This window comes from Acomys minous (genome assembly GCF_964271855.1).
Source record: "Acomys minous genome assembly, chromosome: 4".
NCBI classification, from domain to species: domain Eukaryota; kingdom Metazoa; phylum Chordata; class Mammalia; order Rodentia; family Muridae; genus Acomys; species Acomys minous.
In genome coordinates, this window is record NC_140486.1 from 75,059,628 (window position 1) to 75,131,716 (window position 72,089).

Genomic DNA, 72,089 nt, shown 5'->3' on the forward strand with positions numbered 1-72,089 from the left:
TCTCTCTCTCTTTCTCTCTCTCTCTCCCCATTCCCACCCCCACTTAGTATTTTATCCAGTTCACTCCTACTAAATTACTTGCCATTATGGTTTTAATATCTAGGTCATATCTGCCCATTTTATTATCAATTTTTCAACTCATTTTTACTTAGTCATTTTTTCTTGAAAAATAGAGATCTTTATGGACATTTAAATCTGTACAAGAGCAAAAGCATGTATTTTGATATATGCTCTTAAAACATGTAAAATTAATGCTATTCATAAATATTCCTTTGTGTAAATACTTTGTCAAAGCCAAGCACTTAATATTATACTAGATTAAATAAGACACATACACAAAGACACATAAACACAAACATGCACAAACACACACATGCATGCTCACACACACTTACAAATGCCTTTTCTGGAATCATTTTTTAATGTATCTTGACATCTCTTTTTAATTGAATGAAAGTGTTTACTGTCGATTACTAACACTACAAGACTTCATTCAGACTTGTGGGAATGCTCCAGAACTGTGGGAAAGTTCCATCTCCTTTTCTTCACAGTCAAGTGAGTTAAAAATGCCCATAAGGAAGCACAGAATAGAATCCTGGTTTTCATCAGTTTGAAGAGAAGACAGGAGCAGAAGGGGTTACAGTGTTACATTGCTCAGCATCTCTGCTCCAATACATCAAAGCTTGATGGTCCAAGAGCACAAAGAGCAGCTGACAAGAATCGAAGTAAACACTGTACCTTGCAACTGGCAGAGCCTGCCAGTGTGAGGTTAGAACTCTCCATCCTGTCAAGAAAGCAGCTTTGGAAAGTTCTCCACATTTGTGACTCACAGACATTCCCAAGGGTTCCTGTTTCCATCCTGCAGTCAACAGAGCTTAGGGAAAGGCGTGCAGTTCTGCTCGACTGTTGTTCTTAAGCAACTTGGCTGAAAGAAATGTTTAAAACATTTGTTGGAAAGATGATATAGTTCAGTGCTTTAATTTTTTTAAACAAAATTCCAGATTTTAAATTGGTTTAACTTTTAATCCAACATAGACTAAAACAAGGGCTGAAGGAAAAAAAATATTATTTTATACAGTACTTATGAGTTTAGCTACTTGCTGTTTTAAAAACTCCTAAGCTAGGGGGTACATATTCCAAGCATGGCCCTGCTACCCTCCATACATATCATCCCAAATGGCCTCCAGATCCTGAGCTTTATATCCAACAGCTGTGGCTCAAGAGTTGGCCACCCAGTTAAGGATCTCACGTTGGCTTCTACTTTGGCCAGCCTTGCCAAGTCACCTCCCAATCTACCAGGATTTGATTGCTGGCTAATGGCCACTTTTGTCTAACCTAAGCTCTCTAAGTATTATTGCACTACATTCTTAGGCTACATTTTCTCCCTACACTACTAGTCTAGCTTACCCAGCTATACATGTAAACTAGTAGTTTTCATTCTTATGGCCTCCTTACTATTGTAAGGGAGATCCCTCAGTCTTTCTTTAGTTCTTAAATATCAATAAGTAAATGCTAAAACTTAATAATTGTTGTGATCCAAACAGGGTCACTTTGGATTTTTTTCTATTAATAAACATAAAAATATAAATATAACAAGAAATATTATGAAATAATGTGAATTTTATCCCAATAAATGCCATTATTTTTTTGATAAAAGAAACCCTGACCCTTCTCCCAACCTCTTATATGACTCATGCCTTCCCTATTCCCTCTCCCAGTTCCCTGTCTGTCTGACCCTTGGCAATCCCCTCACACATCCTTTCTCTGGAATGGCAATTCTTTGCCCAGGTTCCACACCCATCCCTCCCTTGGTTCTGCAGATCACACTACAGACAAATAGGACAGACTGGGTCAGCCCAGACACTTGTTTAGTTTAACTTACCCAGCATTTTAGATTGTTTTTGTCCCCTAACAGTTGCAAGTGTGTGAAAATCAGAAGAGTAAGCTTCAAATGAGAAAGTCCCATTTGTGACTGATGATCAGATCATGCAGTGCAGGTTCCTTATTTGTGCACAGCTACATCCAGAGATGGAAAAGTATCAGGCATGTTATCTGACCTGATATCCAGGAAGCCTTACCTGAACCACTTTTCAAACTCATCTCAGTAGAATTTTGAGTTTGTAATGCTGGCTATAGAGAAAAGTTCAGCATGTGATACTCATAAGCACACCAAAGGATCCAGAGAGGTTCAGTTTCACTCATGTATTAGAAGTAATTTAGCATGCTGATTCAGTATCTGTGTGTTTCATCTTGAAAAAACCATCTCAGGTATGTCTTTAATAAATAAAAATCTCACAGTCTGGTGTGGTGGCATACGCCTTTAATATAGCACTCCGGGAGGCAGAGGCAGGCAGATCGTTGTGAGTTCAAGGCCAGCCTGGTCTACAAAGGGAGGGACTCCAGGAAAGCCAAAGCTACACAGAGAAACTTTGTCTTGAAACAACAACAACAACAAAAACATAAATTAAAGTAAATCACACTTTCTCAAATCTCCATTTAAACCTCTTCCCTCATGCAATCAGTGAGACAGCACTTTGATTTGCTTGATTCATTCTCTGCTTCTTCTCCCACTTTCCAACATCCTCCACTATTTTTAAATTTAAGATTCAAAAATAGGATAGACACAGAAGACTATAGACTGTGATTTACATTAACATTCAGTGCAAAGGAGTTTTCAAAAACATTTCTAAGTAACTTCATTAAATAGAACTCTACTTCTAATAAGAAAAATTTGCTTTCTAAAATCCAGCATCAGATAATGCAAAAATGAATTGTGTGTGAATTCCATAATGACCTCTTTATGTAATAATTCAGAGTAAAAATCAAAGAACAATAACAAAATGACAATAATGAAAATTTTAGACTTGTCCACAAGAATTTGCCTCAGTTCTTTGAAAAAGAGCATGAAGTGACTAAACGTACACTGGCCATGACACTGATGTACAGGTAATGTTGGGCAGTTATCAAAGCTTGATCAGTCCTCTGTCTCTTCATCTAAAAACAGTCACTTGTACAATGTGCCTATGCTCCACACAGACATACAGATACTTATAAATTTTTTAAAAACAAAAAATTTTAAAATACACTATAAAAATAATATGTCAGAAAATAGTTAAGCATTAACTAAACAAAGTGAACTAGAAGTGAGTCATTCTTAAAGGGGAAAAAAGCATAGCATAAATGAGGATCAGAAGTTTATGTCCTCGTTACACATGAAGGAGACATCTGTGGATGGAGGATCTATCCAAATGGAGGTCAAGACCTAAAACTCACAGAAGTAGGCAAGAGAAGAGGACACAAGAAGAATACATTAAAATTCCTCACTTGAGCAAGAAAAGCATTTATGAACAGGTCGTTAAGGCAGGAAAAGAACACTGGAGACAGTTGATATTTTAGAGTATTTCATAAGCAATGTGAATCACGGCAGGAAGAGGAGGTTGTGTTACAGAAGTGTCTCAGCAGAGACATTTTTTAAGTGAGAAAGGACTGGACAACATTATCAATTGGCATAGAAAATGGAACACACTAAATGCAAATGCTGTTTCTTATGTTTGGTAATAACTTTAGTGAGATCGGGAATATTTCTGTGAGGAAGAGACGGAGACTACATTAGATTAGTGATTTTTTTAATTGAAAAAGTAGAAATAAATTGGAGTTGTCCAATTTATTCAAAAAATTTATTCAAAAAATTAAGGAAATGGAGAATATCAACTACAGTCAGAACACAGTAGTGGCACACATTCCTTGCAAGTAACCAACAGCTCTCTAACTGGATTGAAGACCCACTCAGCAAGAGGGAAGCTATGCCTGATACTGGAAACCTGTATCTACTAACTACCCAGAAGCAGAACCTACAACCACAACCCCTAAACCAGCATACTCCCTAACTACACCCTAAATAGTTTCCTTACACCCATAGATGAATATAGTCCTCACCCTCAACAAGTAAAGTTCTCTTTGTAGCAGATGGAGATTATTTAAACACACACACACACACACACACACACACACACACACACACACGGAACAAATCAAAGTGCAATGCTGTGGAGCCCAATCCCAGTGCATGTTTCTACAAAACCACCCCTACATTACAGAAGAAAGGGCAGAATGATTACAAGAACAAGAGGATCAGGCCGTTTGATGTAAGGTTTTGTCTCCTAGGAATGTAAGGCACTACACCCACAGAGTCTCACCAACATGAATGTCTAAACATGAGCTTAATGAAAACAACAATAGACGTGCTAAAGCAAATGAGGAAAAGCCCAGGAGGCCGCAGCTTTGCACAAAGAACTGTAGGCAACTAGGGAGTGCTGAAAGCAATAGAAATAGTTGTCCCCAGGGAGGAGCACACTGATTAGTTATAAAATACTAAATCATCCACCTGGAAAAAAATGCATACAAATAGTATTATGCAGTCTTAGCAGGACATAGTTATGTATTTACAAATATATATGTATATACATGTATACATATAACAATAATTAATGAAAAAAAAAAGAGACCATGAATTTAAAAGAGAGCAAGAAGTGGTATGGCAGGATTTGGAGAAGGAAGAGGAAATGGGAAATGCTTTCATGCTTTAATAAAATAAATAAATAAATAAATAAATAAATAAATAAATAAATAAATAAAAGCAGTAAAAAGAAAGAAAGAAAAATGTCAAAACATCCATCCATGCCATTATATTAAATTACTACATATTAATGAGTCTTAGTCAACTGGTGTGAGCAAATTAATAAATGCTGTCTATAAAGAGGGACTTTACTCCAGTAGAAAGAGAACAAATCGAAAGATGATGAGTAATTCAAAGACACTCTGAATTAGATACTTTGTTTTTGTTGTTTCATGCCAGTTGCTAAAATGACTGGGCACAATCAAATTCATGAACAATAAAAGGCATTGGATTGGATTTCCCAACACTCATCCAAACAACACTGAGCAAAACTCTGGTCTTGGTTTGTTTACTGAAGGGAAAAAAAATGTAGAGAAGATAGGAGCAAAGAATAGGCCATGAGTCACTTCAGTAAACAGAAGTTGGGTACAGTGCGCATGTCTGTAATCCCAGCACTCAGGAAGGCAGAGGCAGGTGGATCTCTGTGAGTTCAAGTCCAGCTTGGTCTACAAAGCGAGGCTAGGACAGCTAAGGAGACACAGAAAAACCTTGCCTTCAGAAGCCCATTGTGAAGCATTCCTTTTCTAGAGGTGAGGAATGGTTCAGTCTCTAAAGTGCTCTCTGAGTTCAGATCAGCAGCACCCACATAAAAGCTGAGGTAAGCAATATTCATATTCCAGGACTGAGGGAGCAGAGACAAAGGTGGATCATTGAAGCTTATTGGCAGCCACAGTATCCAAATCAATTAACTCCATGTTCCATGAGTGACTGAGGAAGATAGATTTAAGATACTAGCATACATACATGCACATACCTGAATAATTAAATAATCAGCACCAAATGATTAATTCAATAATCAGAATGAGCTAATGATGATGAAGCAATATAAATGCAGGCTTATTGGTACCGGGACAAGAGGGGGAAAGGAAGGGAGAGCACACATTGGGGGTGAGGGGAAGGGAAGGAGAAAGGACAGGGAAGTGGGAAAAAGGCAAGACGACAAGGGGGCAAAAGGGACAGTGAAACCAAACTGTCTGGTTTATATAGTGAGTCTCTGGCAGAAGGGAAACCCCACCCCTAGGTAGATGGCAGGCCATGCCAGTCACACCCTGCAGCAGAACCTAACAATACCTACTCATACACACACCTATAACAGACATAATACCCACATACACATGCATACACTGAGATACATATATGCACACACACACACACACACACACACACACACACACACACACACACACACATACCACACACACAAGCACATACATAAACATACACACAGAGCATAAGAGTTATGTATTTTGGCAAGGACAGACTATTTTCAATAGGAGAGGTTTGTTTTGCTCCTATTTGGAGGAACATGTGGATTTTGCAAGTAAATTACATAAGTAGTCACATACACTAAAGATCAAATCAGAAGAGAAATTAAAAATATTATCAAAAACATGATGTGCTGTTTGCTACTCATATTTTAGTGTTTTTAACATTAAAAATATAACACAGCGAAATACATCATTAAGCAAGGGAAAAAAACCACAGATTTCAGAATAAAAGTTAAATGGAAAGAGGACTGTCTTTATGGACATTAGAGGGCCTGAGCACAGAGCTAAGTCAGGAAGGAGTTACAAGCCTGAGACACAGGGAACCAAGGGAAAAGGGAAAGATAAACAGAACCTAGAGATAGCAGAAGCTTCCCCAAATCTGGGAAGGGAAGGATGTGGATGAGCTGCAGTAGGTTTGATGAGAGAACGCTATGAGACTGCTTCTAGAAGTCCTGACAGGAGCAAAAGGCTGGGACCACTCCACATCCATGGCCACAAACTGATGCTTGGTGTTTGAACACAGGAAAAAAAAATAATAGAAACTGGAGAATGCCTTGCCCCCTCACCCACTCTCACCTCATAGTGTCACGTCCTACTCAGTGCCTTCAGAAAGCTGTGTCTGAGGTATGCAGCTTCAAAGGTCACGGCCCTGGAATCCCAGAGAAAAGTAAGCAGAAGAGTGTGTGGAGCTGAGAGATGACACAGATAAACAGCTTACACAACTAAGTAAAACTGTGGATGCAGAACTACAGTTGAAGAAAATCTTTTACAGAATGGCTCACCAAGGGATTTATACATGAGCAAATGAGCACATTTCAGAGAAAAGAGGGAAAGTTGTTCCACTTAATAACAACATGTGCAAAGAGAGAAGGAAAAAACATTTCAATTTAATGGGAAAGTTCTCTAGTAAAAATGGAGCCTAGGCATTATGCTGCACAGCTGTAACCCCAACACACAAGAGGCTCTTGAGTTCAAGGCCAGCCTCGACTAGAAAGTGAAATATTCCAATCTCAAAATAAACAAGGGCAGAGGGTCCAAGTCAGTAGTAGAATGTTTGCCTAGCATACAAATGTTTCTGAATTTGATCACCAGCACATAGGAGGTAAAAGTGAAAAATAAGAATATTAAAAAAAATTCTATGTAAGCCGGGCGTGGTGGCGCACGCCTTTAATCCCAGCACTCGTGAGGCTGAGGCAGGCGGATCACTGTGAGTTCAAGGCCAGCCTGGTCTACAAAGCAAGTCCAGGACAGCCAAGGCTACACAGAGAAACCCTGTCTCCAAAAAAAAAAAAATCTATGTAATGAAACAAGATTAAGACATGACTCTTAAAGCAGTCCCGTGAGCCATTATTAAGTGCCCCATAAAAGCCATGCTGCCTGAAATAGAGGTTTGTCTGGATCACAGAGCAGCACTAGAGAGGAAGTGCCCCAAAGTTAGATGGACCAACAGTGACATCTGCTGCTAGGGACTTATTTTGATAGTGACCAGCTGCAACATTTGAAAGTAGAGTCCGGCCAAACCACTGGACTTGGGCTGTGATGAGTCAGCGCTCCGGGAACTCCTGTTTGTCATTTATGCCATTAGAAAATTTTCCAAGGCGAACACAGAACATGGGAAAATAAGAGAATGTTTGAAAATGTAACTAAAACAAACAAAAACAGTGGAGGCTGAGACATAGATGATGAGAAAAAGACCTTATTCTGTCTTTTCCCTCATGTTACCCTTTGGCTAAGTAAGTTCAAATTAATGCTGTAGTTGTTAGCAAGCATGAACATGCTTTCAGTGAAAAAGATTAATTTAACCATTGCCAGCCTCAGTGGATTCCAGCATAATATCCAGGCCAGTGAGAAAAAAGTCCAAAGATCAAAAGAGATTATGCATAAAATTTCAGGGTAACCCTTACTTAGGAAACCACTTCCTAATTATCTAACTGTTTACCTTGATTATACCTCCTTCAACATCTGCTGACCCTCTGGCAATTTTCTTTACTTTCCGGAAAGCCATTTTACATAAGGTTTGAGTTAAACATCATGCTTAAAACACTAACTGCCAGTATAAAATGTTTAATGTGATCCAATTCTACAAGGCAAAAAATATGGAAGAAGAGTCATTTGCTTATTAAAAAAGACAAATAATAATGAATTCAATTATCATGAAGGAAGATATGCATACGCAATATTTTGGTTGAAGAACTCCTGAGTTTGGATTTCCATTCAAGGATTGCCACCACACTTAATGGGGCATCTTGAGCAAATTACGCTGCTTTTGGACCTCATTTCTCTGTGCTGTAAAGTGAAAAGATTGGACCGTATGTGGGATGGCAGATGGACTGCCTGCAACTCTCTTCTTTCTTGAATTTGGCAATGCCTGCTAATGAGTTAGTCTCATAGCTGCAAGCAGATTTTACTAGCTGGCTCTGCTGTAGACAATGGAAGTGTGGAATCACCATATGCACCTCAAAAACTTCTGGCAGGAAAATCTTCCTTTTTACTTATTTATTTATTTATTTATTTATTTATTTATTTGTAGCTGTCCATTCTGTTATCAGCTATTTGTGTAGTGCAAACTGTGGCTTCCCTCTACAAGGTGCTCAACAAATATTATTATCAGTGTTCACAGTATTTCAAAGATAAGGAAAATAAGCCTCAGAAAACATAAGGAATTTCCAAGAATCAGAAAACATGGCCTCAATAAGTAACATAATATCCCACCCCTCCGCATCATAAATAATCTTTTGTTTTGTTTTTGTTTTTTGGTTTTGCTTTTTGTTTTTTATTGTGTATTTGTTTGTGTAGCCTTGGTGATCCTGGGATCACTTTGTTGACCAGGTTGGCCTGAAACTCACAGCAATCCACCTGCCTCTGCCTCCCTGAGTGCTGAGATTACAGGTGTGGATCAAACCCATAGCCTTCCTAAAACATAAGAGCCATAATTCTAAAATCTATGTGCCTTGTCTGCCACTAATGTAATACATACATATACCTATACAAAAAAAATGCCTATTTTGACATGAAATTCAGCTAGTGTGTACAAACCTGAAAGTGTAGAAGGAATCCCTTATATAGTGTATGGATGCAACACCTGTCAATTTAAAAATCTATGGCCTATGGGTGAGGCAGAAAATAAGTTGGACATCTGGCAGACAGGGGGGATTCTGGATAGAGCCAGAAGCATGAGATTCCAGCCAGCAATATGTGAAGAGGACAGACGCATGGTGCCTGAGCTCAGGTAACCAGCCAGGTGGCAGAATGTGGATTAGAATCAATGGGTTGTTTTAAATTATGAGCTAGTCAGAGAAGAGCCTAGCTATATGGCCTAGGTATTTGTATAATGTTTAATAAGTCTTGTGAGTCATTATTCCAGGAGCTTGGAGAAGGAAGGAAAAAACTCCTACAACATGAAGAGACAGTGGAGAAACCCTGGTACAAAAGCATTGGAGAAAATGTTTTTTTTTTTTCAACAGACTAAAAGGATTGCACTTTAAAGATTAAAAGTGATAAAAGATAGAAAAATGACACATAAAAGTCTTATTCAACTTAAAAGAAAATGTTTTTTACTAGCTAAATACAGAATGGTACTAAATCCAAAATTGGAGAAATTCATGTTCATGGGACACTGTGTGTTACACCAATGTGGATGTCTAGCTGTTGTAGCTGCTACAATATTCAGAGTTGTACTTGTTATAAGTGAAAATTCAATAAATACTAGCTGATGGTACTGGCTTATAAATAATATGAACAATAAATTTATACTAAAAAGATCATTTCTGAGATTTCTTTCATTTGAGGCCTTGTCTTGGCTGTAACCACTCTTTAGGTTATAGTACTCATGTGAGGCAGAAAGCGAACAGTCCAACTCTCCATTAGAGCACCGAACTCTTCCCACCAGCTGGCAGAAGTGGTCAGTGACTACAGGTGTGCATGCTGATGCTCTCAGTAAAGGACAGTTGACTTTGGAAAATCACACGGCAAAATAGTTTCATTAAAAAAAAAAAGATACAAGAATGAACCTCTAGGAAAAAATGAGTACTAGCAGACAGGTTAGATTGCATATCAAAAAGTCCTGTGTGGTCTTGTAATAACCTAGTTGACTCATCTGTGTTATAATCATTTGTTCTTCATTGATAAATTATCCAACTACTCATCACAAGGAACACACTGACAAATCAGTCTGCAAGAAGCGGTAACTGGAGTTCCATATGCCCTCCGTAGACATCAGGCACATATGTGGTACACAAACATTGATGTAGGCAACCGTGCATATGCATTAAGAATCATTTTAAATGAAAAAAAATCAGACATAGTTGTTGAATATAGGCATATTAAATAAATTATAATACAAAGTGACAAAGAATATGCACACTGACTGAGCAAGAGAAGTCATTTCTTTCATGGGAAGGATACTGAGAAATCAAAAATCAGAAAGACACAGACACTCAAGAAGAAATTGAAGATCGATGTGTTTCTATAGGTACCAATAATTTATATGTTGTTTACATAATATTAAAATAATAAGCTATAAACCTGAATTAAAGGACCACTCATAAATAAGATTTCTCTAAAAAGAGGACAGTTGGCAATTACTGAGAAAGTATAAGTCTCACATTATATTGTATTTTATGCCTACTGTTCTGCACCGGTATCACAGGTGTGAAGGCTCACTATTATATCATGCACTGAATCTGAACAAGAAAGTTCTTCAGAGTGCTGTTCAACGCTCACTCTCTGTGACTAATTCTGTTTGTAGAGTGAGCTGTGGCTGTGGTCATAATAAGCCAACCAAGAGAATGTTTCCAGGGTGTAATTGTTCTGGGCATCTAGGCACTTTACGACATGTTCCCATTGCCTTTTGATACTCTGTGGCCAGGAGACTGCTGAGAAAATATTATTCACCAGAATTAGACTGGACTAGTCAACCGCCTGGTTATTACATCTCACATCAGCTCAAGCCATGTCTGCAACTGAACACGCCAGATGTTTCTAATTTCCCTACCTTCTGAACTACAAGTTGAACTTTTTTTCCTGGCTTTGAAATATTTTAAACAAATAACTTTCCGTGATGTCTCAGGAAACTTACATAATAAAATCCTGGGTAGTGTCATAATAAGGGCCCCAGTTCTCCAAGCTACCATAGGCTTGTCCTGCTCACTACCCTGAATATTCTTTTGATAAGATTTTTCACTCTAGGAGTCTCATTCACATCTAGAAATTCTCATCAAGCTGACAAGTTTTAAAAACCACTAAATTCTGAAGCCACATTCTACCCTCTCCTGATGTACAAACAAAACACATGTTACATGAAATTAGGATCTTTTTTCAGTTTTTTATTATAACTTATGCACATTACATCATAGTTGTTATCCCCTTGCTCTTATCTTCCTGTTCCTACCCTCCCTCCCTCTTCCAACCTGTTCCCTCCCCTAGACCTCTAACAGGTAGGGCCCTCCTCCGCCACCATCTTACCACAACCTATCAAGTCTCATCTGGGTAACCTGCATCCCCTTCCTCTGTGTTCCCACAGGGCCTCTCCGCCAAGGGGCAGTGATCAAATCACTGGCACCAGAGTGTATGCCAGAGGCCTTCCCTGCTCTCTTTCCCCTTCCCCACATGGAGAATGAGCTATCCATTGGCTATATGTGAACAGGGCATCTAGGTTCTAGGATCTTAACATGCACAAAAACCACCAGTTTATGCCCCCTTTCAAATAAGCACTTTGTTCTAGAAAATTATCCGGTGATTTTACACATGCTCATAAGAAACATACAAGAGTATTCATTACAGCAATTTTTAATTAAGATCTGGAACTTAGAAACAACAAACAAGTCCTTAGTAATAAAAAACTGGCAGAAAAGTTTATACTGTACACAACAGAAATATAGTGTAGGCTATATCGATGGATTTCAGTGTGTTGTCATGTGCAATGATTCTTTATTTGAATATAAATAACTTTGGAGGAATAAAGTGAAAGTAAACAGAAACATGAGGATTTGAGTAATCTACACACATGAATTAACAGCATAGAAGTGGAAATGAAGAGGGAGAAGAGAAAGCAAGCAGATCTGGGAATCCCTGGTCCCCAAAGACGGCTTGATCTGGCTCGTATTCTCATCTTAACTTTTAGCAAGGCTGCAGGTGTCTGACTCAGGTTAGATTCTTTGCAGCTTCTTAGGAGTAGCATTTGGCCTTTCACTACAGTTTTCCCTCTTCCGTGAATTAACTGTCAGCCCTCTCAGCTCCCTGGCAGCCTGACCAATCATTTCTCTCTTCCTCCTTTTCCGTTTTCTAATTTTTATCCACTTTCTGACTGGATACAGAAAGCTTCTTTAGTTGCTATATAAAATGCCAATTTAATCTCACTCAGCTTCTCCTTCTTTTGTGGTGTGTGTGTGTGTGTGTGTGTGTAAAATGTGTTGATTATGTATGTTCATATATATGTATGTGAATTTGAAGTCAATGTGAAAACTGAATTTTAAACTTATCAGAGTTTAAAACTACATTCTCTACATAGTCTTTAGGCAAGATTAGGGCTCTATACTAGATTATTACTAAAGTCTTGGTGAATACATTTTTGTGAGTAAATCATTTTCCCTTCATAACTGATATACCTAATACCCAATTAGTAGCATAATAACATCTAGGAAATTAGTTTATAAGATATTGACTGACTGGTTGGGTTTTTATCCAAGCTATACAACAATGGATTTGAAATGGTATATATGTTGATTACTTGTTTACATGTCTTCCTCATTAGGCTGAGGTTGTTGAAACTAGGGCTAAGATGCTGTTTTTATGTTCCAAGGGACTGACTCCAACTTGCACCTTATATTCATCTTTATTAAAAGAAAATAAAATGCAATGCAGAATGTTCATTTTTTCTAGACAGGAATTTATTATTTAGCAAACTGATTTATTTCTATTAAGAAATGCATACTTGCACAAGATACACTTTATCTTTCTCTATTGCATCAGAGTGATGAAAGTCTATAAAATTACATATATGATAAATAAAATAAAGGTTTTATTACACAACTGAATTATTACTGAGTCTGGAAAGTAGACTAAAATCTGCAGCTGGAACTTTTCTGAAGATCCCCCAAATCTCTGGAGCTGTACTGAGGCTCACCGGAGAGAGGAAACAAATATGGCCTTCAAGACAGCTCTCATGTAACTTCTGTGAAGTCTGTCTTGCTGTTGTGGGTGTTTAAGTGCCAGTTTCGGTACCAGTCTTTGAACACATAAACCCCCCATGAAGTTATTCACCATCTGTTGGGGCCCCATGGGGTTACTGCCTTAGTACCCTCTTGCCAAGCCCCGCCCTCTCCAGAGTGTTTCCAGGAAACGGTGGAACACTTAGATGTCTACATACCAGGAACCTTTCTGCCTCTCTCCTCCCTACGCAGTCCATTACTTTTTATCCTGGAAGCATCCATCCCTTCAAATATACAGCCAAGATGCTTTCCTGTGCTTTCAGATCCACTTTATTTTAGAGATTACATAAATCCTCCCTTGTTTATGAGGTTTTAAATTCTAGAACAAAAGCCAAGCTTTGCTCTTTCACTGAGCAACATCTATCCCTTGAGGGATGGTGAGCTCCAAACCAAATGTTTAAATAGAAAGATAAAAGAAAAATACAGCACGTTCCTCATAAACTAGGTTGCTCTCCGAACAAATGGTCCAGGTCTCCTTCCTGGCTCATCCATCACTGGTCTCTTGTCTTCCTTTTTCCATTTTAGTCTCACTGAATTTCCACGTCATATCATCCTGTCCTTGGGCCTTATCAACTTATACCTGAATTACTACCACAATCTCTTTGGACTTCTAATTCAGTCTGTCACTCTTTTCTTCTGGGAAAGCCTTTACCATACTGCTGTATAATCTTCCACTGGCTTTCACAGAAAATAAAATTTCATCTGCCCACTTAAAAACCATACATGCAAGTTGCCCCAGCCTAATTGATTTGACCTAGTTCCTAACATTCAGCCTCTTTGCTAAAGAGATAAGTCACTGACTTGTCCCTCACACATGCGTGTAGCATTACTGTACTTCATATTATACTGTCATCATTTTCTCACTTTATGTAAAATTTATCCACCTCGGAGAACTAACCTAGATATACCACTGCACCTGAATTCTCTCTACTTCTGTTGAATGTATTTAAACAGTAGGTGATGAATTGTCCATTTAGTATATAATTCTTTTATTTATCATGTACCTATTTTGCTCATTTTATTTTTTGTATGTTCCATTCATTGCAAACACCTTGAAGACTGGCTGCATGTCTTCTTCATCATACTGGCCACACAAATAGATGTTATAGACAAGTCGTGGGTGTCACCTACCGCAATGTGGTGCCCTCTTAAACCTACTAATGTCCCCCAACCTCAAGTCATGGGAATCATCTACCACAATGCAGTGCCTTCTTAAGCCTACTAATGTCCCCCAACTTCTACAGGACATCTTTCCCTTAACCAAGAAACAGTGAGAAAAAAACCAAAAAAAAAAAAAACTTTATAGTTAACATAGAAATTCAGACTATAAAAATAAAAAATAGAACTTATATTTTTCAAAATTAAAATACAACCACCTCAATAGATACAAAACAGTCATAAAGTCTAAAATCTAGAGTATAAAAATAGAAGCACTAATCCAATAAAAGATGATAAAAACATATTGACTTTTCTATATAAGAAGAAACATTTTTAAATTATATCTTTTATTTTTGTATTATAATTAAATCATCCCTCCTTTCTTTCTTTAAACACGCCCACATACCATTGTTCTCTTTCAAACTCATGACCTCTTTTTTCATTAATTTTTCTCATATACATATATACTTTTAATGTCTCACAGTTATAAAATAAGAGAATGCAAGGAAATAACAAAATAAGATGTTTATGTGAGTCTCTTAGCAGAGATTTCACCCTAACATATTCCCACATTTGCTCCAAGCGGGAGTAGAGAAAATCTCAGGTGAATTTGAGAACTACAGTTGTGCTTTTTCCGATCCACAGCCTTGGTAATGGCATGAATAACAGGTGCTTTCAAGCATTCCTTCAGGACCTACCAGGAATAGGAAGCTGGAACCTTAATTAGATGACTTAATAAAAACTATTTGTCTTCACTTAGAAATCAAAATTAAAAGGAGAAAGAGAAAGAGAAAATCAGTCCATACACCATCCTGGAAAATGACCAGACTAAACTTCTGCCTCTAGGTAAGGTAGTTGTTCAGAGCAGAGTTTGAATTATTAATAATAATAATGATGATAATAATAACAACAACAAATGTTTAAGCTATACATCCAAATATATTGCCTAGGAAACATCAGATTTACTGAATCAATTGACCAAGTGAATAATTCTTACTTGATCAATTTATAATAAAAAGTTTGAGAAAGACCTAAAACTTAAAAACACAATTTCTAAATAGTCTTGAGTCCATTTTAAGAAACATAATAAAATACTAATAAAATTTAAGTTATAATATAACCTTATAGATCAAAAAATGTCCCCTAAGAAGGTGTAATGCCAGCGTAATTTGAATTACTAGCTGTGAATAGAACCTTTGCATAATGTAGTAAAAATGTGCATGATAACATAGCACAATCATCAAGGGTAAGAAAAGAATGGACAATTTTAAGATATTTATTCTTATACAAGCTAAGATGCATAGACTATAGGATGAGGGGGCAGCTATTTTAAGACTTTGCAAAAATACTTATATAAACTCTTATGAAATATAAATTGCTATCAGCAGTAAAAAATTCTCAAAGTAAAAATATTGCATACATCATCTTTGAGTAACAATATAATGGTTTAAATGGCTGCCAGGGCGTAGAAGAACATGGTATTACAGGTATGTCAATCTAGAAAAGAAATTTCCACTTATCTCATAAACAAAAACATAACCATCTCTTCTCCTTTCATTCCTCTCCAAATTTTTACAGCATCCTTTTGTCAGTCACCAATACTGAAAGGACAATGGTGGTTACCTGTTTCCATCTCACATCCTGTGAGAATCAGCTCAGACACAGCTGCATGAAGGTACAAAATGTTCCAGATGCACCTTCATGACAGAAATTTTTAAAAATATATATTTTGACTTATAACTTTTCCAAAAACATTTTATTTACTTTGTATGCCTCTAGTTAATTGTCAAATATAAACATTTTATTTAATATAACCATTTCCTTATTCTTCTAAGTAAACTTAATGTTTGCTTACAGAGAAAATACTCAGTACAAAGCACTAAATATTAGCTGAAAAACGTCCTGTATTTTAAGGGTATAATCTAAACTCACAGGTTAGCAATTAAACATTATAATGTTGGTTAAGACTGTATTACTCTTAAGTCATCAAAAAATGGGTCCATCAAATCTCAACAATATGGCTGTTTAAATAAGACATGGAAAATGACAAAATTGATGGATATGACAACGTGGAAGGGGAAGAAATCTCACAGGGATCCACCCCCTAGAACTACAGGCCTAATGATTTCTGAGAAAGAATCAGTCTTCTCTAGGGACCAGCCCCTTATATGTTATCCAATCTCAAGTGGTCAGCCATAAGCATATATTTGTAAATTAACTCAGAGGCCAAAATTTGAGGAGTGGAGAAAGGGACATGACAAAATTAGAAAAAGAAGAGAAAGGGGGAAATGATGTAAGTATAGCACTCATATATGTAATTTTCAAAGGTAAATAAGATATATTTTAAATGAAAATGTAAATTAGTAAGTAACTAATGCCATCGGGCATTGGTAAAACACATCTGAATTCCAAGCACTTGAGAAGTTGCAACAAGGAACTCAAGGCCAGCCTGGCCTACATAATGAGTTCCAGTCTAGCCCTGACTTTTTAGTAAAAACCCTGAGTCAAAAGTTAATTACACGGTGCCTCCCCTACTCTCCCCTGCTGAGCTCCCCATGCCCCCTCCCCTCTGATGTGGGTGAGCTAAAGCCCTCAGCCAGGATCCACCTTCCAGAGCATCTGAACAGTGAACTCTTGAAATCTTTGACTTTAAAAAAAAATGGCCTCCAATAAAACTTCATTGGAAAAATTGAGAAAGAAACAGAATGGAAAGAGTAAAAAAATTGAAGAGGCAGAGCCTGAAAAATTTGTGGTAGAAAAAGTACTGGGCCGTTATGTAGTGAATGGAAAGATGGACTATTTCCTGAAGTGGAAGGGTTTCATAGACGCTGATAATACTTAGGAACCAGAAGAAAGTTTAGATTATCCAGAGTAATTGAAGCATTTCTTAATTCTCAAAAAGCTGGTAAAGAAAAAGATTGTACAAAAAGGAAATCTTTATCTGACAGTGAATCTGATGACAGCAAACCGAAGAAGAGATGCTACCGACAAACGAGGGGCTTTGCCAGAGGTTTTGATCCTAAACTAATAATCAGAGCCACAGACAGCAGTGGAGAATTAATGTTTCTTGTGAAATGGAAGGACTCAGATGAGGCTGACTTGGTGCTGGCAAAGGAGGCAAAATGAAGTGTCCTCAGATGGTCATTGCCCTTTTTTTTTTTTTTGAGGGGAGAGGGGAGGGTTGGTTTTTGTTTTGTCTTTTTTGTGTTGTTGTTGTTGTTGTTGTTTCTTTTATATATAATCTGAATCTTGGTTTCTGAATTACTAGTGTGGAATACATAGCGTTTTAATGAAAATAGAATTTTGTGTGCTGGTTTTGAAAATATTGACAGTGGTTGGGATATTTTTGGGTTTTGTTTTGCATCACAAGGCATTGATTCCATTGAGCAGATAAGAGCTTTTGCTAGTTGTTTCCTTTAACAATAGAATGTTTGATACCGTATTGTGTTTCTTGGCTTTGAAAAACAGTTTCTCTTATTTGCTGGGGAGAATTTACAGTCATTACTCAATCAGAACTTATTTTTAACTGTGACACAGAAGGACCATTCTGGGTATTTTGTTTGTATGTATGTGTGTGCACAAAACAGGTAACTGGTTTTGTTTTGTCTTGTCTTGTTGTTTTAATAGACAAAAGACCTAAAGGCAAACACACAAGTTGATAAGATTCCATCATCATGAATATTTTCCTGAAACCATAATCTTTCCAATTAAGTAGGTTCTGTAATTTATTTGATAATTTTAAAAGCAACCACATCAGAATTTATGTATTATCATTTAAATACAAAATTTACAAAATTTTGTCCATACCAACTCCCCCTTCAGAAAATGAAATTAGACAAAGCAGTAGCCTGGTTTAATGACAAAAGTGTGGTGGCACATGCCGTTAATCCCAGAATTCTGGAAGCAGACGGGTCTCTGGTTTAGAGGCCAGCCTGGTGTATGAACAGTCCTAGGTCAGCCAGGGCGTGTAAAGGCTCCTTTGGTGAACCATCCTTCTGTAGAAAGCTGAAGTCTGTACTAAAAGGTTATGATTCACGGAATTTGTTCGCTGTGAAGATGGAATCATGGTTAGAGATGTTGGCAATTTACGACCTGCTGACATAAGGAAGTGAACAGACTTTGCTGATATCAATCAATGCCCTGCATGTCTTTTTCTCACCCTGACTCATTCCTTACTGGTAGGATCAATATTTTCAGTATTTGGTTCTGGTTCAATGAGCCAGAAAAGTAACTTTGTAGTATGAGAATGTCATCCAACTGCATGTTTACTTTATTGTAAGTAATGGTGAACAGTGGTCAATAAATAGCTTTATATTCCTTCTTAAAAAGTTAATTACAAAACTAAAATTCACTGACTTAAATACTGATGCATATAGAATGAGGTGGGAGCATGTGAATACAGGAAAATTGGTTTTGAGCAGTGTGTAATGTACACTATGTAGAAATAACAAACTGAGCCCCATTAATAAGTGCAGTTAATGCATATTAATAAAAAACGGAAGTAAAATATATTCTTCAAAGATACAGATTTTTTCCTCAAAAATTTACATTTTAAAATGACAAAAGGAAATTATCTCAGTTTCTTTAATGATGATTTCTAGATGGATTCTGAAAACTGTACAGAAACCCCAGTGGAGACATATATGTTAGAAATGCTACCCTATGCATACGTACCTTCTGCAGCTTCTCTTTCAACTGGAACACTATCTAGGGCCCAATATTACCATGTCCTGATTAAAGGATTCTTCCTCTTCTAATGATATGCAGTGAAATAAGCTACTAGCCACTGGGACAGAATGCCTGCAAGTGGGCTGATGTTCCTTACCCAATAGGGACCAGAACTTAATCCTGAGTTCAGAAGAGGTTGTACACACAGAGGTGGGGAGCTCAGTGTGACTCAGTATGTAACGCCCTGGCACACACCTCAAGACCAAGTTCTGACATCCTTCCAAGACGCCTATTGGAAGCTTGTAAAAATGATGACTGATGTCTACTAGTAAATTAGAGATGATCAAACAAAACAGAGTGTTGAGGGAAGGAAGTAGATGTTCCAGAACAGTGAATATTCCTAAATTAATCTATTACACAGAGAGCCCACTAGTTGACTTTTCTTGGGAGAGGCTGGAAAATATTTCATTAACTGTGATGCTAAAGGAGGTTACGAGGCAAAGACAGAAGTACTAAGAAGCTTCTTAATGGCTGCCCTGAAGACCAAGGCTTATGGCAGCTACTAATATTCTGGAAATTGTCACTGGGGATAAAAAAAAAATTGCAAGAGGAAAAAATGGCAGCACGCGGTTGTCACAGGAACATCTAAGTAAGTAGTATAAATGGCCATCAGGTTGAAAGGCCATCCAGGACAGAATGGTCAAGAGGTGTGATAAAAAATTGTCTCACAGGATATGCTTTCTAAAAGCAAGGGAAGCAAGAAGGACCTGTAGATAGTCAGGAAGAGGATGGGGCAGTCATGAAGGCAAACAGATGAACAGAGGCAACACTACATAACTGTAGAGGAAGGAGTATGTATGACCTAACAGTAACTCATATTGGAACGCATAGTACATCAGTGCCCAATAGCAAGCATGCATGTGTAACTTGAGCAATCCTGATATTTTAAGGGCAAAATACTCAGAGACTTAAACCTCTGGTCAAATCACTCGAAGAAGGGGTTGTAACCGAAGTGAAAGAAATCTAGAAGGAATAGTAGAAGAACAATGAGAAATGTTGTTTTTAAGTTCAAGGCCAGCAACCTCATAGCCCAGCTGATTGAGCATTATCTTATAAACTTTTCTCCAGAGAAATCATGAGTCTTCCTAGTGGAACTGAATATCACTTTGGTGAGTGTGGGTCTTCTTTACAAAATGTCTGATTCAAATGCTAATGTTTTCTGGGAACCCCCCTTAAATATATACCCAGAAATGTTTTGTCCTCAAGTCCATTTCCTGGTCAAGTTCACACATAAAGTTAGCCATGATGAATGCAACCACAATCTGATTCTCTGTAATTTTGCTTCTTTTGTAGAAATGTATAATCATAAAGCTATCCTTTGGATACTGAATATGTTCTAATCAATATTCAAAGAAATTAAAGTGTTTAGGAGTTTACATGCCATGATAGTATAGCCTGTGATTACTAGTGTGGGTTATACTCTAATGGGACTACCATGATGTTGAAAGCTGCCTATAACTTCATCTTTAGATAATCTCTGACTCTTCCTGCTCAGTTTTCTGAGCATCAGTAAATATTTTTATGTGGCTTTCTTACTAAATTCCTCACAAAAATTCTCTTTTTTTAGGTCTTTTTTTTTTCAGGAAAATTTAAAAAGTCTTGGAGGGTTTCTCATACAAGCAATCTGTTGGAAATACTTTAAGCCTCTCCTCATCACCATATCCTGGCCCACACCTCTGTCAGGAGCCTCCTACCCCACCAGAGACCCACCCAGCATACTGAAACCCAGAGCCCAGGCCAACATCCTGAATTGGCCCCACCCCACTCACACCTGCCCAGCATAACACCAAGGGATTCTCTTGTTTGTCAACATATTCCAACATACACATCCATCAGAAAGCCTCCTACTCCACCAGAGGCCAGGCCATTATCCTGAACGCTAGAGGCCAGGCTACCTCCCTGAAAACCGGGCAAAGACTTCCAACCCCAACAGAAGGTTTGCTTCCTGAATCCCAGAGGACCTATGACTAGGTCATGGGCCATGCACATCACATCTAACTTGAGTAAGAGTCCCTTCTGGACTAGAAGCCATCAAAGCCATCAAAAGTCCAGTCTCCAACGCAGCAGACACCCTCTACTCATCTACAGGCAACTCCAGTCAGAAGACTAGAGAGAAAACAGACACTAAGGAAGAAAACACTCGGCCAACAAAGACAAACCCAGAAGTCAGAACCTAGAGATAGAGTCACTCCAAATCCAGAAGCCTAAATGTCAGGATAAAAACAAAATCAACAGCCAGGGCACTATATCACTACCAAAGCTACCTATTACAGCACGCCCTGCATATTCCAACACACCTGCAGCACCAAAGGTCTTAAAGCCAACTTCGTGAAGATAATGATAGAGGTTCTTAAAGAGGAAATTAATGGATCCCTTAAAGAAATTGAGGAAAAGATAAAATGTTGGAGGAAATCACTAAATCCCTTTAAAAATGTCAAGAAAATGGGATGGCACCTTTTGTCTCTTAGAGTCTGCAGGACCTCTGTCCAGGCCCTTCTTGCTTTTAGAGTCTCAACTGAGAAGTTAGGTATAATACTAGTAGGTCTGCCTTTATATGTTACTTGCTTTTTCCCTTACAGTTTTTAATATTTCTTTGTATGTTTAGTGTTTTGATTATTATGTGGTGAGGGTACTTTCTTTTCTGGTCCAATCTAGTTGGTGTTTTGTATCCTTCCTGTGTCTTTATATGCATCTCCCTTAGGTTTGTTGAAGCATTTGGTGAAAATGCTTTCTAAAAATCTTTGATTGTTCTTCTTTTATTGCTATTATTCTTAGATTTGTTCTTTCCATATTGTATCAGGTTTCCTGGATGTTTTGTGTCAGAAATTTTTTTCCAATTTAGCATGTTCTTTGACCCATGTATCCATTTCCTCTATTATGTCTTCAGTGCCTCAAAGTCTCTCTTCCATGTTTTCCTCCGTTGGTGATGATTGTGTCTATAGTTCTTTGTTCATTCACCTAGATTTTTCATTTCCAGAATTTCCTGTTTGCATTTTCTTTATTGATTCTATTTCCATTTTCAGATCTTGAACACATTTATTCATTTCCTTCCGTTGTTTCTTTGATTGTTCATTCATTCTTGATTTTCTTCACTCTTTAAAAGGTATGTATTCATTTCCTCCCATTTTGTTTGTCATTTCCTCGCTTTCTATAAGGGATATATTCACTTTCTCTTTAAGAACTTCTATCATCATCATAAAGGTAGTTTAAGGTCTTTTTCCTGTGTTTTAGCTGTGTTGGATGATCCAGGGATTGCTGTAGTGAGATAGCTGGCCTCTAGAGGTAGTGATAAATTCCCCTGGCTATGGTTAATTGTGTTTTTATACTACTGCCTATATACATGGGTTTGGAATACCAGTTTCTGAGTTTGTCATTGTTATGTTTTATTCCTTGGTTTCTATTTCATCTCTGGTCTTCTGATCTGGGTGTTAAGCAGGGAGGTATCTGCCTGAATTGGAGGCTGGGATATTGTGATTAAGAGCAGAGAGAGGATTAGGAGCAGCGAGGGCATTAGGCATAGTATATAAGGAGGGCAAGATAACAAAGAATATTGTAGGAATACAGCCTACTTGAAGTTCTGAAGGCCGGTGTGGTCTTCAGTCGAGCAGGGAGTCTCAGCTTGAGTCTGCCTTTCTGTTCTTCCGGCTGTTGTGACTTGAACTAGAGCAGAAGATGTCGATCAGAGATGAGGGAGGGGACACAGCAACAAGTCGTCCAAGGTTGTGGGAGTAGGATGGTATCTGCGGGAACTGAGGGAGAGGGGAAGTTCCCCAGGCAGAGAAGATGGCGGTGCACAGTCTGGTTGGCAGAGTTGCTCAGGCTGGGAAACGGAATGAAGGGATCTTATTAGAAGCACCACGCTTCCCCCTCATTGCAATTGGACAACTGGAGGTTCAGAACGTACAAACTTCGAATACCTGGCTCTCCTCCAAATACAAGAAAGAGCACTGACCCCCTTGGGGAACAGAGGTCCTCTGGGGTGGCTGCAGCGACAGCAGCAGGCAGCAGCTCAGCACAGCAAAATAGGTGAGCAAAGGAACGGGGAACTATCCAAAACACAGACTTGGGCACTCCTCAATCCAAACAAGTGGGGAGGATAAAAATAAGCATAAGCCACCAACCCCACTTCCGCTCGCATTGGACTTTCCCCCAGGTTGGGAACCACAAGCTCTGAGCACAGTACACTCTTTTGAGTACCGGAGCAGGGTAGTATCCCTCTGGAACAAAGAATTAACATAGCAGAAGCCACACAGCATCTGGCATCCAAGCCCCTGTTCTACTTTGTGGTTGATTCCTCTGAATAGAACAAGTAGCCAGGGGAACCCTACAAAATCATGAATCCTAGGTGGCAGAGCTTGGATGAATATAGATACAGGAAGACAGTGTCTGCCAAGCCAATATAGTAAGCAGCTGCCTTCCAAAGGTACTCACTCCTATGACTACCAGCTTAGAAAACCCAAGCCCTCTTGGCAGATGCCTAAAGGAAAGAGTAAGAGGACAAATAACAAAAACCAGGACAACATGCCTCCACCAGAAAGCCCAGACATCAACAGATAGCATAATACAGCTGAATCTCAGGAAAATGACCTCAGAACTATGCTTATACCTTTATTTTTTTTCCTCCTTTATTAATTTATTCTTGTTACATCTCAATGGTGATCCCATCCCTTGTATCCTCCCATTCTTCCCTCCCTCCCAATTTCCCCTTATTCCCCACCCCTATGACTGTTCCTGAGGGGGATTACCTCCCCCTCTATATGCTCATAGGGTATCAAGTCTCTTCTTGGTAACTTGCTGTCCTTCCTCTGATTGCCACCAGGTCTCCCCGTCCAGGGGACATGGTCAAAGGTGAGGCACCAGAGTATGTGAGAAAGTCATATCCCACTCTCCACTCTACTGTGGGGAGTGTTCTGTCCATTGGCTAGATCTGGGTAGGGGCTTAAGGTTTACCGCCTGTATTGTCCTTGGCTGGTGCCTTAGTTTGGGCGGGACCCCTGGGCCCAAATCTGCCTATCATAATGTTCTACTTGTAGCCTTCTAGGACCCTCTGGGTCCTTCTACTTTGCCTTTCTCCCATGATTCTCTCATCTAGAGTCCCACTAGAATGTCCTCTCCTCTGTCTCAGTTTCCTGTTTATTTGAGAATTATAAAGAGGAAATTAATAGATCCTTCCAAGAATTCCAGAAAAATACAAACAAATGAATAAAGGCCATCCAAGACAAACAAGAAACAACTATCAAACAGGTGAATAAAATGAGTAAAACCATTCAAGACATGAAAACAGAATTAGACAGCATTAAAAATGTCAAATTGAGAAAACCCTCGAAATGCAAGAATTAAAGAAGGAATCGAGAGTCCAACAGACAAGTATAACCAACAGAATCCAACATGTGGAGGAGAGGAGAGAATCTCAGGGGCTGAAGATACAATAGAAGAAACTGATACATCTCCCAAAGAAAATATTAAAACAGGAAATTGGTGACACAAAGCATCCAAGAAATCAAGGACACCATGAGAAGGTAAAAGGTCAGGATTATAGGAGTAGATGAAAAAGAGGATGAAAAGTCCCAAGGACCAGAAAATGTTTTCAAGAAATCATAGAAGAAAATATCCCCAACCTAAAGAAAGAGATACCCTTGAGCATACAAGAGGCCTATAGAACACAAAATAGGCTAGACCAGAAAAGAAATTCCTCCAATCACATAATAATCAAAACACTAAATCTGCAGAACAAAGAAAAGATATTAAAGTCAGCAAGGGGAAAAGGCCAAGTAACATATAAAGGCAAACCCACCAGAATTACACCTGACTTCTCAACAGAGACCATGAAAGCCAGAAGGGCCTGGTCTAAGATTATCCAGACACTAAGAGATGCCAAGACTACTATAACCAGCAAAACTTTCTATCACTGCAGATAGATAAAGCAAGGTATTCCGTGAGAAAACCAAATTTAAACTGTATCTAAACACCAACCCAGCTCCACAGAAGATAGTAGAAGGAAAAGTTCATCACAATAAGGTCAATCACACCCAGGAAACTGCAGTGTATAGATAATCTCACAATAGCAAAACAAAAACAGACACTGCCACACACAATCACAACCAACTCCACAATAAAAGGATCCAATAACCATTGGTCACTAATATCTCTCAACATCAATGGCCTCAACTCCCCAGTAAAAAGACACAGGCTAACAAAATGGATGCAAAAACAAGATCCACCATTCTGCTGCATTCAAGAAACACATCTAAGAAACAAAGATAGACATTATCAGTGAGTAAAGGGCTAGAAAAATATTTTCCAAGCAAACAGAGCAAGGAAGCAAGTGGGAGTAGCCATTCTAATATGTAAATAAAGTAGGCTTTCAATTTAAATTGATCAAGAAAGATGGGAAAAGACAGTTTGTTCTCATCAAAGGAAAAATCCATCAAGAGGACGTTACTATCCTGAATATATATGCCTCAAATACAAGGGCACCCACATTTGTAAAAGAAATATTTTTAAAGTTTAAATTACATATTGATCCCAGCACAATAATAGCAGGAGACCTCAACATTCCGCTCTCACCAATGGCCAGATCTTCAAGGCAGAAACTAAATAAAGTAATAATCAAGCTAACAGAGGTCATGAATCAATTGGACCTAACAGACATCTACAGAACTTTTTACTCAAACAGAAAAGAATGTACCTTCTTCTCCACTCCACATGGAACCTTCTCCAAAATTGTTCACAAAGCAAGTCTAAATAGATACAAAAAAATTGAAATAATCCCCTGCATCTTATCAGACCACCATGGCCTAAAGCTGAACATCAATAACAATAAAATTAACAAAAAGCCTATAAATACATGGAAACAGAATGTGTTACTCAATGACATCTAGATCAGGAATGAAATAAAGAAAGAAATTAAAAACTTCCTAGAATTAAATGAAAATGAAGGCACAATATATCCAAACCTTTGGGACACAATGAAAGTAGTGTTAAGAGAAAAGTTCATAGCACTAGGTGCCTTCATAAAGAAATTGTAGATATTGCATACAAACAACTTAATGGAACACCTGAAAACTTTAGAAAAAAAAAAAAGAAGCAAACACACCCAAAAGGAATAGACAGCTGGGCTGAAATCAATGAATTAGAAACAAAGAAAACAATTTAAAGAATCAACAAAACCAAGAGCTGGTTCTTTGAGAAAATCATCAAGATAGACAAACCCGTAGCCAAACTAACTAAAAGGCAAAGGGAGAGTACCTAAATTAACAAAATCAGAAATGAAAAGGAGAGCATAGCAATGGATACCAAGGAAATCTAAAGAATCATTAGGTCTTACTTCAAAAGCCTATATTGCCACAAAAGTTGAAAATCTAAATGATATGGACAATTTCCTTCATAAATTCTACTTAGCAAAGTTGAATCAAGATCAGGCTAATAAATTAAACAGCCCTATATCCCCTAAGGAAATAGAAGCAGTCATCAAAAGTATCCCAACCAAAGAAAGCCTTAGGCCAGATGGATTCAGTGCAGAATTCTACTAGACCTTCAAAGAAAAACTAATATCAATACTCCTCAAACTATTCCACAAAATAGCAACAGAAGAATCACTACCAAACTCATTCTATAAATCCACAGTCACTTTAATACCTAAGCCACATAAAGACTCAACAAAGAAAGAAAATTTCAGACCAATTTCCCCTATGAACATAGTTGTAAAAACACTCAATAAATTTCTGGTGAACTGAATCCAAGATCACATCAAAAATCTTATCCACCATGACCAAGTAGGCTTTATATCAGGCATGCAAAGGTAGCTCAACATACAGAAACCCATCAATGTAATCAACCATATGAACAAACTGAATTTTAAAACCACATAATCATCTCTTTAGATGCTAAAAACATTTGATAAAATACAACACCCATTCATGTTAAAAGTCTTAGAGAGATCAGAGATACAAGGCACATACCTAAACATAGTAAAGGCAATATACAGCAAGCCTATAGCCAACATCAAACTAAATGGAGAAAAACTTAAATCAATCCCACTGAAATCAGGGACATGACAAGGCTGTCCACTCTCTCCATTTCTCTTCAATAGAGTACTGGAAGTCATAGATAGAGTAAAAATACATCTAAAGGAGATCAAGGGGATACAAACAGGAAAAGAAGTTAAAATTTAACTATTCCAAGATGATATGATAGTATACGTCAATAACCCTCAAAATTCTACCAAAGAACTCCTACAGCTGATAACCAACTTCAGCAAAGTGGCAGCATACAAAACTAACATGAAAAAGTCAGTAGCCCTCCTGTATACAGATGATAAATAGGCTAAGAAAAAATTAGGGAAACCACTCCCTTCACAATAGCCTCAAATAATATAAAGTATCTTGGTATAAATCTAGCCAAGCAAGTGAAAGACATATGAAAAAAACTTCAAGTCTCTGATGAAGGAAATTGAAGACAGTATCAGAAAATGGAAAGATCTCCCATGCTCATAGACTGGGAGAATCAACATCGTAAATATGACCATTCTACTAAAAGTAATCTACAGATTCAATGCAATCCCTATCAAAATACCAGCACAATATTTTACAGAACTGGAAATTTGCAGATGTCTTACTTCTGCTAATACAGTGAGCAGAGAATCAGCCTTAATTGCTCTGTACATGCCACATACTCATACAATTAAAATATTAGATCTCTATAATACTTGTGAGAAATTAGGCTTTCAGAACAATAGAACCAGACACTGATGCTGGATTAGCTCTGACAAAACACATTCCTCTCAACATGCTGCACACTGACATCCTGCACGCTCCTTGTTGCAGGCCCAGGTGCCTCAGTTGCTGTTACCCATCAGATTTGGACAGCTTCCTAGACAGTGCTGTAGAAAGCTTCTGATCCCATTTGGTCCAGCATTTCAGTCTGTCCCACACAGGACTCCTATTAAGCCTGGAATCTCTCAACATTTGGAAACTGGACCACAAATGCAAGCCCTGGATTGCTTAACCATAATCCCCAACTTGGGGAGGCTCCTTCTAAGGTATTATTCACCCCAAATGAACCTGAAAAAACCATAGGAGAATGGTGTCCCATTTCCTCTAAGGGGGTTGGGTAGGTTTCTGTTTGCTGTCTTGGTCTACAGATGCTTATTTTCATCAGGAGGTAGTTATAAGTTATTTTTGGTCTTATATATAGAGAGAAAGCTGGGTTGGAATCAGGGACATCTCTCTTTTCCTTTATCTTTCTTTCATAGGTAAGGAGATAAGAGCTGAAAAAAAAGAAAGGAGGATATAGAAATATAGAGGGAGGATAGAACAAAAGGTAGATGATTGAACCTACTCCTTAACTCAAGGTGTTAATTGTTACTCACAAAGAAGGTTATTTCTAACCCATTGGTTTAGAATTTTATATATTGATGCAAATCATGATCATGTCAAATAATAGTCTAATTTTATCAGAAGAATATATATCTGAGATCTAGCAGACAGATTCTCTAGATATATTCGGTAAAATAGTTAAATATGGTCTTCAAAAGCCTCAGAGACCTACAGAGTATGGCATTTAAAGATGTTTTTATTACTCTAAAGATTCTTTGACAAGTTAACTTCTGGCAACATCCAGCTAACCTCAAAGATGATGAGTAGCAAAGAACCTCCATATGGAGTTGGCTTCAAATATGGCAAACTAGCCACTGGGCAAAATGTCCTCATTTCTGTCAAAGTTAGAATTCTGCCTTAAAATGGGCAAGCTTAGATGCAGGCAGAGTCGATGGCTGAGCTCTGCCAAGAAAGGGTAAGCAAGTCCTCAACAGCTCCTGCCTCATGAATATGTCTGGCAAAGATATTACGCTAAAAGGGCAAAGATGATGCCCCAACATTATAGAGAGTGTTGGGTGACTGTTCAGGCAGTAAACAGTCTCCATCATTTTTTCATTTTGGAAACTGCCAACCTGCACTACAGGTTCACTCAGGCATTTAAGTTTTATTCCTTCTCTAGTCTCTGATGGGGGTTGAAGACCAGTTGGTTTAGTTTTACAATCAAGTTTAGTTGGTTAAGGAATAAGATCTTTTTAGATCAAGATAGATTATTTAAGTTAATAGAGATGAGAGATACTGATTTTCATTCAGAAATTTAGACTCAACAAATTAGGAAAGATGTTTACTTCAAGTTTGAAAAATACAAACAGCCAAATCACTATTAATGTAACATTTATATAACTCATGATTGTCTCATGGTTCTTCCTGCTGTGTGTAGTTTATTTTATTCATGTGTAATAATATAAATGTATATGTTAAAAAAGAAACATAATAAAAATTTAAAAACTAAAATTAAAAAAAAGAAAAGCCTTATGAACAAGAGGAAAGATTCTCTTTCAATTTGAGATCACTTGGACATTAATTAAGGCTGTTATCAAAATGCTTAAGGAAAATAAGAAGGATCTTAATCATGAAGAAGAGACAGCTCATTCCTTGAAAGAATATAAATTAGATAATCAAATATTAAAATTGGTAAAGAGGGAAAATAAAAGAGTCCATCCCTACCCCACCCTGCTTTCCCCCTCCCTTTATTCAAACAAAATCCCAAGTAAAATCAGTACCAAGGGTAACTATGCCAGTGAGGACTCCCTCAGCGCCCTCACTGGAGCCTCACTGTGGTAAGTATTCTCCATAGCCTGGAGATGATCCTGAAACATGGGGTAAGAAATGTGAGAAGCAATCGAACCGTGAATTCCTTCGGCTTCCTGATGAGAATTTATGAAACTGCTAAGCGTTGACCTGGCCAAGCTAAGCCATGACAGGGAAACAAAATTTGTTTATTAATTTCTGCGTGGTCTCGTGACCTGCACTTAATATTCCCAATGCACTAACAAATTTATTTAAAAATCCTAGGAGAAATAGCATTAGACAGTCCTCACATATTATCTCAGGAGGCAAAAAAAGAAAAAAAGAACTTCAACTATTTGAATTCAGACTAAAAGAGGTATTTGTGGATACTTTACTGTCTTTAAACTTATTTTCCTCACTAGATTGTCTCCTATAGATATTATAGGACAAGAGGACAAACCTTTGGAATGGATCATTTACGCTATAAAAATAATAAGATACTAACTGCTTACTTTACACTTGTTACTCAACTAGTAAATCAAGGAAGGATATTATATCAAGAATTACACGGATTTGATCCTTGATGTATTATATTTCCCCTGACTAACAAGCAGTTTTTAAGGGCATTACAGAACTCTGTGGATTTTCAATTTTCATTTTCACATTACAAGCTAAGATACCCAGCTGTCAAGTTATAGGGCTTTTTTTTTTACATGAACTGAATTTGTGATTCCAAAAATTGTCCAACCTTTTCCCATTCTACAGACAGATATTTATTTTATTGATGGTTCATTTAATGGCATAGGAGGGATTCCTGGTCCAAGTTTTTATCATTTTATTACTACCTTTTTTAGAGCACAACAGGTAGAACTGGCCATTTGATTAATCCATTACAGTTCATTCATAAAATATTAAATATTGTTTCCACTTCTGATTATTATTTCCAGCATAGACTCATATCCTAACCTGCCCTTGTTTTATTGCAGAAAGAAATTAGCAAGCTGATGCATCAGTCTGCCTTATTTTTACTTCTCCTGAAGAAAATTGAAAAGGGTATGAATCTGACATTGCAGATGGATCCACTGAAACATCGTGGATTCCTCTTTTACTCCTCTGGCTCCGGCAATCAAGAAAGATAGCATCACCAGAAAGAAGATAGCAAACTTCCAGCTAAATGAGATATCACCCACATCATCAGACGCGAAGTCTGCCTGCCTGGGATCAAGTTAAGGCCCTGTGCACCAAGGGAGAAGTTACTCCATGAAACACACAGAGTCTATGTCACCTGAGAGTCTTTCTGTGGATGCATCTGCTATGACCTATGCATCTACAGTGAGTGCCTCTAAACACATATATTGGTCCTCACTCTTTTTTGCTTCAAGTCGTAGATTGGATGGGTCCAGCTTTTGCTATTTTTATTAATAGCTCTGTGATTATGCCTGGACCATAATAGACTCATTCATTCATCTAGAGAAGAAACTGTGGTTTTTTGGGGGGGGGGAGATTTAAATCATTACCTACATTCATAGTACCTTATAACATTTTCATTCCTATTAAAAGGCAAATGTGTGCTTAGATTCTACAAGACACCAGAACCACTGCACTATGGATCTCTTTTCAAGCTATTCTTTAAATTTTTCTGATCAATATAATAATGTAACCCATAGTCCTGGACATAGTTTGGACTGGATCTCTGTTCTTGGTGGCAGAATATTACACACAATGTTAGTATCATTCCTTATGTTTATAATTAAAATACCGATACATTAAATGGCAATTATTTTTATGTACAACATCTCAAATCAAAACCATTCTGGATATCCTGCATTTAAAAATCCCAAAGAGAGAATGTGTTGGAACATGGTCCACAAATGAAGTGGTATGAGGAGATTTACACATGCTTCTGAAAAAGTCCAAGAAACTAAAACAAGAGTCTTGTGCCCTCAGTTTCTTCATAAATATAGGATTGTTTTGGGGGATATGTTTTCTTACTTCTCCAAGGTATAATTGATAGGAGTGAGTTTTCTTCAGATTTTTCATTACAAATGGCTATTGTTATTTTGTTTATGTTCCCTCTATGAAAAAAACTGTCTTTGCCACATGCATTGAGCTTGTCCGCCGCATGTGGCTTTTCTCTCACTTGCAGCTTGCCATGTAACTGTACACTTTACTCATGTGACTCCTTTTATCCCTCAAACTATAAATTGTCTGATACCCTGAATAAAGTTGGCTATTGCATGAGACTTTAGTTGCCCCATTTATCAGTTCCATTCTCCCAAGTCCCACAGCCTCTAGAGAGTAAACAGGGGTGGGGTGATAAAATCAAATGCAGAATGGCTAAGGCAGAGAACTTGATACCCTGTGTAAAATAACTTAAGACTACGAAAGACAATAGAGAATTAAAGATATTTTAAAACCTCAGTACCTTGTGTAGTGACATACACCTTTAACCCCAGCACTGAGAAGACAATGGCAGGTGGATTTCTGAGCTCCAGGCCATCCTGACCTACAGAGGGAGTTCCAGAACAGCTGGAGCTATATATAGAAACGTTCTCACAAAACAAAATCAAAACAGAAAACAAATGAAGAAGAAAAGGAGGAGGAGGAGGAGGAGGAGGAGAAAATTTGGTTCAGACCCAGCTTTGCTCCTTCCTGTTGGCTCTCTCACCTCTTGCTTCTAGCTCATTTCCATTTTTTTGTGTCAGTTGTCTATACCTAAAAACACTTTCTACCTGGAACATCAAGGGGCAACAAGAGACTGAGACTCAAGTAGGTGATTTTCACTCCCCTGCCTGCCCTCTATTACAGTCTTGCCTGCCTCAGCCCCAGAAGTGTAGCAGCTTTTTTTTTACAAGTGCCCCACCTTCTAACTCAGCTTCATTTACTGAATACTCCAACTCTTCGTACAGACCCAAGGTGTTCCTGTCCCTTCATCCCTGTGTGTCCAGGCAGAGTCTTTGTCTCAACACTGTTAATGTTTGTATTTTTGAGGTAGGGTATGGGCATCAGGAGTTATGAATCTTGAAATGATTCCAGGTGTTGATATATGGTCTTGTCTTTGTTGGTGGGTGTCTTTGTTGGTGGGTGTCCCACTTCTTGGTTTTTGTAAGATGTGGTGGCTGTCAGTGGGTAGCAGAAAGAAATAGAGATAGGCCAGGAGAAAATGCTGAGAGGGGCTGTGGAAATAAGCTAAGGAGATCCTGTCCACTTTGCAAGGAAGGGTCCCTACAAAGTTGGAGATGCAGCAGGGGGAAAGGGCTACTGCATGTAGATTGCAATAAGACAAGGAATATGTCTGGACAGGCAGATCTGGGGCCTGGGGTCCTCCTCAAACTAAGGCACCAGCCAAGGAGAAATAGGCAGTAAACTTCGAACCGGTGCCAAGACCTAGCCGACGAACATGATATTCTCCACCGTTGAGTGGAGAGTGAGATCTGACTCTCACATGAACTCTGGTGCCCCTTTTCTGACCATGTCCCCTTGATGGGGAGGCCTGGCGGCACTCAGAGGAAGGATAGCAAGTTACCAAGAAGAGACTCGATATTCTTAGAGCATATATAGGGGGAGGAGTTCTCCCTCAATCACAGACATAGGGGAGGGGAGAAGGGGGGAAGTGGGAGGGAGGGAAGAATGGGAGGAAATAGGGGAAGGGCTAACAATCAAGATGTAATATGAACAAGTTAATAAAAAAAAGAATATGTCTGGAGAGAAATAGACAAAATGACTAGGAGGACCTTGAGTCTATAGAACTAGAGTCCCTAGGGAGTGGAGGAAGGGTGGGGAGACACCTGTAAGCCAGGTGCTGCAGAGATAGGAGTGAAAATGAGAAGATTGTAACAGAAGACAAGAAGGAAAGTGAAATCTTCCTACATGATTCCCAGCCCAGTATGGCCATGGGGGTCCCAGGTGGAAAATGCCTCCTGGTAACAGCAGCTGGCACAGATGAATAGGAATGGGATAGAAAGCAGGGCTAAGGTCCATAGGAAGCCGGGTCTACATAAAGGTTCCGTAGAGGCCTCAAGGAAAAGAGGTAGAACGGGAGGAGAGGCACCTGCAAGCAAGCTACTCCCCGCTCAGGAGAGAGATTCATTCAGTCAATCTGGGTCTTTGCATGAAAGGTGTGCTAACTGTGTTCACCATGTTGTTGGTTATGAGTGTTGTGTGCATTCTCGGCTGGTATGGTAGTTTGAATAAGAATTGCTCCCATAGGCTCTGTCAGAATGTAGTTATCACCTGCTGCTCCAGCGCCTGCCCACATGCTGCCATGCTCCCTGCCATGGTAAAGGCGAACTAGACCTCTGAAATTATAAGCAAGCTCCCAATCAAATGTTTTCTTTGATAAAAGTTGCCGTGCTCATGGTGTCTCTTCACAGCCATAGATCTATGTCTGAGACAGTGCTCCCTTGCATTTTAATAATAACGGCTTTATCTTTCTTTTCACAGTTTCTGCTCAATGCAGTCCTCTCTTCAACCTGAAGTGCTCTTTCTAAATTTTCTTTAGGTTTGGTTTGTTGGACATAGAATTTTTTAGGTTGCCAATACTGTGGGAAGTTTTTCTTTTCCTTTAATTATGAAGGATATTTTTGGTAGGTAAATCAATCTAGGCTGGCCTAGTAATAGTCATTTAGAACTAGAAATGTATTACTCCTGGCTCTTCTGCCTTCCAGAATTCGCACTAAGAAATTAGCTCTTATTCAGATCAGTTTTACTTTAGTGTAACTTGTGTGTGTGGGTTTTTTTGTTGTTGTTGGTTTTTTGTTGTTGTTTTGTTTTGTTTTTTGTCTTTACAACTTTCTATACACAATTTTTCTTTCCTTCTTTCTTTTGGTTTTGGGTTTTTTTTTGTTGGTGGTGGTGGCTGGATGCTTGGTTGGTTGGTTGGTTGGTTGGGGGTTTTTGTTCTCTGTCATGCGCACGCATGCACGAGCGCGTGTGTGTGTGTGTGTGTGTGTGTGTGTGTGTGTGTGTGTGTGTTAATTTTACATTCCTTGCTTATTTGCTCTATGTTCTCTACTTTATCTTTGAGACCAAATAGTCTATCTTCTTGAAAAGCTTTCCTTTGAATTTTCCAATTGTGACATTGGATTTTTAAATTGCATCTTCACTTCAGTTTGAGTCCTCTTCAATGTTTCTATCTCCTTTTGAATTCCATTCTCAAATTCAGGATTGTCCTCATAATTTATGTTTGTGTTTTCTTGGGTATCGTAAGTGCTTATTCTCCTAAAGTTCTTTCTCTTTAATTTCATTGAGCTTTTTCTTTGAATCTTCTTTAAACTCCTTAAATTATTTTCTAGAGTTTATGATTATTCTTTTAAATTCTGAATTCTGGGTTTCATCATGGTAATTCTCACCAGCAAACATTTCTACAGAGCTCCAAATGTTTGGAGAAGAGATATTTGTCTGATCTTTTGTATTGTTGGTATTTTTACAGTGAGGTCTGGGCATGTGGACTTCTCTTGTCAGTTCAAGATTTAATATAGACAGAACATATTGGGGCAGAAAAAGAAAAGATATGCCTAGGCTCAGTGTGTAAGCCTAGAGGTTGGAAGTGGCTTAGGTGGAATGACACAGACAGTGGGCAACAGGCTCTGCCTTGTGGTCTAAGCCTGGGGTGTGGGGGTAGATCTGACTAGGTAGAAAAGTTAGATGTGGTGTAGTCAGTGGTTATGGGTTGGAGGACAGGTAGGAAGAGTCTTTGTGGTAGCCTAGAGGTTGGTTGAGGTGCATGCAGGTACAATTAGCCAGACTAAGCATGGCCATGTATGTGGGACCTAGGCTGGAGAAGGTGTTGATGAGGAGGTTAGAGAGACTGCCTAGGCTAGACCCTGAGGAAGAATGTAAGAGATCTTGTTGGATGTAGAGGTTGGATGCAATGGAGAAAGGACCTCATTACAGTTATCAATAACAAATCAGGACTCCTCCCCCGGGGGCGGGGCAAGCGGGGACAAAGATGGCTGCTCTCTGCTACAGTCCTTTCCTTAAGCTCTGTGAGGAATGGCCAGTGAAGGAGACCAAACAGGGCGGGACTTGGGCGCTTACCTGCGGCAGCGGGTAGGACAGGTCTTTCGGGATGGAGAGAACACCCAGATTGCAGAACCCGAGGCCTGTGATCAGATGTGCGAAAGCTTAGCAAGACTGCATTCAAACTACTACAAACACAACTACCCTCAACCCAGAGACACCAGTTTTAGTGGCCTGTCAGTGGAAGAGAACAAGCTGATCCTGTCCACAGACACTTTGGAAGAGTTTCAAGAGATGAATAAGAGCATGTGGAAGAAACTACAGGAAAAGTTTGCACCCACAAAGCCAGAGGAGAAGCATAAAGCTTGGGCTCGGGTCTTGTCCCGCCCACGTACCTGATCAGAAGATGCTCGTCAATAAAACTGCCCGCCTCTCCCTCAAAAAAAAATCATATTTATTTAAACCTGTTTAAATTAAGACCACATCATCTCTCTATCCTCCGTAAAGGTGAAATAAATTTTTCAAGATTTGTGACTTGACTTTAATTCTTTAAAAGTGCCTTTAAAGAATGCAAGAACTTCCAGCATCAATGACAGTTACAGGCCTGGAAAATATCACTCTCATCCTTACCATAAGAGAAAAATACAGAAAAATGAAACCTAATGACTTCTCTTGGACCTATCAGACAACTAGTTCACAATCCAAACCCACACTCCAGTTTCTGAAAAGACAGGCGACTAGACTATAGAGAAACAAACTGATATCTGTTTACCGGAGGCAGAAAGTACTGGAATCGTGAATCTGGGTAGTATTTGTCCTAGGAATTTTGACAAATTTTTGTGGACAAGTTGTGGACTACTCTTGGATAAGCACCTCCTAGAGCTGCAGTTTTATAGTTCTTACACTTTCATGAGCTTTGCCTCCAGGAATGCCACCAGGTCTCATAGTGATGAGCCAAGAAAAATGACTTCATGTCTTTGGCAAAAAGAAGGAGAAAGTGGTCATTCTGAGATATGTCTATTGCTTTTGATATAACAAAGACTGAGTCTCTATGAAAATGATTTTACCAGACTTCCAGATGGAGAGGCTACTTCCTAACCTCAGTTTTACCTAAGTATTTTTTTCCACATGTGTAAAGAGCAGGAGGAACATATTAAGAGTTTATGAACACGTTCGATGCTCACAGCCAGGGACATGACACCACTAAAAGACTAACATTTAATCATAAGATTATAAATCATTTCTTTTTGCCACTGATTAACACAGTATTAACAAGACGTCAGTAAGATAACAGAACAGAGCTGGAGGAACTGCTGTGTGACCACTGTGTTTTACAAGTTTTCTTACAGACACCTAAAGTTAAAAGAAGAAACAAAGGCACTGCAGGCATCAAGGCTTTTGGATCAAAAGAAACACCAGGAACACCGGATATAGCACAGGTTTTATAATTACCAGAAAGTATAAAATAACTATGGTTAACAGGTTAATGGCTCTACTGAAAACAGACCTCACACTAGAAAAAAAAATGTAAGTCTATTTATTTCACAAGTTATAAAACACGTCAACATGCCAGTTCTAGCTCAGTCAACAGACTCAACACATTATCAAGAAAAATCCCTGAAATCTCATTTCTGAATGTTGAAAACAATCTTCTCAAATCTATATGCAAAGCCAAAAAGTCCAAAATATCTGACACAACACTAGAGAGTTAAGCAGAAGCCTGGAACCATCTGACCTCAGGACTGCTTTGTGAATATTCCATGTTATTTCTAAGTGTCTTTTAAATACCTAGTATATTCTGATTTTTGTACTGCTAAAAAAAATTTTTTATTAGCTGTGAACTTCAATTGTTATAATAGGGTATTGGTACAGACAAAAATTGAAAACCACTGTGCTACCTGGTACAATAGTCTTTCCTACAATCTTAGTATTTGGAAGGCTGAAATGAGACATAAATACAACCTCTTCCTTTCAATATATGGTTGCTGTGTAAGAACCATTAGTTTATATGAGGTTATATCAGTACCATAACAATTACCTCCATTTGTTAGAAACATTGCACTGGTGGTTTATTTGGTAGGTTACTAAAGCCTCTATTGCATTAAAAGCATTGATTTTAATATTAGATAATGAAATGCAAAGCAAATGAGCCAGATTTAACTGAAATGATTTTTTGTAGTGCCTTGGTGTTAATTCATCTCTGTGATGATTTTTAGTATAACTATAGTTTTTCTCTCAGAAACAAGTTTTTTGTAGTGTGTTCTATGATGTACATTGTACAGTATGTCATGAGATCAGCCCTTATATTAACCATTGACCACTGACATGGATACATACTTTCCATGGCAATATTATCACCATACATTAGTTAGTTAATAACCTAAATGACTGAAAAAGCATACTATCTTTTAAAAACATTTTTAGACAACAATAATAAACAATGTAAGTTTGCTCGTCTATTACAGTGAAAAAATATTAAGCTACCTAATTCAAAAGGTTTTGTGAAACAAAAGGAAGGAGATACAAATCCTAGCTACTTGTTTGCATAAATTGGAGCAGGGATTATGTTGGGGATATTATAATAGGTATTTGAAAGCAAGCATTAGAAAATATGTGACAAATGAAGACATTTGGCTTAGAAGCTAAATTGCTTTTAAATGATAGATTGCTTAAAGGTAAGAACCTATCTAGATAAAGACAAGTGATCTTGTGGGCCATGGGAAAATGGAAAAATGTGGGGGGGCTTCAATTAGGAGAAGGGAAAGCAGACAAATACAAGAGAAAGAAAGAAGGTAAAACAACAGGAAGGATGTCTGCAACTGTATAAGGAATCATAATACCATCTACTTAAAAACAACCATAATACATATAAGTCAATGCATAAACTATATATATACATATATATGTATATGTACATACATATATACATGTACATATATACATACATATATGGTATTCTGACATGGACTAAAAGTCTTCCTCCAAGAGCCAAAGTTAATTTTACAAAAACATCAACACACGACATGAGAAGCCCTCTCTTAAATAGTTGGTCAGGGTTGTCCAAGACATTACAGGTTATTGCTTTACCCTGTGTTGCCCCACAGAGGTTAAGTCTTTGTTGCAAAAAAACATGTGCTTCATACACTGAGCCCAGGGGTTCCTGAGCTGGAACTGACCTGAAAGCCTCTTCCTTGAAGACTAGTTGTCACTGTACCAGAAGGAGCTGTGCAAGTTCCCAAAGGAGGGAAGCAACCAACAGTGCTACTCAGCTATAATGCCTATAAGCCACATTAATGGCTACCTAAGGGCACAGTAGTGGCACACACATGTGTTGAGAGTAATCAACATCTCTCTAGTTAGACTTAAGACCAGCCCCACAAGAAAGAAATCATGTCTTGTACTGGAAACCTAGTCAAATACCCATAGCTAGTGAAGGTGTGGATCTTGGGAAAATGTCTTAGTTAGAGTTACTATTGCTGTGATGAAACACCATGACCAAAACAACTTGGGAAAGAAAAGGTTTATTTGGCTTAAGCTTTCATATCACTGTTAATCTTGAAGGAAGTCAAGACAAGAACTCAAACAGGACAGAAACCTAGAGGCAGGAGCTGATGCAGAGGCCACGGAGGGGTGCTGTTCACTACCTTGCTTCCTACGACCTGCTCAGCCTGCTTTCTTATAGAACACGGGATAAGCAGCCCAGGAATGGCACTACCTACATGGGTTGGTCCCTCCCACATCAATCACTAATTAAGAAAGTGCCCTACACCCAGCTTTTAATGAAGTATTTTCTAAAATAAAGTTCCCTTCTTTCAGATAAGTATAGCTTGTGTCAAGTTGACAAAACTAGCTAGTACAGAAAGAGAACCTATAACCACCATTTTACTAAGTCAGTGTAATCATTAACTGCATCCTAAATATGTATCCTTACACCCACAGATAATTGTAGTCTTCACCCTCCACTAAGGAAACTTTTCTTTGCAACAGATGGAGACTATGAAAGAAAAGCATGACCAATCAAAATGGAGAGTTTGTGGATCCCAGCCCCATAGCATACATCCATAACAACTAAGGCTCAAGGAACACTTGGGAAAATGTCACAGGAAGATTGTAAGAGAGAGAGGATCAAAGAATTTTTATGAGCTTGCGTCTCCTGGGAATGTCAGAAGCAGTACACATTAAATCTTGCCAATATGACTGCCTGAACAGAAAATGAACAAAGGCAACTCAATAGACAAGCTAATGCATCAGGGTGAGCCCAGTAGGTCTCAACCCTACACAATGAACTATAGGACTAAGGAATGTTGAGGGTAGGAGGTAACAGCCCTCTTCATGGAAGAGCAAAACAAATTGCTATACAATATCAAATGGTCAGCCCTGAAATCATGCTTACATGGTACAGACTGCACAGGTTGTACATATATATGTAGGACTGTGTGTGTGTGTGTGTGTGTGTGTGTGTGTGTGTGTGTGTGTGTGTTGCAAGGGTGAAGATTGGATATGAAGGGACAGGGATATGAGTGGGACTGGGATGCATGATATGAAACTCACAAAGAATCAATAAAACTTTTTTTAAAATAAAATATGTCTTGAAAATGGCACAATAAAACCCATTACTTTCTACGTTAACTTTAGAAAATAATAGTTTAAAACAAACACACACAAAAAGAGCAAAGACATGCTCTGGTATTTGTGAGTGTCACAAAACAGAACACACCTTTTGAACTGCAGAGTAGAAATTCAGGAGTTTAGTGTGATGGCACAAGCCTATGATCTTAGCAGTTGTCAGGTGGAGGCACAAGATTGAAAACTAGCCTGGGGAACACAGAAAGTTCCAGTTCTTTAAAAAAAGAAAAAGGATTCTACTCCACAGAGATGATATACAACTAAGTTAATTACTAGAAAACATGGGAAACACCTAAGCATAGCCAGTGATGCTGTATATAATCATAAAGATATATTCATTTAAAATTTTCTCAGGCTATTAGTAGAATATCTATTTTGTTCCAGTCAAAACAATTTTGCTTTCAGTGAAGTAAAACATTTAGGATTTACTTTAAGATTTTTAAAAATTGTATTGTTATAATTTAGATTATTTAATGCATGTATTTTTAGCTTATTTATGTACAAACAGTAAACAGATTTTCCCCTTTACAATGTGATATGCTGGTATTCTTCTGGTTACTAGATATTTTAGATTCTAGGCTTGTTGAGTTGTAAAAAGACCTGTGGGCACATCTGTACAAACAAGATTTATTTCTTGAATTCACACCTGTGTCACTGAATCTAGGACTGGTCCAAAGGTAAATTTTGGAGCAGATCAATTAGTAGCAAATGCAATGACTTCACATTTTGTGAGACTTGACATATTGTAAAAAAAAAAAAAAAAAAAAATAGTTTTCATATGCTACACTTGGCATTAACTCCAGAATACCACAAAGTGTTCTGGATCATTTCATGGCAAAATTAATTTCTGTATTACCTCACTCTCTCTCTCTCTCTAAAACCATTCCCTTATGTTCAAGTTAAGCAGATATTAATAGCTCATCTGGGAATATATGACTCTTTTAATTCTTATAATAGTCTTTCAGTCCTAAGCATTATAGTTTAGTTACTACAGAGAAATCCTTTCAACAGATATTTATCAGTCATCTTCTACACCACAAACCAGGCTAATCTCTAGAGTTAGAGAGGAAGCTAAGTGCTGTCTACTGACCAAATACTCATGGTTACATGGGAAAAAGAAGCTCAATATAAACCCTGAAAACCGAGGACTAACAAATTAGGGAAACCTTTCTAGATTTTACTTTTCAAAATGAGAATCCATTCCTCCCCAGTCACACTAAAATTCCTGTTTTCTCAACTCCTAACCAGTAAAAGTCTCTTTATTACTCTTTCTGTGAACCATTCTATACACCCACAAGTAATCAGACCCTGAGTAACAATTCCAATAAAGAACAATACTGCTAAGTTTTTACATTTTTTGTCTTGGGATACTTGACTTAACTTTGAGCTGATATGGTTGTATATGATGAAAGATAAGGATATAATTTCAATTTTCTACAGAGAGATATACAGTTTACATAGAATCAATTTTAAAAATAATATCTTTTTCAGAAATCAGTTTGTGGCACATACCCATACTTATTTTTGTGTCCCCTTAGTTCTATGTCTATTTTTATGCCTATATTATGTTGTTTGGATAATAAAATAAGAAATCTATTTTTAAAACACAGTCAAAAGAAAGGAATAAAACAGCTCCAGACGTCAACACAAAAAGAGCATCAATAAAGTAAACCCAAACTGAGAGAAATCTGGAAATGAAAATTTTAGGAAACTGAATAGGAACCAGACAGGTAAACCTCACCAACAGAATACAACATGTAAAAGAGATTATCTCAAGCACTAAGAGCACAATAAAACAAATGGCTACCTTGGTCAAAGTAAGTGTTAAATCTAAAAATCTCTTTACATTTTCCAGGAAGTCTGGAGCATTATGAAAATGTCAAATGTAAGATTACAGCTTGCTCTCCAAAAACGGACAGCAAGTCCTGAAGACAACACCTACACAACTCACTGAAGATGGAGAAGTCAAACCGATGCCTATTGAGAGCCTCTAAACCTACATTCTAGCATCTTGGATACAAGAAGGGCTCTGCATGCTACCAAAAAAAAAAAAAAAAAGAAAAGAAACATAAGCATCAAACCACCCATAAGCCCTTTGAGCTACATGGTGGTCTACCTGTGAGATATGCTACAGCAATGATGGCATAAAATATGTAAGAGTAGCGCTGGAGAGATGGCTCAACATGTTAAGAGCACTGACTACTCTTCCAAAGGTTCTGAGTTCAATTCCCAGCAATCATATGGTGGCTCACCACCATCTATAATGTGATATGATACCCTCCTCTGGCCTCCAAGTGTACATGCAGTCAGAGCACTATATAGATAATAACAAATAAATCTTTTTTTTAAAACGTGTAGGAGTAACCAGCCAATATCTGATTTGACTTAAGGACCACTTTGTCGCGCCTCGCTCGACCAGCAAAAAAGGCACGACCACCAGTTCTTTCAAGCGGTTTACTCAGGCCTTCTTTCTTCTTTCTCGGAGAATCCCCCGAGCCACTCCCGTCACGCTCATTTATACCACCCAAACAGCCAATCACCCTAAGCCACATCTCACACGCTGATAGGCTCGTAGAGGCGGAGCTAATGCAAGCAGCGGGCCTTTTCCAAATAAGGGGTTGTTTGTCTAAATCGAGGCAGCTCTGGCTGCATGCCAGGCGCCATCTTGGGGAGAGGTCCACAAAGGGCTCTATGGCTCTCCACAGTTCCTCCTTTTTGTTTTATTAGCGCTGACACAACAGGTGAGAGTAGAGGTCTGATCTCCAGGAGGACACTGATGTATAACAGCCCACAATCTAAGCCCTCCACCAGATTGGGTGCTGAACCTGTCCTGTTGAATGGACACTGACGTACAACAGTACTCAGCCAAAGCCCTTCACTTGGCTCAGCACTGAACCCGTCCAGTACCTTTTTTCTGGATGTGGGTTCTGGGGTACCAACCCACATGCAATCAGACTTGCTCCCCAGGAGGCCAATAACTGCAAACAATGTACCTCCTGTGCAGTGCTCTGCCTTGCACCCTGAGCGTGACGAGGTGATCAATTCTTCAGGACCAACAGCCACACTTGTGGATATTGCCCCGCCTCAACTGTTGCAAATGCTTGAGCCATCATGATTTGAGTACGCATCTGAGACACACGTAAGCGACAAATACACCAAAAGCAAATCACACATACTACAAGCATCAAAAAACCCAGGGCTCCTATTCCTGCCCATTCTTTCAGGTGGTTCATGTAAGGCGCGGCCACACCCGATACTGGCAGCGACCGTTACCACTTGGTGGCAACTGTTACAGTTGCTACAGTTCCCCCACATGCGCAGACATAAGCCCTCTCAATGCATCCCTCCCGACAGGGATATGCAAATGAAGTACTCCAACACAGCCTCTCATCTGCAGGCATGCTAATAAGACATCCGAATGTAACCAATGAGACATTGACACGCCACATCCAGACAGTATTTAAACGGCGTGCTCGCAGGCAGTTGGGGTCTTTCGCTTCAGCTTCAAAGGATGCTCCCAATAAAGCGTGATTGAGAAGGATCCTGGTGTCTGCGTCGTTCCTGCCGGCAGGAGGACGCGACAGGTTCATAGCTGCCAACATCCAGGAGGAGAAGCCCAATGCCATGGGAGGATCCACTCGAGTCGAATTCACAGTGACAATGGTGAGGCACAGATCTCTTAAGGTATGTTCAAACTCTGTGGACCAGTTCCCCTGGAGATAAGCTGAAAAACTCTTAGACAAATTAGCAGCTCATGTAAAATTGTTATGTGGCACAGATGTAATGCATAACCCTGACATTTCCATTCGTATCCGAGCTGAACCACCTGTAACAGGATATCTACTTGTTCTTGTACCAGATCAACGCGTTGATTTAAAATCATGATGCCACCTTTCAAGTGTGCATTTATGTTGGTCTGAACCTCTAAGGCAGTGGCCAAATGCATACAGGAGTAGGGCCAAAAGAAACATTGCGTCCTGTAGCCACTAAAGCATTAGAAGTTTCAAAAAGGTCAGATGTATTCCAGCTGAAAGTAGTATTACCAAATGCTCCTCCATTAATCATGGCCATTGTCGTCAGCTGCCATTGACCCCACAAAGGAGCCAATTGTTAAAAGGATTGGACGGTATCGGGAGGTTAGTTGACCTGATACAGCAAACCAGGGGGCTACAGTATCACATTCTGACAAAAAGGTTTCCAAAGTTTTACTCTTTAATTTGATTCCCTTTTATTTTAGCAGCTCTTGAAGAGTGATGAAAACTGGATGAGACTGTGACGCACCCATATTTTCACTTTCTTTTCCACGATAAACCTCACGTATTGGCTCCCTTCCGGAGACTTAAGAATTAGCTCCCTTCCAGAGACCTAAGAATTAGCTCCCTTCCGGAGACCTAAGTGTAAGGCGTGGCCGCACCTGATAATGGCGGCGACTGTTAACGCTCCCGTGCATACACAGACATAAGCCCTCTCAATGCACCCCTCCCGAACAGGGGTTTGCAAATGAAGCACTCCAACACGGCCCTCTCGAATGCGGGCATGCTAATGGGGCATGCTAATGGGGCATGCTAATGAGGCATGCTAATGAGGCATGCTAATGAGGCATCCAAATGCAACCAATGAGACTTTGACACGCCATGTACAAACAGTATTTAAACGACGTGCTCACGGGCATTTGGGGTCTTTCGCTTCAGCTTCAAGGGCGCTCCCAATAAAGCTCAATTGAGAAGAATCCTGGTGTCCGAGTCATTCCTGCCAGCGGAAGGGCACGACACCTAAGAATTAGCTCCCTTCCGGAGACCTAAGGATAGCCCCTTCCCTTTCCCCAGGGGTCGTAAGCTCCACTTACCAGGAACTTACCCACCGGCAATCCCTGACCACTTGGAGTTCTGAACTTAACGGTGGGGGAGTTGGGTCCCCATACGGGCCACCACTTGTCGCGCCTCGCTCGACCAGCAAGAAAGACGCGACCACCAGTTCTTCTTTCAAGCGGTTTACTCAGGCCTTCTTTCTTCTTTCTCGGAGAATCCCCCGAGCCACTCCCGTCATGCTCATTTATACCACCCAAACAGCCAATCACACTAAGCCACATCTCACACGCTGATAGGCTCGTAGAGGCAGAGCTAATGCAAGCAGCGGGCATCTTCCAAATAAGGGGTTGTTTGTCTAAATCGAGGCAGCTCTGGCTGCATGCCAGGCGCCATCTTGGGGAGAGGTCCACAAAGGGCTCTGTGGCTCTCCACACCACTTCACAAAAGATGGATCCAATGCCCAACACTGCTTGGGTAACCATGAACCAGAATAAAACCAATGCTACAGGTTAAAAAAAAAGGTAGCAATGAAGCAATGAAATGACACCTAATGACATTCTTCTATGTTTGTAGACCAGTGTCATGCTTCAGAGAAGCATCCTCCTGCAGCAGATGGAAACAAATAGAGACTCATAGCCAGATGTGTTGCAAAGAGTGAGAGGCTTTGAAACACTCAACCTTACAAGGGATGTGTCTATCGAGGTTTTTCTATTCAGGGCTCAGGGGACCCCATAGACAAGGAGGTGGAAAGCCTGTAAAGGCCTCTGAGTTCTCAAGAAATGCCTGCTGGCTTAGAGACAGGTAGAAAACAGCAAGTCAGGGGAACAGTGCTTAGAAGGTAGATCTGTGTGATCCACTAGAGACAAGGGCAGCCACAAGGAAGGCTGCAGGAGGTGGTCTGCCACAGAGCTGGAGATAAAACTGGGGAATTGGTTTTGGAGGATGGGCGAGAGTTGGATTTGGAGGAGCAGAGGGAGAGGTGAAGATCTGTAAGCAGCCTACCTACTTGTTTAATTTAGATGTGACTTTATTAAGAATGGCTGAAAAGGTTACCAAGAAGAGACTTGATACCCTATGAGCATATACAGGGGGAGGTAATCCCCCTCAGGAACAGTCATAGGGGAGGGGAATAAGGGGAAAATGGGAGGGAGGGAAGAATAGGAGGATACAAGGAATGGGATAACCATTGAGATGTAACAAGAATAAATTAATAAAGGAGAAAAAATAAAAATAAAAATAGAAAAAAAAAGAATGGCTGAAAAGGTAAGTCATTATTTGGGGAAAATATCAGTTCTCAAGTTTCAAAGATTTTTTTAAAGACTATTTTTGAGATCTGCTTTATAACATTGATATTGCTTTGAAATTCTAGACCCTTTAAGATGACACTTAAGATTAGAATATGGCATTGAGTATGATATTTGAGTTGCACGGGTCCTGAGGTGGTGTAACAGTGAGAATCATAAATATCAATCTCTGTCTTACATTGAATCCTCTGTCCAGGTTTGAAGTGGTATCTCCGATTTACTCTGTGTTGGCAGAGGCTATCAGACTTAAAATGAGAAGCCACTGTTCCCCATATACAAAGCTGGGGAGATAGCACAGTGGGTAAAGCAACTGCTGTGCTAATGGGAGGACCAGAGTAAGGATGTCCACACCCATGTAAATACAGAAACACTGTCCAGGGGTGGTGGCCTCTGGGGAAAGAGACAGAAGTAAACCATAGGACACTGGCCAGCCAACAGACCTGAATAAGTGAGTCCTAAGTTCCACTCACTGAGAGTCTCTGCCTTGATGAAAAGCAATGGGGAGAGATACCTGACAGCAGCCTCTGGCTTCCACACATATGCCCCAACACATGGACATGCGTACCCACATGGCACAAAAACATGCAAAAGGGGGGATCCATTTCCTCAAGAAATGTTGATTGCCGGGGAGTTACAATGTGTAGAACTGGGGTGAACAAAGTAAATGGAGTACCCTATAGCTGATATCATTAAATTGTATAGTGTGCCTCAATGGTCTCATCTAACAAATAGTCACTCATTCTGAAAATGTGGATCTCAAAAACCTTTTCTGATACACTCTTAGACTGTCTTTTTAATATGCAAACAAAATAAAACAAAACAACAACTAAAAAATGTTAAAATGTACTTTTTAAAGAGTCTTATATTTCATAAATACATACAAACCAAGATTTCATTTTTGTGGCTGATGTCTTAACTAATTGAATATGAATTCTTTCCATTCAAAGATATTTTTATATTAATTATTCATTAAATATTACTAAATTTGACATCATTTTACAATGTTTTCACTTGGAAATAATTTTATGAGCTATTATTCATCTTCAGATGAAGGATTCATTAGTCTTTATTAAAATGCTTGCAGGGATGGCAAGATTGTCCTGTGCTTAAGAGCACTTTATGCTATTGCAGAGGACCAGAGCCCATCAGCAGATGACCCCATGTCATGTGCATAAGGACACCACTAACTGAACTCAGTAGACTAATTGTTTAATTAACTAAAAATTAGTATGAAATTTGAAGAAGATGTGATGAGGGTTCTTGAGGGAGTTGTAGGCAAGGCCTGAGGGGTGGATATATGCAAGATGCCTTGTTTACATGTATGAATTTCAAAAATAAAAATAAATGTAAGTTTAAAAATATAAAGAGCTAATAAAATATGAAGCTATGTTATACATTTATATATATGAGGCTTAATTTAATCACCCAAAATTACATAGCTAGAAAATAAACCCTGAATCTCTGGGAAAACTGCTGTGCAGTTCTAAGAATAAGAATCCTTACAACTCTGCTCAAAATTTTGATTTAGCCAGAACTAGAAATATATACAACATGGATGAAACACCTGCTCAAAACACTCACTCATCCTTTCTACAGGATAGGAAAGTCCTCCTATGTCCTTTATTTCACTACCTTTCATGACGTGGAACTACCTATCCTTTTAAACTCTTAAAATAAAATCAGAGTTTGCATGTCCTTATCTCTGTTGGCAAAGAAAGTTCTTCTTCCTTCAACCTTACATGACAAATATATTTTCACATTCCTTGATTTAACAAGCAAACCTCCAAGGGGTATGTCCCATGAAAGCCTTCACTTACCAGGAAACTGGGACAGAGAGGAGGACATCCCATTGAGACTCTGGATGAGAGAAACATGGGAGAATAGCAAAGTAGAAGGATCCAGAGGGTCCTAGAAACCTACAAGTAGAACATTATGATAGGCAGATTTGGGCCCAGGGGTCCTGCTCAAACTAAGGCACCAGCCAAAGACAATACAGGCGGTAAACTTTAAACCCTTACCCAGATCTAGCCAATGGTCAGAACAGTCTCCACAATTGAGTGGAGAATGGGAGATGACTTTCTCAAGTACTCTGGTGCCCCACATTTGACCATGTCCCCTGGAGGGGGAGATTTGGTGGCACTCAGAGGAAGGATAGCAGGTTACCAAGAAGAGACTTGATACCCTATGAGCATATACAGGGGGAGCTAATCCCCCTCAGGAACAGTCATAGGAGAGGGGAATAAGGGGAAAATGGGAGGGAGGGAAGAATGGGGGGGATACAAGGGATGGGATAACCATTGAGATGTAACAAGAATAAATTTTAAAAAAAAAGAAATACATTACCATTTTAAAAAAAAAACAAGCAAACCATTTCCCTTCATCACCAGTGTCTTACTCTCATCTGTTACTCCTAAGCTATAACAGCCTTAGTCTCAGCCTTACAGCAGTTGGAGATGGAAAAGAAGGAAAATAAAACAAAACAAAACAGAATAAGAATTTACTGCTATGGTGATAGTGATAAACACAGGAAAGCATCCACAGCACATTGCCCACAGTGTGCTCAAGTGTTTGAAGGACCATCTGTTTCCTAACCCTGGCTGGGAGCTTGCGAAGACCCTGGGATCTACTTCGAGAGAATACTTAAGAAATGCCGCTTGCACACATGAGAGGCAAGGCTCTCCCACTAACCTCATGCAGGTTTCCTCTCAGTCAAGTCCTGTTACTGCTGCTTTCTGTACAGTATGTTTTCCCACAAAAGTGAAACATTTCTGTCTTAACAAGGAGATTAATGCAGTTCTCTGTGAATCTGTTCCATGGTGTCAGATATGTACCCCTAGAAGTCACAGTCCCTCATTTTTGTCTCCTTAAAATATTCAAATCATTCTTATAGAAAACCCTAAAGAAAATTTAGTCCCATGTGTGACTCCATTCCACAGGTCTAAAAGCACAATGATTTTTTTTCAGCCTTGAATTTAGTGATGTCTATTTTATTCTTTAACATTTAAAAAATAAGTAAGCTGGGTGTGGTGATGCACACCTTTAATGCCAGCACTCAGGGAGGCAGAAGTAGGCAGATCACTAAGAGTTCAAGACCAGCCTGGTCTACAAAGTGAGTTTAGGACAGCCAAGGTTACATAGAGAAGCCCTGTCTCAAAAAAACAAAGGAAAAAAGAAAAAGGAAGTATGAGATGAAAGGGAACTAATGCCTAAATGTGAGTTGATTTCATTCCGGAAGTATATGGGAAAATTCTATTTTATACATTCTTATTAACTTGTGTTTTAGTATTTCAATAAGCTCAAACACTGGCTAGAGGAATATAGGTCTGTCTGTATTCTATTTCACATCTCTATTTAGTGTTTATATGACTCCCATTTACAACCAGAGATAAACATGAGTCATTATGACTTACTATCTGTCTGCTGTCTGCTGGGTGAAGGGAGCTTGGCAAGAAATGCTGTGTATAACAGGAGGCTTCAAAGTAAAGCCCCCTAGACTACGCCAACACAAACAAGCTTCTACTCTACAAACAAGAATTAGCCGTAGAGGGAGAACAGGCCTCTTGAGTAATTAGTTCTTATCCTTCTAGCCTTGGAACTTCACTTTGCTCTGCTATTCCCAGCCCAAAGATAGTCTGTAAGCACTACTTGCCCATGCCAGGCTCCTTTCAATGTTTCTGTTACATTGGAAAGGCATCCCAATGTCTGGCTCTTCATAGAATACAGGACTGTTGACACAGCACAAGCTCCCTGATGGCACCTGCCCTTCTACCCTTCGATGACATTCTATTCTGTGTGCTGACTCTCCACTCTTTTCTAGCCATACCTGTTATGCTCCCTATCGCTGAAGCCATTTCTTTGCATTCTGTCTTGTTAATCAGAATGAATCCCTACTTGCCCACACTTTCTGATAACAATTGCCTATAAAAGCAACCCTATGTAACTGCTTAAATCTTCACTGACCACCACTGTGCTCCCTTCCCAAGGGAAAATCCTGTGACAGAACACTTACGTTGTTCCTGAGCCATGAGAGCAGATCTTAACTTGCATACAGCAGACAATGCAATGTCTAAGATAGGATAGCTACAGCATATTGTTTGAGAAACGCTGAAAAGATTTTGAAAAAGGAAGAGGGATCTTTTTAGGTTCTCCACAAAAAGCTCCTTTCTTAAAACATGAGTACTTTTGGAAATGTGTGTTAAAAGATGAACTTCCTTTATTTTCACCAAATTCATGCTCACACTTTAAAATGCATGTATTATAGCTGTATTTATAACAACAAATAGTTTTCTTTATTATGTGCAGTTAGGGAACTAGGAAAGGATACACCAATTAGTTGCTTATTGCCAAATGGTCAGCCCTGAAAATATCCATCCAGGTAGCATTATACAGACTGACGAAATTGTAGTTAGTTATATATATGCATATACATATACATATAAGCATGCAATAACCGTTTGTAAAAAAAAAAAGTCATGAATTTGAAGGAGAATGGGGGAGCAAATGGGGGGATTTGAAGAGAGAAATGTACTTAAATTATAATTTCAAAACAAAAAAGAAAGAAAGAAAATAGAAGCATTTACATAGCCACATACCACTATCATGCCCAGTGAAATGATTAACAATCACTCAGACCATTTAATATCCTAAGTTCATGTTCCCTGGTTAAACACATTTATAAAACTCCATTTTCTGTAATCCAACAAAAATCCATCTTTTGTAGTCATATAATATAATCATATGAGTAAAGTGATGAATAATTTTATATATCAACCCTACTAGTCTAGGGAGAAAGCCCAGAGTGTGTCTGTGAGGACATTTCTGGAAGAGATTAGCACTTCAGCCATAGACTGAGTGAAGAGAAGTCACCTCACCAATGCAGATGGCATCACTGAGGGAAGAAAAAAACGGAGGAAGGCTTTCCTTTATTGAACTGAGTTACTGGTTCTTCTGTCCTTGGGCATCTGAACTCCTGCTTTCCAAGCCTTTAGATCTAGGATTCATGCTAGTGGCCACCATGGTGATCGTCCTGCCTTGTGACGCCCTGATGACCATTGCAGAAAAAGTCTGCCCTTAAATGTGGACTTAACACCATCAATTCTCCTAGTTCTCAAGTCTTCAATCTCAGATTAAACGGTCACCGACTCTCCTGATTCACCAGCTTGTATACACAATGTTGTGCAACTCCTTAGCCCTCTGTATATAAGCCAGGTCCCCAAATAAATCTCCTTGTCTGTCTATATGAGTACTATTTCTCTGGAGAGTGCTGCCCAATATGATTAATGTATGATCATGTCCATAGTTTATACTCACTCAAACTCAGTGAAGTTTTCTTAAAACTCATCCACACTGAGGCATAAACCTTTTGAAAGCCATCCAATATCTTTCTAACTACAAACTCTATTGTTACATTTATGAATAATTCCTATTTTTCCCTGCCAAGTAGTATTCCATTTCAATGTGTTCATTCAGTAGCCTGTTGATGCACATTTGTAGATAAACTGTCATTTATTACTTGTTTCAGGTCAATTGCTTAATACCTATGATGTCTCAATTTCCATGTCTTTAAAATAATAATAGCTCTAAGTACTCCATAGAACAGTTACAAGATATTAATCTGACAGATCAGCAAAGTGAGTTCCTGAAATGGATGGAACTGGAAAAGATCATCCTCAGTGAGGTAACCCAGACCCAGAAAGACACACATGGTATGTTCTTACTTATTAGTGGATATTAGCCATGAAGTCTAGGATAACCATGCTATAATTCACGGACCCAAAGAAGCTAAGAAACAAGGAGGGCCCAAGGGAGGATCCTTGAGTCTCCTTCGGGAAGGGAAATAGAATAGACAGAGGAAGTGGTTGAAGAGAGGGAACAGCATAAGAGAGTGGAGTGCTGAGGAAAATGAGGATGGAGAGCCGACGTGGGGGTAGGGGGAAGGGCAGAGGGATTGTAGGGAGAATTGCATCTCTGAGACAAGCTGGAGACCTATGGCAGGGTAGGCTCCTCGGAGGATATGAGGGTGACGCTAGCTGAGACCCCTAGCATCAGGGGTCATAGAAACTGAAGAGGTCACCCTCTAGCCAAACAGGACCCCTAGTGGAGAGAGAGGAACCCCAACCTACCCACAAAAACAGGGCAGAGATTGAGGGAATATTGAACCAATGCCTGGCCCAATCTGAGAGCCACACCAACAGAAAGAGCCAACCCGACACTAATAAAGACTCTTCTATGCTTGCACATGGGAGCCTGGCATAGCTGTCCTCTGAGAAGTTCCACCCAGCCAAAGGATCGATGCAGTTGCTGAGACTCATAGCCAAACACTGGGCAGAGAACAGAGAGCCTTGTGAAAGAGTGAGGAGAAGGATAAAAGGAAATGGAGGGGACAGGAATTCCACAAGAAGACCAACAGAGGCAACTAGCCAGGGCCCAGGGAAGCTTGCAGAGACTGAAACACAAATCATGGACCATGCATGGACTGGACTGTAGGCCCCTTATACATATGTGCCTGATGGGCAGCTTGGTCTTTTCTTTAATATATTTTATTAATTTATTCATATTACATCTCAACTGTTACTCCATCCCTTGTATCCTCCCATTCCTCCCTCCATTTCCCCTTACTCCCCTACCCTATGATTGTGACTGAGGGGGACCTTCTCCTCCTCAATATGCTCATAGGGCATCAAGTCTCTTCTTGTGACTGTGACTTAGGGGTCCTTCTCCCCCTGTATATGCTCATAGGGTATCAAGTCTCTTCTTGGTAGCCTGCTATCCTTCCTCTGAGTGCCACCAGGCCTCCCCATCCAGAAGACATGGTCAAATATGGGGCACCAGAGTTCATGTGAAAGTCAGACCCCACACTCCACTCAACTGTGGAGAATGTCCTGTCCCTTGGCTAGATCTGGGTAGGGGTTCGAAGTTTACTGCATGTATTGTCCTTGGTTGGTGCCATAGTTTGAGCAGGATCCCTGGTCCCAGATCTGCCCGTCATAATGTTCTTCTTGTAGGTTTCTAGGACCCTCTGGATCCTTCTATTTTCCCATTCTCCAGTGCTTCTCTCACCTAGAGTCCCAATAGGATGTCCTCCCCTCTGTCCTACTTTCCTGGTAAGTGAAGATTTTCACGGGACATGCCCCTTGGGCTATTATCCAGATATAACTGAGTATATAACATTTGACTCTTTCTGCTTCTGGGTTAGACACTGTCAACAGAACAAAGTGACAGCCTACAGACTGGGAAAAGATCTTCACCAACCCTACATCTGACAAAGGTCTAATATCCAAAATATATAAAGAACTCAAGAAATTAAACACCACCAAACCAAATAACCCAATTGATAAATGGGGCTCAGAACTAAACAGAGAATTCTCAACAGAGGAATATTGAATGGCTGAGAAACACTTAAAGAAATGCTCAACCTCCTTAGTCATCAGGGAAATGCAAATCAAAACAGCTCTTAGATTCAATCTTACACACATCAGAATGGCTAAGGTCAAAAACTCAAGGGCAGCTCAGTCTTAATGTGGGTCCCCTAGGAAGGGAGGTGGAGGCTGTCCCTGACAAGGACTCTGTTGCATGCTTTTTTATCGCCTCCTCCTGGTGGGGTTACCTTGCCAGGCCACCAAGGAAGAGGATGTACTCAGTACAGATGTGGCTTTGAATTGCTGGAATGAGTTGGTGGGAGGGGCTCCCCTTTTCTGAGGGGTAGGGGGGATGGGGAAAGAGGGAGGGAGGGTAGAACCTGGAGGAGAGGAGAGAGGGGGCTACAATTAAGATATAAGGTGTGTTAGTTAATTAATTAATTAATTAAAATTTTAAAAGTTAGTTCCTGAATCATAGGAAATTTTTCACAAGTATTGCCCATCAGTGTCAATCTCACTATTACTATTTGGAAAATAGGATTGACTGAGAAAAAAAAAACAAATTAAAAAGAACCTTAAAACGTCCAATGGTATCCATGTGTTTGATTAATCACCTTTTAATACAATTATTGTGTCAGAATTTGCTAAAGATTACTGCCTTCTTACAATGCCTTACACATAGGCCACTGGGGACCATCAAAGAAGCACGTGTTTCTACATTTCTAAACATTAGTTGTGGCATATTTTTCCACAAATCAAATTCTTATCCTCATACTCGTTTATGAACCCATTAACTTAATATAAAACCAAAGTTTCCCCTTTGCCGAGTTCTCCCAGAAGTTGCAATCCTTAAGCCCTTACAAGAAAATTTCCATAGGGAAAACATCTGTAAAGAAATATAGTTGGCCCAGTTGACCTCTAGGTACTCAGCTGGTAAAATAGTTGAAAAAATGGTTTACAATTTTTACTTATGCATATTAAAATCTAGTTAGGAAAGGTACTATTCAGGTTCAAGATGCCAAAAAGTAGCTGTTCATATGTAAATGTCACTCAGGCACGGGGCATTCATCATTGTGATGCACAATGATGCCCTCTTCGTCTTCACTGTGTTGACAAATGTCTCACAAAACATCACAAAAGCACCTAGAGACTGATCTCTAAATCATGGGCATTGATGCACATGGAAGAATCCCTTTCTGCAAGTTGAGTCGGAAAAGAAGTGGAGTTAGCCTCCTGTCTCCACTCAACTACTGAGAGCTGGACAGAGAGCTCAGCAGTTAGGAGCAGGTACACAGGTCTTGGGTTCAGGTCCCACCACCAACATGGTGGCACACAATCAGCGCAATCCCAGCTCCAGGTGACCAGATGCCCTCTTCTGAATGCTAAGAGCATCAGGCACATACATGCTACACATGCATACACGCAGGTAAAACAATCATATACATAAAATAATAATAATACAACAAATTCTAAGGATAAACAAGTCTGAACATGTACAGCCCGGTCTTGTTGGTCAAGGTCATCTTCAGCAGAAAACATTAACATGCTTGGTAATGTCTACTCTGTGAAAATATTTCCAGCCACTGCAACACGCCTAAGGGGTTAAAGTTTTCCTACCATCTTTAGTCTATTTGCCTTAAGTGTAAATTGAAATTCATTTTCTTTAAAAGTGCTGTTTAGCTGTTTAGGTGATGGCTGTGGATGTGCTTGGCAAGAAACTGCTCAATTTCTTGCTCCTTTGCCTTGAGCTGGAAAGTGTAAGGAGGCAGGGAGGCAGAGGCAGTGTTTATGTCACTCAGAACAGGGCTGCAGCTGTTTTGCATCACAGGAAAGGTTTTAAAACTTTACAAAATTGAGTTCAAAATACCTAAAAATTGGCTCCCTGTGCACGGAAAAGGAACATCTACCTTCTTAAAAAATGGTTTTAAGTTATTTACTGGCCAGAGTTTTAATGTGACCATGATCTAAAGTTTTAATCAAGAAAAGATAAGGCTCTTACTGCCTTTGAAAGTCCAAAATCCTCCAGCAACCGAGCAGCTGGATATGATTAAAAATGTAAATAGGCTCAAGAGACAGATTCCATTTCCAGGTCTTCTGTTTATGAATCACCCACCCAGGGACATAATTCTAGTGGAAAGAGAATTCCCTTCTAAAGCAAGGAATAAATTAAGTCTCGGGAATACTGCGGAGGGCTTGCCCTTCACCCACACTCTGGAGCTGCACAAAGCAGGCTCAGCTTTCTTTGCCATAGGACATTTGTAATGTTGATGTGTAATCAGGAAATGGGGGTTTCTCTGGTTTTCATTTTCCTGGGAAAGGAAAATATTAAGGCTGCCTTTCCAGTAATTGCAATTTAAGCTCCAGATCTTGTTATGGCAGATGAAAGACCTTTTACCCAGGAAGCAATAAGCTTGGTGGTAAAATGTAGCGTGTTGACTTAAGGGTGCTCAAACCAAGATTAGAGCAGCCAGCTGTTTACTTGAGCTCCCTTGGTGCAGATGCATGTGTTTAGTTTTCAGGTCAAGATAGCATGTACTGTAATCTGGGGTGGCACTGGGTTGTTCAGACAGTTATTTAAAAAGTCACCCACCCACTGCCTGTCAGAAAGCCCTTAATCTTCCTGCCCCAGCAAAAACAAAGGTAAGTGACTACTAAGCCATTTAAGGATGAGTTACCTGAAATCAGAGGCTCTGGATGAAGCTGAAAAAATGGCAAGTTACTTCAAACACAGACATTACATCAAACAAACTGCTAAACATGTGCCTGCCAAATACACACACACACACACACACACACACACACACACACACACACATGCACACACACATACACACATACACACACACACACACACAAACACTACTGTGCCTGGTCATGGCTATTTTTTCTTTCCCTCTCAGAGAACAGTAAAAGTATAGGTAGCATTAATATGTAAAAACAATTGACATACTACATTAAAATCAGACTTGAAAAATCTGTAACTACTAACTCTTCATACTACTCCAAGTATCATAAAAAGAATAAACCTAGTGACTATGATGGCCTTTGACAATCATGCCTAAGTTGAAATGGCATGACTTCTACAACTACTACATCTCTTTATCATCATCCTTGCTTTGCATTGCCTTGCTAAACACTGAGTAGATGGACACCATCTGCATCCCACTGACTTCCTGTAGAACAGGATCACAGCTGGGCATGCAACAAAGGCATTTTGTGTAAATAGAAGCACAGCTGTCTACTCTCACTGTCCTGAGATAGCCAGGCATATTTGTGAGTCAGCAGTGTGTTTTGAAATAACAAATTGGATTTTTTTTTTATTTCACTGGTCCTTTTAAATTTTGTTGCAGAAACCTAACCTGGAAATAATAAAGCAAAATAGAGTAACTGAACAGAGCTAAAGCCAAACACTGTACAAAGTTAGCCTTCCCGACTGGTCGTTCATTGGAAAACCAGCATCACTCTTTGCCTCCTTTCAAGTCTTACGTATAAACTTCTACTTCACAGTAAAAGTTTACCTCTTTTACCCAGAGATACACTTTGTTTTGTATGCTTTTGTTTTTTGGGTTTCTTTGTTTGTTGGGTTGGTTGGTTTTGTTGTTGTGTTTGTTGTGTTTGTCCCAAGACAAAATATTGCTAACAAAGTGGCACCAGAGAGATTCTGGTGCTGTAGAATTATAGAAAAACCCTTACATTTTGGTTTCTATTGGCCTACCTTTACTACTAGGCCATGTGCCCTAGCCAATGAGGAATACTTGTCAAAATGCCCAATTAAAACAAAAGTATTGATGAAACTGGAAGGTCATTGCTAGTTAATTAATGCCAGCTCTGAGAAGTCATTAAAGTGAGAGATAAATTTCTACTTCTAATTAGGAGGGCGAGCAGCCAGCTAACCGCCCCTTAACTGCTTCAAACTTTTCCTTTACTGCTAAAATATAAAATTATTTTCATGGAAAAGGAAAACATAAGCTTTAAAATACCCCTTTTAAGGACTGAATTTGTGACAAGATAATTTATTTAACCTTTTAAAAGAGGCTTTCATAAATTAAATACCTGAAGCTTTACTCATTATTAAATCACTCAGACTAGAAAACCTAAAGAATTTTGAAGTTGTTTCCTATCCCAAACCACAGTTTTATGGAAACTTTGAAATAGCAAGCATACATAGAGTATGCTCATTTGTAATTATAATTCAGGCAGAAAAAACAAAAGCTAAATGGAGTTCAGTGTCGGGCACTAAATGAAACAGAGGAAAACAAACGCCTCCTTTTCTAACTTAGAAGCCGATATGTAAAACAATATGAGAATAAGAACAAGTTCTCGACACTTTTAGAGACACCCAGACAGATTGCATACAATAACTTGTTTCTCTTTCAGTTTTTGAAACCAAAAGATGCACAACTTGAGACTAAAATAAATCCACAACAAGCAATACGAAACCCAAGTTTAAATTCAGAGAGCAAATGATACATTTCCTTCGAAGTCTAAAGTCTAACCAAATTAACACAATTTATATTTGAACATTGTAAATTTGGTTTTGCTTTGCAAGGAACACTCTGTCTGGGTATGCAAGCTGTTCCTTGGTTGTGGTTGATATGCCCACCATGTTCTCGTCAAACTGGACATTGAGAAATGCCAAGGTTCAGTTCATCACTAATACAGCATTATTACCATGTACCTGTGACTTGTCTTTACTAAAGCTTAGCTTCTGGATTAAGATTCTAAAGATGAACTTGAGTGACTAATTATTAATGAATGCCTCTTTGAATATTTGTATAACAAAGTAGTCACTTCTCATCTTTAGGGGTAAGATTAAATCTACAACAACACAAAACATCTCTTAACACACATGGTAGTGTCTAAATTTTTAATTCCCTAACATTTTTTATATATGCAATAAGAAAGTAACTCATTGTTGATTAAAAAAATACTTAAATTTTCATTCTAAAAAGTCCTATATTATCATCTTGAAATAATATAAATCAAAGTACTTTAAAGTTCTAATTCTTTGTTTTAATTAAAGAAAGTTTTATTTTCCTATCTCAATGTTTTTTTCAGCATGACTTTTGGCCTCATCTGTCTTTCTGCTCTCATCACCTACTCTGCAGAGCCTTCAGTGAGTCTTAGGAACCTATATCAGAGCTTGATCTGTGCTGCATAAGCTAGTGCACATTCCATTCGTCTACCTGGAAAATATGCTGCACTCAGTTCATGGGGCAACTGTCTTCCGTCTTTCAACACCCAACCACAGCATCATGGCTTTATCCATGCTTCCTAGTGCCTCAGAATTAAGGGCTGCTGCTTCTTTGCTGTCAGAGGTCTTAAGCGTGATTTATTGGGTATCTGTTTCATAACTGCTCCAAGCCAAAGGGTCAGCCCCAAACACACACACACATACACACACACACACACACACACACACACACACACACACACACACACACTTGTCCAAGCAGTGCTCAAAGGACTCAGTTCTCTCTCTCTCTCTCTCTCTCTCTCTCTCTCTCTCTCTCTCTCTCTCTCTCTCTCTCTCTCCCTCCCTCCCTCTGTGTGTGTGTGTGTGTGTGTGTGTGTGTATCTGTGTCTCTCTCTGTGTCTGTCTGTCTGTCAGTCTGTCTATCTCTCTCTCTCTCTCTCTCTCTCTCTCTCTCTCTCTCTCTCCCTGTGTGTGTGTGTGTGTGTGTGTGTGTGTGTGTATCTGTGTCTCTCTCTGTGTCTGTCTATCTGTCAGTCTGTCGCTCTCTCTCTCTCTCTCTCTCTCTCTCACACACACACACACACACACACACACACACACACACACACACACATTCACATAAAAAATATTAGTTATATATAATAATTATAGAAGAGGCTATGAATGTTAGAGGGAGTAGAGAACATTTTGGAGTTGGAGGGAGTAGAGGGAAGGTGGAAATAACAAAAGTACAGTACATATGCATAAAGTTATCAAAAATAAAAAACTTTTTAAAAAAGAGTAATAACCTTTCATTCCTTGCCCTCTGTCCCCCCTCTAATACTGAAGATTGACTCTGAGACTTTGCTTTTGTAGACAAATACACTACCACTGTGTATCTTTATTTTGAGACAGTTTCATTACATTGCCCAAGTAGGTTTTGAACTCACATTGCTGGCAGCCTCGGCATATCAAGAAGCTTCTAGAGTATAATCCATGAGGTCCGCATCTCAGCAAATATCTCTGAAAAGAGAAAGGAAAGGAGAGAAGGAAATGGAGAGAAAAGAAAATAGCTAGCCAGGCTGGTGGCTCAGATCTGCCATCCCAGATCTTTGAAGGCTGAGGCAAGCAGATGGTAAAGCTGGCAGATCACAAGTTGTAGACCTGCCTGGGCACCACAGTTGGTGAAGATGAACCTAGTTGATCTACTGAGACCGTACCTCAGAATAAAAGTAGAGAGAGGGTTGAGGCTATAGCTCAGTGGCAGAGTTCTTGCCGAGCATGCATATGGGCTTTCCAGTACTGAAAGAGAGTAGTTCTAATAGGTTTGCCTTTGGGACGGTGAATTACTGCAAATATAAATCCTCACAAGATTAGAAATGTACATATATTGATCATCAGCCCGGTATGGACATTGAAAAACACTTAAAATACACAATAATATAGGTCTTAATATTTGCATTGGGAGCATTTAAGAACTCACATACATACAGCACAAACACCCGTTCCCACTAACCATGGGGAAATAGGAATCAGAACTATTATTTAAGTCATAAGATCAGCAAGATCTAGTTCGGGTTTTGTTAAAACTTGCGTTACTGGGCTTCCTACATATTAAAACAAAATTAAAAATAGGCAGAGCTAAACGTTGATAGAGATGGAAAGAAAACCATGCTGGTACTAAGGAAGGTTCAAACAGATTCCAACATTTATTTGGGGCAACTGTTTCCCAGGGATGAGTTGCTTCACAATAACGAGGTCAAACACACTGGATGGCTCTCTAGAGACCTTTTCTATTCGAACGGGCTTTCAAAATAAAGTGGGAGCGGAGAAAGAGGCTAAGGAACGGTTTCTTTGTGAGCCATATGCGTTCTCAGAGCGCTAACATCTGTTTCAGTTTACATAGTTGAAGTATGACACTGCACATGGAAATTAATCCCAGGCACCATGCCGCAAAAGCAGTGTCTGCAAAAGAGATGCGTATGCTATCTACAGCTGGAATTGGTAGAGATTCACCTCCTACAGAGCATAATATCCTGTGAGCAACCAGTGACCCCGCTCTCAAAACTCAAATGTCACAAAACGTCTCTCGTGAAACTTTTATCGTAGAGAGAGAAAAGGCCACGACGGAGAGGAATGTGGTTACAATATGGAGGAGATGCTTTTCTCCAGAAAGGGATCAAAAAGCTAAATATCTCTATTCATTACTTTAGACCAAGAAATGCCAAGTCTATTTCATTCCACCAAGTTTCTTCATTAATTTGGTAGGCTAATCATAGTACTGCCTTCTTAATATTAGGATCAGTTCCAGTAGTTAGGTATATGCCAATCTTCGAACACAGTGATGTGCCTCTGCTGCCCCCGTGTGGCAGTCTTTATTTCTACAGATGTAGTTCAAGATTTTAAGCAATAGCTTCATTTTGGTTCTGAAACCACTTTCGTCACCTCAGATTTCAGATTTGAAAGAACTATTAAGGACTTGAAAATGTAGAATCTGTTCAAAGATAACTTGCATACTAAGGATAATTAATGGTATATAGGAGTCAACAGTGCAAGAAGAACTTATTATCTTGGGTCAAAACATGAGTAAATCAAGTATTAATCAAGTAAGTCAAGAGTTGCTGTAAAACTGGATCCCTATGAGTTACAACTCATTGAAAGGACTTAAATGGTGTGAGAAGAAAGGAGGAAAGTTTGTTAAAACACACACAGAAGAGAACTGAGTAGCCAAGTTAGGATTCTGCTTCTCAGTCGACCTACCTGTGATGTTATAGCCTACTGCCATGGGGGCATGGTCCTGCCCAAGATTGTGGCTCTCTTTTACTCTCTTACCTACCTCCTCTCTCTCTCTCTCTCTCTCTCTCTCTCTCTCTCTCTCTCTCTCTCTCTCTTTCTTTCTCAGATAACCCTCTCCCTTTCCTTCTCTCCTCCTAATCACTTAGTAAACCTCATATAATCTAATATCTGTTACCTGGCATCTTATTATTTTTTTTATTTCTTATAATTAATTATAAAACATGTACCTACAGGAGACGACTGGCAAATGGAAGACAGTGCTGTAGATTCCTAAATAAATGTAATCATCATAGAAGTTTATTAAATCAAGAAGAGTTTACAACGGTAGAGCAAAACAGTTTGTGGCAGGCTTTTACTGCCAAGACAAAGTACCTTCATGGAGTCTATTCCCACAACCATGCTCATGCAGCACACAGTGTGTCATGGTAGACCAGTAGGTCACATGAGGACCTGTGCATTTATATGAAAATAATTTATCTCTAAAACTGACGATAGCTAGTAAGTCATGTCCTCCCTTACTAGGCAATTTAAAACTACAGAGCCCTGAAATCATTGAAAACCATCCAATAACCACCACATCTCCGGGTTGGGGGGGGAGTAGATGTTTAAAACGCTTTTTAAAATGGAGCTTGGGCAGATAAGATTCGTTCTCTTGCTATCTTCCTGAGACAATCTGTTCTGACAGGTTCGTTTGCAGAGTGAGAACTTCGCAGAAAGCAAAGAAGGAATCCAGCCTCACTCTGGTGTGACTCAGGCTCTGCTGGAAATCGGAGGGTCACGCAAGGACTGAAGACCTAGGATAGCTGAAGGTGACGGAGTCTCAGAAGCAAGCATGATCTCAGAATTTGATCTGCTTCCTCAAAAATTGCTTGACAACTTTAATAGAACGCTTAATGTGGGCAAGATTTTATTAGACGCCATTCTTTGTTTCTTTTAATGGAGTCACATAGCATGACAAAGAGTAAAGAATCTGCAGAGTGATGCTCAAATAAGGACTTCTCAATCATCACACATGAGAAATGATGGGGGAAATCTGCACAGCCCTACAGAGAAAACAGCAGTCCGAAAATGCGTGGTGAAAGTTCACACTGTAGCGGAATGCATTTTTCTAACTGTAACACAGTGGGCCCGTTTGAGACTAGTTGTGACAAAAGTGGGGCTTCCCATTGCTAGTCAGAAGTGCACTGAGGCCTCCAACTTCCAAGCTGCTACTGTGAGAGCCTACACAGCTTCAAAACAGACAGAGACCTAGCACTGAGAAGGGAAGTAGACACAAATCCGACCCCTGACTAAGCCCTTATCTGCTGCTGGCAAAGGGGAGATCAGTTTTCTCCAACTGAGTGTCACTGGGTATGTCAACCGCATTTCAGGACAGGCTACAAGCCAACAGTTGGGTGTTGTTGTTGTTGTTGCTGCTGCTGTTGTTGTTGTTGTTGTTGTTGTTTTGTTTTTTGGTTGTTGTTGTTGACAGCATGGGCTTTTTGTTTCATTTTTTCTTTTGCTTTGTTTTTTCTTACTGGGGTTTTTGTTTGACTTAATTTTAATTTTTGTTGTTTTTGGAAATTTTTTTGAAGAAAGAATAAAGTTGGGTGGGTGAGGTGAAACTGAAGAGACAGGAAACTGAGACTGGAAAAATATTATTAAAACATTTTTAGTGTTAAAAAATAATTCCTAGAGAGCCAAAATGGTGGCGAGCAGCATGGACCATGTTTAGAAGCTCCAGTAAATGATTCAGGGAATTGCACAGAATTCTGTACCATGAACAACAAATTCCCCACCCCCACTACAGCAGGAGTACTCCACACTTCAAAAGGACCAAAATACAGAAAAGCTGCGTACCCTGCACACGGAAGGAGCATGGATTTTCTTGGACCAGAGCGGTAGTGGTAGCAACTGAGGTTTGCAGCTGGGAATCCTCCGGCAGAGGCAATTGGGGTGGTAACCGGTGGGAATTGCTGTTGGAGAGGGGTCTCAGTGCAAGATTTGGGCGCCATGACCCTAGCTGAACTCGGAATGCAGTTTGGACCCGATGACCCAAGCTCAACTCGGCACAGGGCTCATGCCCTGAGATCCAAACTGGACTGGTAGCGCAGTTCATCCCCTGAGACCCAAGCTGAGCTCAGCACACAGTTTGGGCCCAGCGACCCTAGTTGGACTTGGCAGGCAGTTTGGGTCCAGAGACTCTAGCTGAGCTTGGTGCCTGGTCCCGGCCTGGAGACATTGGCTGGACTTGGCGTGCAGATTGGGCCCAGAGTCCCTAGCTGAATTCGACGTGCAGTTTGGCTCCAGAGTCCCTAGCTGAGCTTAGCACGCAGTCCTGGCCCTGAGACTCTGATGAATTTGGCGAGCAGTTTGGGTTCAGTCCCTAGATGAGCTCGGTAGGTGGTGCAGGCCCTGAAACTCTGGCTGAGCTCAGCACGCAGTTTGGACCCAGAGTCCATAGCTGAGCTTGGTGGGCAGTTGGGCCCAGAAACTCTAGCTGAGTTCGCCATGTGGTCCAGGGCCCCGAGACTAGTTGAACAAGGCAAGTTCAGTGTGTAGTTTGGGCCCGAGACCCTGGTTGGACTCAGAGCTAACTTGACTAAGTGCGTGGATTAGGCCCAGAGACCCGTTTGGGTCCAGAGACCCGTTTGGGTCCAGAGACGTAAACTGGACTCAGTGTGTGTGCGGTTTTGGCTCCGTGACACTAACCTGGACTCTGTGAGTGATCTGGGTCCCAAATCACTACCAGGAACCACAGACCTGTGGAGCATCAAAGCTCTGGGACTAAGGAAATCTCGGGGAGACAGGGAGTAGAGTAACCAGTAGACACTCTCCGTTCAACCTGCTTCAGTCCCTGGAGAGCTCCAGTGCTACAAGGGAATGCAGAAGGCTGTGGACACTTTGGCCTGACCCAATACAAATTCAGAGACCCAGGACAATTATACGACCCACAGTACAGGGCAGCTGGGGATCACTGGCTGTGAGAGACCCAAACTACAGGGCTAGCCTCCTGCCATCCAGACCAGTGAAGCATCAGAGCTTCTTGCCTAGGGAAATCATGAGAAAACAGGTGAATCTATCCCCAGACTCCCTCCACCCAAGTCCGGAAGCTACCTGCCAAAAACAGAGACAGAAAGAGGACTAAAGGACAGCATGAAATCATATGAAAAAAAAAACAAAAACAAAAAACACAAAAACAAAAAACAATATGGCATCTCCAGATCCCAGTAATCCCAAAGAAAACAACCCAGAGAAGTCAAACACAATGGAAATACAAGAAAATGACCTCAAATCCTTAGTAATGAGGATGATAATGGAGGAAACAAATAAAATTTGTAATCAAATGCAGGAAGATGCAGCCAAACAGGTGGAAGACACAAAAGAAACCTATAGATAGGCACTGGCAATTTTTCAGGAAAATACAAACAACCAGATGAAGGAAATCAATAAAACTCTTCAAGCGCTGAAGGCCTATAAAGAGGCAATGGAAGAAACTCAGGAATATACAAACAACCAGATGAAAGAAAGAAATAAAACAGTTCAAGATCTGAAGATGAAAATGGACTCAATGATAAACACACAGACAGAAGAAACACGGGAATATGAGAGATCAGAGAGGAAGGCAAGCCTTTCTAACAGAATACAAGAGATGGAGGAACAAATATCAGGTCTAGAAGATACAATCATAGATCTCGAAGCAACCATTAAAGAATATGCTAAATCCAGAAAAATCCTGACACAAAACATCCAAGAAATCAAGGACACCATGAAAAGAGGAAATCTGAGGATAATAGGCATTGAGGAAAGAGAAGATGTCAGACTCCAAGGCCCAGAAAATAGTCTCAACAAAATCACAGAAGAAAACTTCCCCAATCTGAAGAAACTGATGCCTATAAGCATACAAGAGGCTTGCAGAACACCAAATAGAATAGACCAGAAAAGAAAAAGTTCCTATCGCATAATAATCAAAACATAAAATATACAGAACAAAGAAAAATAATAAAAGCTGCAAGGGAAAGGGCCAAATAACATTTAATGGCAAACCTATCAGAATTACAGGGTCAATTCTCAACTTCATATGGAAAAACAAAAAACCCAGAATAGCTAAAACAATCTTGTACAATAAAAGATCCTCCAGAGCAATCTCCATACCTGATCTGAAGCTGTATTATAAAGCAACAGTCATTAAAACAGCATGGTACTGGCACAGCATTAGGCTGGTTGATCAATGGAATCAAATCAAATACCCAGAAATGAATCCACACACATATGGTCACTTGATTTTTGACAAAGAAGCCAAATCTATTCAATGGAAAAAGGATAGCATCTTCAACAAATGATGCTGATCTAACTGAATGTCTACATGTAGAAAAATGCGATTGGACCTACGTTTGTCACCATGCACAAAACTCAAGTCCAAGTGGATCAAAGACCTCAACATAAAACCAGAGACATTAAGTCAGTTAGAAGAAAAAGTGGGGAAGAGCCTGGAACACATTGACACAGGAGTCAACTTCTTGAACAGAACACCAACAGTCCAGGCCTTAAGGTCAACAATTAATAAATGGGACCTCATGAGGCTGAGAAGCTTCTGTAAGGCAGGAGACACTGTCAACAGAACAAAGTGACAGCCTACAGACTAGGAAAAGACCTTCACCAACCCTACTTCTGACGAAGGTCTAATAACCAAAATATATAAAGAACTCAAGAAATTAAACACCACCAAACCAAATAACCCAATTAAGAAATGGGGCTCAGAACTAAACAGAGAATTCTCAACATAGAAATATCAAATGGCTGAGAAACACTTTAAAAAATGCTCAACCTCCTTAGTCATCAGGGAAATGAAAATCAAAACAACTCTGAGATTCCATCTTACACCCATCAGAATGGCTAAGATCAAAAATTTAAGTGACACCACATGCTGGTGAGGATGTGGAGAGAGAGGAATACTCCTTCATTGCTGGTGAGAATGCAAACTAGTATAACCACTTTGGAAATCTATCTGGCACTATATCAGAAAACTGGGAACAGGGCTTCCTCAAGACCCAGCTATTCCACTCCTTGGAATATACCCAAAAAATGTTCCATCACACAACAAGAACATTTGCTCAACCATGTTCATAGCAGCCTTATTCATAATAGCCAGCACATGAAAACAGCCTAAGTGTCCCTCAGTAGAAGAAGGGATAAAGAAACTGTGGTATATTTACATTATGGAATACTACTCAGCTATTAAAAACAAGGAATTTCTAAAATTTGTGGACAAATGGATTGAACTAGAAATGATCATAATAAGTGAGTTAACCCAGAAGCAGAAAGAGTCAAATGGTATATACTCACTTATATCCGGACACTAGCCCAAAGGGCATGTTCCATGAATGTCATCACTTACCAGGAAAGTGGATCAGAGGGAAGGACATCCTATTGGGACTCTAGGTGAGAGAAGTATGGAAGAATGGGGAAATAGAAGGATCTAGAGGGTCCTAGAAACCTACAAGAAGAACATTTTGATGGATAGATCTGGGCCCAGGGGTCCTGCTCAAGCTATGGCACCAGCCAAAAACAATACATGCCGTAAACTTTGAACCCCTACCCAGATCTACCCAATGGACAGGACATTCTTCACAGTTGAGTGGAGAGTGGGATCTGACTTTCACATGAACTCTGGTGCCCCATATTTGGCCATGTCCCCTGGATGGGGAGGCCTGGTGGCACTCAGAGGAAAGATAGCAGGCTACCAAGAAGAGACTTGATACCCTATGAGCATATACAGGGAGAAGAGGTCCCCCTCAGTCACAGTCATAGGGGAGGGGAGTAAGGGGAAAATGGGAGGGAGGGAGGAATGGGAGGATACAAGAGATAGGATAACAATTGAGATGTAATATGAATAAATTAATAAAATATATTTTTAAAAAATAATGCCTAAGAAATTCTCTTTATAAAGTACTTTGCCCCCTAGTGGCCAACTGCTTTAGCCAAAAGGAACAGGAAAAATATTAAATAGCAAAGTCTTTTTAAATATTCAGGATGCAAGTTGTCCTTTGGCTTTAGCCTCCTGTGTGATGTTTTATAGAAAGAACTTAGGCACTCTTCCAGGAAGACGAACTCAGTTCTGGAAGAGATAACCCCAGTCGGGAAGGTCAGAATTGCAGCTTGTTCATTAGGTGCTTCTATGACTTTCATGGTGCCTCCTTGTTCACACACAATTAATAGTGAGTAGCTGTGTCACTATAACCAGTTGTCTTAGAAGTGTTCTGTTGCTGTGAAGAGACACCACATTCTTCTTGGGCCCCCATTGGCATGGATCCATATAATAACACAAAATACATTTGCTCAACTACAAAAGTTCCTGTAGTCCATCACAGTCTCAACACTGCTTAAAAGTCCAAAGTTCAAGATTTCTTCTGAGACTCAAGGCACTCTCTTAACTGTAACTTGCTGTAAAATCAAAAAACAAAAATAGACCAGATACTTCAGACATATAATGGCACAGAATATGCATTGTCATTTTAAAAGGGAGGAAATACTGGACCAAACACAAGACCAAAAACCAACAAGGCAAGCTCCAAACTCTGCATCTCCATGTATGACGTCAAAATTCTCTTCAGATCCCCAACTCCTTTCAGCTTTGTTAATGCAAAATAATTCTCTGCCTTGGACTAGGTCCACACCAGCAGTTCTCTTTGGCAGGTATCCCATGACTCTGGCCAGCATCTCCAAAATCTTAGGATCTCCAATAAAATCCAGGCTTCACTTTCACAGCTTCATGTAATGGCCTCTCTGAGCCTCAATGCAGGGACACCCCTTCCACATACCTGGCCTCAGCAGCTTTTCTTACTTGAAGAAGGAAATTCCACAACTCTTTTCTTATATCCTTGACTCAAAAGCCAGAACCACGTGTCAGAAGCTGCTAAGTTCTGCTGCTTGCTGGGGCTAAAACTTGGCCCCCTTATTCAAAGACATTTTCATCAGCTTTCTATTTTGGTGTTTTCCTTCACTGTTTAAACTTTTATTTAATTTCTTTTCATAAATTGTAGACTTACTTCATGGGTCTTGCCCTGAGGTCAGCACAGCCTTTATCCCATTTAGCATCAGGCTTTTCTTTAATCTTTTTATCTCCGTGAGCACTAGACTTAGCTCCACTCTTTCCTGGAGCTCCTTTTCTCCTCAAACTGCCCATTTTCTGTTTGTCCTTGCTCAGCTTGCTCCTCTTCATTAGAGAGCTGCGTATGTGTGACCACTGATAACCATACAGCAGAGTTAATACCAGGCTGCCTTTAAATATCCTCGTCCAACACTGTTAATCAAAACCTCTTCAATTTACCCTCAAGATTTTTTGGACAAGGCAGAAAGCAGCCGCATTCTTTACCAAAATATCATGAGGCCACTTACTAATATTCTTCTCCTCTGAAATCCCTTATCCAGGCCCCCACAGTTAAAATCACCCTCAGAACCACTGTCTTCCATGTTCCTACTTGTATGAACCATTAAGCCCCACTCAGGCCGTTCCACTGCTTCCCTAATCAAAAATCCACACTTCTAAGAAGAAGCATGGTCAAGCCCGTCAAGCCATCCTCCACTCCGTGATAACAACTTCTGTCTTACTTGGTGTTCTATTGCTGTGAAGAGGCACCACAGCATCTCTTATTTTAAAAAGCATTTAGTTGAGATTTGTTTATAGTTTTAGAGGTTTAGTCCATTGTCAACACTGTGAGAAACATGAAACCCTAAAGTTCCCCCAACAAATCCTCCAACAAGGTTATACCTACTAATACTTCCAAATAGTGACACTCCCTATGAGCCAATGAGGGCCATTTTCACTCAAACCACCATCCCAGTGATGCATGCTGAAATAGTTGGCATTATTATTTATTATTATTATTATTATTATTATTATTATTATTATTATTATTATATATTTTTATTTTTTACATATGCATTTATATTATTATCCATATATGCAATAAACTACCTACAGCAAGAAGAACCATGAAACAATCAGGAATCATATAAATGATACTTTTATAGTGTTTTGGCTATTTAAATTTGGCAGCCTTGAAGAAAACATCTTTCCTATCTTCACGCATTTAAAATTCTGAATGTAAATCAATATCTATCATATCTCATCATTATCAACTTAAAACATCTGTCTAGACCCAAAAACATTTTAACCCCTAAACAACTAAGCTTCATTGTGAAACTAAACTATCTGGTCTTCAACCTCATCAGAGACTTGATGAGGAATAAATTTAATTACCTGAGTGAACCAGAAGTGCAGGTGAGCAGCTTCCAAAATGAGAAGATGACAGAGACAGTTTGCTGACTGAACAGTCACCTAAAACTCTGTATGACATTGGAGCATCATCTTCAGCCTTCTGGCCCAATATATCTGACAGACCTATTTGTGAGGCAGGAACTATTGAGGACTTGCTTACTCTGTCTTGGCAGAGTTCAGCCATTGACTCTGCTTGCATCCAAGCTTGCCCATTTTTAGGCAGAATTCTGTCTGTGGTAAAAAACAAAAAAACAAAAAAAACAAAAACAAAACAAAAAAAAACAAGGGCATTTTGCCCAGTGGCTTGTTTGCCACATTTGAAGCCAACTCCATAAGGAGGTTCTTTGATGCTCATCATCTTCTTTGAAGTAGGTTGGGTATGACCAAGAGTTAACCTGTCAATGAATCTTTAAAATAATAAAATCATTTTAAATGCCAAATTCTGTATGTCTCTGAAGTTTTTGAAGACCTTATGTAACTATTTTACCTTATCTTTCTATAGAGCCTCATCTATCTGTTACACCTAGGATGTATATTCTTGTGATAAAAATAGACTAGTAATTTATATGACCATGATTTGATCAACAAACAATTAACTTGTATAACTTACTTATCCTAAACAGCCTGAAATAGCACTTTCATAGTATTGAAAGTAAATCTTGTATTATAATTAAGTTGTATGGGTACGATACCACATGTTAGAGTAGAAATATATATAATGTGTGTGAAGAATAATCTTAAATTGGAATTCTATACCAATATATCTAAAAATTAAACTTATTTTGCATCTATATACAAAATTCTATACCATTGAAATAAAAATAACCTTGTGAGTAACAATTAAGGCCTTAAGTTGAATAGATTCACAAATCTACTTTTTGTCCTATCACCCCTATATATTTCTATATGCCCCCTTGTTGGGGGATGGTCTGATGTATTTTGATGTTAATTACTGTTTGTTGTCTCTGATCCAACTTTTGCTTAATAAAAAGCCACCACACCTGGGCAGGGCAGGAGATAGGTGAGGCTAGGAGGGAGAAAGGAATTCTGGGAGGAAAAAGAAGGACTGCCAAGAGGAGAAAGGAGAGAGACCTGAAATGAAGAGAGGAAGGCCGCCATGGGTTAGCTGGAGGAGAAGCACATGGCTGGCGTGGATGGAGAATACAGCCCAGATGAAGAACATGAGCAAGTATTTGGGATTGTGGATGGGAAGTAACTTGATAGACGTTAATAGAAGCAGATGGTGTGGCATGGAGACAGGGATCCTATGCCTGCCCCACTATGGGAGGTAGCTTAGAAGATTGATATCTGCCATGTCCCAGGTTAACTAAGGTTATTTTAAAATATAACAAGTGTCTGTGTCTTAATTGATTGCTAGCCAGGCCTACTGATCATACTAATAATACAGATAAATTTAAAGCAAAATCCCCTTCTTTCTTTTCAACCCCTATCTCCAAACCTAAGAATGAAAGATAAAGGAAAAGAGAGACAACCCTGAGTCCAACTTTGTTTTCTCTCTAAATAACACCAGTAATAACTTCAACTGTCCTACTCAAGACTCTAATTAAGCCTAGAATTTCTCAACATTTAGAAACTGGACCACAAATGCTGTTCCTAGCTTGTTTAACCATTTTGTCCAATTTTATTCGGGCCCCTACAAAGGTATTATTTGCCCAAATCAGCAGGAAGAAACTTCAAGAGAATGACGTCCCATTTCCCTTAAAGGAGACTGGGTAGGTTTTTGATTGCTTACTTAGGCAATAGATGGGTTTTGTTTGTTTGTTTGTTTGTCTTGTTGTTGTTCTGTTTTGTTTTGTTTAACACTCTAGTTTCCAATACAAAAGGCATAAAATGTTAACATAGACATAAAGATCACATACTCAGTACAAAAAGTGGAAATGCTTGCTTTCACAATGTGCTCATTAATGTATTTACTACTAACACTGATAAATTTTATTTAAGGTTGTTCCCAAATAAATAAAGTGTGATCTTGTCTCAAAAAAGTGGAAAAAATGGAAAGGGCAAACAAAAGCAATCAATTGGAAAGGAGATTCAGGTACATCCTTGAGAGAAAAAGTCACCAGATACAAGACATTTTTATAACTTTTATTTAATTAAAACATTATGGCATCATTTTCCCCTCCAACTCTCCAGTGCCC

At 39.4% G+C, this 72,089-nt stretch overlaps 2 pseudogenes across 2 annotated transcripts; both read left to right on the forward strand.

The window, feature by feature from the left end:
* The first annotated feature begins 16,918 nt into the window (after positions 1–16,918).
* LOC311596275 (chromobox protein homolog 3-like) lies at positions 16,919–18,421 on the forward strand (annotated as a pseudogene). Its single transcript has 2 exons — positions 16,919–17,489; positions 18,366–18,421. The product of its transcript is annotated as a chromobox protein homolog 3-like (transcript).
* Positions 18,422–35,591: 17,170 nt separating this feature from the next.
* On the forward strand, positions 35,592–36,050 carry LOC311596151 (ubiquinol-cytochrome c reductase complex assembly factor 2-like; annotated as a pseudogene). The gene has a single exon. The product of its transcript is annotated as a ubiquinol-cytochrome c reductase complex assembly factor 2-like (transcript).
* Positions 36,051–72,089: the final 36,039 nt, after the last annotated feature.